The following is a 72,089-nucleotide window of genomic DNA, read 5'->3' as shown; positions in this document are numbered from 1 at the left end:
CAAGCGGTAATCACGGCTTGAATCGCGCCGATCGCGTAACGTCTTCTGACTGTATCCCCATCTCTGTCCGACGGGAACATTTCCTCCAGTATCGCACTACTGGGGTACATCTCTGATCGAATCCTGAGGCTAAAACTCCTCTGAATAGCACCTTCGCTGTCTGGCACAACCACTTCTCAAACGGTAACCACGGCTTGAGACTAGCTCTACGCTTGCAACAATGATGCATGATCTTTTTCTGCGTAATGCTCCATACTTATGGAAATGCTACGCGATTTATTATTTTTCTATGCAAGATGCTATGCTATTTTTCATGATGAATGTATAAAAACAAAAACATCCCCCTCAAGGGACTCCGCTGGGGAATACGAGGCACTCTGCTGAGGAACTCGTCTCTGCTCCGACTCCACCCTGCTGGGGAGTAATACTGCTGCTGGGGAAAGGCAACCCTTACTGGGGAAGAACCTCCTTTGCACCCAATCCACTCAAGAAACTGCCGGGGATAAGCACCACCAACACTCTGTGGGGATACAACAGTCTTTGACTTGTTGAGGATATCAATCCTGACTCCGCTTCGGGAAAACCCTCACAGATACCTGTTGACTTCACTGGGGAAACACTCACAGAGACTCTGCTAAGGGAATAGCAATCTCCAGACTCAACTGGGGATGTATCACTCTATCACCTGCTGGGGATAACCATCCCGACCCTGCTAAGGAACTGCAACTACTCCGCTGGGGAGGACCCAATCAATCCACATGTAGGATACCCTCGGCTGGGGATGCAGCTATTCGTCTGCTACGGAAACTCGTTCAATCCACTGGTAGAATGAACACTGTTGGAGAGATATGTCATTGAAAAAACCCGCTCCACTCGGGGAACTGCTGGAGATATATTTCTTTAAACCCGCTCCACTCGGGGAATAAGCACCTTCAGACCTGGCTGCTGAGGAAACACCATCATAAACCTGCCGGTATAACCATCCCGACTCGGCTGGAGAAGTTCACAGACCTTGAATCTGCTGGGGAGCTAATCCTATAACTCTGCTTGGGGACTTAGCTGGGAAATGAGAAAAGTTGGTATAAAAACACCCGTCAACTCGTCGAACCATGGTGTCTACCTCCAATACTCATATCGGCTTTCCACTTTTGAGAGTTCCCAGACTCGTCTGGACCTTTTCTGCTCCCTCATCTTGTATTCCAAATCGCCCCGCGCTCGACGAGAAACGTACTCCTGGGATATATACAAAAATTTCAATTTTCCGACTTTGAAGAGTCTTCTTGATTAATTTCAATGGTCGTCGGGCGTCTCTCGTCGTCTCTCCGTTCCTCCTTCGTCCCTGATCGAACTCTGCGGGGAATTACAAACTTTCCAGTCTTCCGACTTTGAAGAGTCTTCTTGATCATCATCAAGGCTCGTCATACGTCGCAACGTCGCTTCGTCGTTTCTTCATACGTTCGTCCCTGATCGGACTCTCATGGGGATCTCCCTTGTCAAAGCTTCCACATCACAACCTGCAAGTGAGTGAAAAACATCTAACAGTTCCTGCAAAACAGATCGTTAGACAAAACCGTGCCCCAGGCGTGTCAAGATTTCAACACTTGGGTCACTCAACCTTCCAAATAAGATTTCAAGCTCTCAATCTTATAAACATGCATCGGAAGGAACCTGTATGTGTTAAAAATGCAAGACTCTTTATCACAATAATCTGGATGTTTTTGCAATCAAAGCGGTAATGAAAAACAAAAACAAAATTATTTGACTGAATGTGCATTTTATTGATTGAAAAAGTGTGTGGCTCAAATGAGCAATACAAAAAGAAGCAATTCCTGAAAAGAGGTAATTGCACACAAAAGGAAAAATCTATCCTAATGGCAATGTGAAACCCGTGATCTCATCGAGTTCCAACTCGGTTACACCCCATATGTCCTCAGACTCTCCGTGCTTTCTGCCTTCTGAACAAGACGATTCTGATTGATCCCTACCGGGTATTATCCATGATGCTTTAACCAAAGCGCAAACGATCATGCTAGACGCAGTTGTTCGTTTCAATCCCTCTTTTGCCTGGACCGCCCTTTCAGGTTTTCAGTCCACCGGGATACCCTTTTTTGCCCAAGTCGCCTTTTCAGGTTTTCGACTTGCCGGGTGTACAATTTTTCATTTATATCCCTAATTTTTGCCCGAACCTTTCTTTCTGTTTTTTGGTTCGCCGGGATGCCCATTTTTGCCTGGACTATTTTGTTCTTTTCGTCCAGCGGGTCTCTTTTTATACGAAGTATTTTTTAACTGCGTCCGCATTCACAGGGGATGGAAAATCTTCACCATCCATGGTCATTAACAACAAGGCTCCTCCAGAGAAAACCTTCTTGACCACGAATGGACCTTCATAATTCGGTGTCCATTTGCCCCTTCGATCGTTTTGAGGAGGAAGGATCCTTTTCAGCACCATATCACCCACGTGATATATCCGAGGTCGCACTTTCTTGTCAAAAGCACGCTTCATACGTTGCTGGTATACCGCCCATGACAGATGGCTGCTAGCCTCTTTTCTCCAATCAGGCTCTCTGAGTGAGAAAGGCGTTTGCCCCAGTAGACACACCGAAGATCAATACCCAGAATGCAAGCTTCGGCCTCGGTCACCATCGTTGATGCATTCCATCGTGCCCCAGGAAGCACTACCTTATTCATCTTATCCTCCCCATCAGACATCAGAATCCGTTCGGATTCAGGGTCAGGCCCCTCCTCCGGGATCGGTTACTCTCAATCTTTCGATTAGAGCACCTCGAGATGTCCTCATCAGGGAATCCACACTTCATCGGTTGACAACCCTCAATGGGTTGCAGAGAGATGTAATCAGACGATACACCCCTTGATTGCTTTCTGAGAGTATCACAAATCAGTCAATATTCTTTTTCACTCTCGCAACCCGTCCGGTCAATGCTGGATTCTCAAACCCATACTCGATCGGATCCATCTCGGAAATCCACAAAGTGGTATGAACCAGCATATACTGTCTCAGTCGGCGAGCAGCCTATGCCAAAGTACATCAAGTTTTTTCGAACAGTGAATGTACTGTTTCACAGTCGATAAACTTTTTGCTAAGGTAAATTGCATGCTCTTTTCGACAAGACTCGTCATGCTGACCCAATACACCTCGTAGACCCTCGAAGGCCGTCAAGTACAGATTTAACAGTTGCTCCTTCCACAGGAAGTATCAGAATCAGAGGTTCCTGCAACTTTTCCTTTATTTTTTCAACGCCCCTTGGCAATCATTATTTCGCCTGACCGTTTGATCTTTCTATCAATATCTGAATATGAGTTCACCCGTGGCGGTTAGATGAGATGTGAACCATGACAGGTAGTTCAATCTTTCTAAGAAACCACGAACCTCTTTCTTTATTCTCGGTTCAGGCATTTGTTTTTTTTTTTTTTTTTTTTTTTTTTTTTTTTTTTTTTTAAAGCAGGAGCAACCTCGATTCCTCTCTTATAATGACCCCCCAACATCTTACCGGATCGCACTCTGATAGTGCACTCATTCTAATTCAACCTCAGTCTGAATTATCTCCACTGGTCAAACGACTTGCCCCCAGTCTGCCAGATGCCCCTCTTTTGGTTGGGACTTTGCTATCATGTCATAGCATCTGATTCCATGATGAATCATATCATGAAACAAAGTCACCCTGATACGCGGCATCGGCGCCCTGCTTCTCAAGAGGACAGTCTTCTCTCCGTGGTAGCTTGTGAGCAACGATATCGGTGTTCGACCCCTGGCGTATCCTGACACGACCAAGCGAAAATATCCACATGCTCTTTTAACAGGGCTACCATTCTGCTCTCGACTCGCCTCTGAAGCGGCCTCATTTTTCCTATTTCCTTCCTGACCTCGGCGGTGCGTGGAATAACAATCTCAATCTGCTCCACAGGCGGCTGAATCACCTTCTCCTCTTGTTTTCAGCAATCTGGCCAATCCCAACAGATCACAATCTTCTTCGTCTTCTTCTTCAGCAAGATAGATCGGTTTGTCGAAGTCATATGAGAGGTAACCAAATTGTTATCAATGAGATCCGGAGAAGAATTTTTTTTTTGAAGTCGGAACGAGACAAAACAAAAAGATAAAAAATGAAAATAAACATTGCCATTTTTATTTGTTTGTAAACTGCAAAATAAATGAAAAACAGGGAACACCGTTTTTGACTGAAAAACATCCATTTATTAATGATGCAGAAATGCAAATTTAAACATGAGGTGGCCCTTACAATGGACCATTACGAGTCGGGCAACACGTATGGCTTTCATGCAAATAAACTGAAAACAAGAAATAATACTCTTCCAGACGAGTAACAATGTTGATCTTTTAGGCCTTCCAGCTCCCTGGCACGCACGATTTTATCCACTGATCAATTCCCCAGTCACTGTTAGTTTCTTTACCCACTGCCCGGGTGTAATCTGAATCTTCAGTAATTGCATTCCCCATCGCCTGACCATGCGCCGGTATGGGATTAGCATTAACATCTGTCAATAGTGAAAAATGGAGGGCCTTGGACTCCAGCAGGTCTTGAACAGTATGCTTAAAGGCTCTACAACCCTCAATGTCATGCCCCTGCGTACCAGAATGAAATTCACACCTGGCGTTCTCATTATAGTTTGGTGGCCACTGATCTGCTCTCAATGGAGCTAACGTCCTTGGCTGAACCATCCCCAGATCCATCAACTTTTTAAACAGAGCAGCATATGGCATGGGTGGCTTGTCAAAATGGCGATCAACCCCCTTTCCTTTCACTTGACTCCCAGCTCCCTGTATCTTCTGGGGATTAGTCTGAGGTTGCTGTCGGACTGCCCGATTACCAGCAGGGATGGTTACTGCAGCAGTGTGCTGGTAGTAACGACCCCTACCGTGTCCTCTCTGGGCGTATACAGCACTCGATCCACCCTCATCCTTGCGCTGGTCGTTACCAAAGGATTTCTTCGGTCCAGATGACGAAGCGTTTCCTTGCATGTTCCCCATCTTCAGCCAGTCTTCAATCCTCCCCACCTTTTCGGCAATTACTTTCTGCCCCAAGGCGAACTCTTGCATGACACTGATCAGCTCTCCCATCCTCTCTTTCAGCTCGAGAATGTCGGCGCTGGACGGATTCATCATTCCTGTGTCAATCAAACAGGTTAGAAGCTGACACCTGCAAAACAGAAAACAAGTTATTATGCATGAATGCAATGTCCATCCACATGAGGAATATTCTGTCCTGGATTCTGGTTTCATCGAGACAGATAACATTTTGTCAATAACATTTTGAAATTCATGCTGTCTCTCAACCAGATTCTCAATCAATAATACTCCCCATATGACTAGACGTAAGTTTGGTGCAGATGAATGCAAAATGAGAATGATGCAGATGTATGCAATGCACTGGGCCATCCTCCAAGTCATCTGATCATTTGTTGCTCTGAGTCACAGCCCTGATTTCTGAACCGATCACAACCATCTGAGGAAACTGTAACCACAAATCTGACCCACGGGTTCCGAAATAAACGGAAGAAAGATACACCATCATCATCACCATCAGTCTCTGAGCAGACACCCACAATCATCTGAAACGGCCCGGGGAATCCTGAAATAAACGGATCCCCACTGATAAATATCTCGGCCCGGGGAATCCTGAAATAAACGGATCCCCACTGATAAATCACGGACAGCATTCCGGCGTCACGGTAATAAATGACCATAAATCCGACTTATAAACATGTCTCTGAATCACAGATCAAAAAGTCACCATCTGCGTCCCTCAATCACCAACAGTCACCATCTGTACCTGTTAGAATGATCATTCCCTCCCCACTCACGGGTGTCATCTAGGCCAGGGTAAAGTCGAAAGAAACGCAGCATAAATAACCTTTCGCAGAATACCATCATATACACACCCGAAGTATGTAACAATAATATCCCACCAGGGTCTGAACTGCTCGTGATATCAATGTTCCGCTAAGTGGCGCCATACCACCCGCTTCCCATGAATCACTCTATTCCTAGGTTTCCTAGATTTCACTCATAGCCTGGGTATTGGGCCTTTTACCTCGAGTAACTCCCACCCCAAAACAGAGGAACCACCTGTACAGAGGACGGCAACAATATGATAGTATGATGCATGCAGACATTAAATGCAAATATATACACAGGTTAGAATAATAAATGCAATAAATCACACAACAAGCAACCTAAACTAATCCTAGAACGCTAGGAAGGACTCGCTTAGGGACGATGGACCAGCATAGGTCTACATCCAACGTAGTCCCCAGCAGAGTCGCCAGCTGTCGCATCCTGCGAAAATCAACCGGCGAGGCTCGAAAATAAAAACACACACAGAGCCGCCACTGCGTGTTATTTATCCCAAGATAGGGAAAGGAAACGCTCAGAGAAACCTGGAAAGACATGGTCTCGCGACCAGAGAGAAAAGGTTCGGGAGTCGGTTACGCGAGGGGAAGGTATTAGCACCCCTCACGTCCGTCGTACTCGACGGGATCCACGTCCTAGAATAAAGAATAGGTTGCTAAAACATCACACACACACGGGGAACGCAGGTGGGGTTAAGAGAAACGGGCTCGATAAGGTATCGCACCTTATGCCTACATATCTTGTCTGGAACAAGAATCAGAGCCACTGTAGTTCGGCTTACGCACGCCAAACAACACAAAACAACACAAACAAGCAAAGGTGGCAAACATGGAGCCCGACAACCACTGGATGGAATTACGTCGGCATCCGAACCAAAACACACTCACAAGGGCAAACGTGGAGCCCGACAGCCAATTATTGGACTTACGTCGGCATCCGAGCCAAAACACACAGTCATATAACAATTAAACACACGCAAAAAAGAAAAAGGTTGCCCGGAGTGGTCTCGCACGACCACCTGCCTACATACCTCGTCTGGAACGAGGATCAGGGCGATGTAGTTCCCCTGAAAGGGACTAAATTGCTAACCAGAAACCGGGGAAAGATACACGACTAGGGAGCTGAGACTCGAGCCTAATGTTGTCATGCATCGTTAACCCTAAGTTCGGTTTTCTATCCTACTTGCATAAGCAAACTAACCTAACCAGGAAAGAAGCTAGCACACAAGCATACAATCATATCATACATCAAATGAGAACAGGCATCTCAAACAAGCATGTCAATCAGATATTCGCAGAGCACACGCTATAACCAAACAAGGGGGCTCAATCAATCAGGTTTGACTGCCTAAGCAAGTCGTCTGTACAGGCTGGGTTTGCTCTTAACCTTGCCATTACGAGGCTAAGGTGAAGCAGATGATGAGTGAAGTGAGGATCGGACCTCACAGCTCTTATCCCTAACCAGGGAGAGCTGACAAATGAGCATGGGTCCAGAATAGGGGAACCCTTCTATACTCGATGACTCAGACACAATGTGCACTGCACAGGATCTTGGGCTTTTGATCTCAATGCTACAACCATGTAATGGGAGCAAGGAGAAGACTCAACTGAATAGTGGGGGACAGGTTGCTTGTCCCTACCTTCCACCAATTGCCTTACTTGAAGGGCTTTTCCTGCTTGGCTTAAAAATAAACATACACAAGCATTGCCTCTTAAGGAGGACTTCAGACAATTTGCCCGGCCCGGTAACAGCCGGGTCTCCAGACTACATGAAGTTAGGAAGTTACCTCAATGCAAGTTGCTTATGCAAAGCAAAGCAAAGCAATAGTTCACAAGGAACTGAGCAACTAAAGTACCTGGAAACAATCAAACTCAGTCAGTACTCAATCAGACAAACCAAACAGCAAGTGTTCAATCAATCAAACTATACAAAGCAATACACAACACAAGGCAAGCTCAAAGCTTAAGCCTAAGCTTTACCACCTACAAAACAATGTTATGTTAGTGTACAAACATCCACAACATCAATTAAAATCAACTTGTATCATTCTCCATGTACATTATGCTTTTGATCCTGAAAAACCAAGCAAACATTAGCAACTAGACCACTAGGCCAAGCCTAGGGTCCCAAAGCAAGAAAAAAATTAAAACAGCAAGGTATCCACCATCCAACATCAAATTAATATCAAACAAGAGCAAACATCCTTGGTCTCATGTTTATATCATCCATCAAGTTCAATTCATGCACAAAACAATCCATATTGGTTCAAATGAAGCACCAAATATACAAACAGAAGTATTGCATTCAAAGCCATGCCAAAACACATCAAAAAAATCTCAAATTAAATACACCTAAACAGGGGTCAATCAAGGTCTACCATGTCAAATTTGAGCTCAATTGGGCAAATGGAACCATGTCAATGAAAATCAACAAAAACAGACACAATTTCATGCTCCAATTCACACCATCAACGCATACATCCACTTCAAAAATTCATATCTCATTGGAAACTAAAAAGAAATGGATGAGACCAAAACAGGGAGGTCCTAACATGTGTCTAGCACAAGCATATCAAATTTCATGATCATACAGTACCACATGAGGATTTCCCAATCATTCTACCAACCTATGTCACATGAGCTTGCACAAATGACCACCAGAAATGAAAAATCATGATCAAATTGAAAATGCAATGTAAAATTCCAAAAAAATTCATACAACATCTCAACATGCCAACCAATCATCATGCAAAATTTCAATCAATTCCAACAAGTATAGGTCACTCAAAAAAAATCCAGCAAGTTGACATAATGAGGTGTGACACAAATTGTCACACCTAAGTTCCAGAATTTGCTGCTCATTGACCAGGTATCTAAAATTCACAAAATTTACATGTAAATCACCATTGGCCTGTCTACAATCACCACAAAAATTTTCAAGAATTTATTTAACGGCATGTGCATTTCGTGATCAAATTGGTGAAATGTATCAAAAATGGACACATGTGAAACAAGTCTAAGTCAAACAAGATATTTGCCATGCACAACTTTGACCAATAGGTCAAAAAAATCCTACACTCATCAACAAAGTCATAGAAAAAATCCTCACATTTTTATGAATTTTCTACAATTTTTTATGATTTTTTCAATGTGTTAATGATTTTTTGTGAATTAAGCAAATTAATTAAAACTGCACAGTGGCAGTATTGTAAATAAAACAGGCGCGGGAGGGAAACCTCCAGTTTGAAAATTTGAACAGATTTTCAGATCAAAACACCTTCCAGCTTCGTCTTCCTCACGAAATTCTCCAGAAAATCGAAAAATCGAAGAACATCAAACGTCAAAAGAAATGGACATGCATATAGTCATTGAACTCGTCTTCTCAAGCACATTCCAAATATCCATTCAATTCATCCTAAGAGTTCCTAAAACTCAAGAATCGAACGAGTTAGGGTTTGGATATGAAACTTTAATTCCAGATTTCTCCTCCTATGGTTAATCATTTTCTAAACCACAAGCAGCTTTAGAACCTACGTCTCATGCTCTTTCTAACGCATATAAGCATTAAGAGAATCGTGACGGTCGAAAATTCACATACCTGGAATGGCAGCCACGAAATCAGTGCTCTTTGAGCTTTTCTTCCTCAAACAGATGCAGGAAAGAGATCGAGAAGGTGATTGATGCGCTCAACTCCACTTGCCTTGGCTTCTATCGCTCAAAATCCGATTTCACCATTGATGGAGCTTCTTGGAACAGCCATGATTCGAAGCTTGATTGATGATGAGAGGCAAAAACAGTCCTAGCACATGATGATACAAGTTCAAAGCAAAAAGAATTTCGAGATTTGGTTCAAGATTGAGGAAGATTGAAGGATTTGAGGGTTTGGTGTTCTTGATGAAAATTGAGAGAATGTGAGAGGTTTTGAGATCCAACTTTGGTAATTGTGAGGTTCTGTTATGATTATGGAGTGATTTAGAATATATATGGGAGCCTAATCCATGCTTAATCCACTTGATTAGTTAAATGGCATGTTAAGTGAAAATGGTAATTGTGCAAATAAGGGCAAAATTGTCAATTCCATAGCCAGCTCATTGACACCTGTTTTGACACCTCACACAACCCCTAAATATCATGTATGAGCTGTAGGAACTTGTTTCGTGTCCATTGGTTGCTCCATTCTCAAATTCACTATGTGTATGCAAAATGTCCAATTTATGCACTTTCATTCTTCAAGCCAAATCTCAATTTAAAAGGCCTAGGCATGAAATGAATATTCAAACACACTCCAAATGCCATTCCTGAGGTGTTGGAAAAAGTCCCATTCAAAAATTCCAATTATTTTGACATTTGGACGATTTTGCCCCTGGTCCAATTCAGCTGTCCAGTTGAAAAGTGACTTTTTGCCTTGGCCATTTTTGGGAAAATCCAATGATGCACCCTCAAAGTACATTTCAAATGGAGTTTGTGCATATAAAGAACTTGCAATTTGGACAAAGTATGTGGTAGTTATGGCCTCCTGATTACGGTCTTTTCTGAAATTCAATGAGCCATATCTTGCAAACCACACATTGGATTTTCAAGTTCTTGGACTTTTTGGAAAGGTGAGAACAAGATCTACATCTGTCATGTTGAACAATTTTTCATTTGAAGCTTCCTTGGACTTCTGTTTTTGAGGTCAAAAACTTTCCATTTTTGGAAACTTCAGTTACCAGTCACCTGCTATTTTTGGCAGTTTTTGTCCTGACTTGATTTTCTTCATTCTTAGGCTTCGAGATGTCATTTAACACTTGTTCCAACATGAATGAAGTGTGTCTAACTCATTTCCACCTCCAAATCCATCAGATCATGTACAGTTGACCACAGTTGACTTTTCAACTGACAGATGAATCAGGCAATGCACAGATCAATTTGAACCCCAATCTCCAACTGAAATGGCTCAAGGGTGAAACCCTAGCCTCAATAATCACCATATAATCACAAAATGAAACTCATAACCATCAGAAACCTCATCTCCTGATCCAGCCCTGATTGGCCCAATACAGCTGATTAGGGTTGACTAGTGGTCAAAACCCTAATCTCAAGGAACGTTCTTCAATCTCCTGATGACATCCAACCATGATGATGATGATGTATTAATTCAAACAAGATGAAGACCAATATCCTTGGAAATCATGAAACCCTAATTCACAGTCCAATCCTCAGATGGCCCATGATCAGTCATTAAACCCTAGCTTGCACCTTTGAACTTCCTCATCTCCTGATTAAGACTTGGGAAGATGGCTTGCACTATGTAACCACATGATATGCAATATGAAATGCCTAATGTCCTAAAATGATATGCAAATATGTTAATGCTAGTCCCAATAGAGGAGGGCAAATTTTGAGGTGTTACACCTATATCTGATAGCAAATGGGTTAGTCCTGTACACGTAGTACCAAAGAAAGGAGGCATAACCGTTATTGAAAACGAAAAAGGGGAAACTATAACTAAACGAATCGAATCGGGATGGAGAATGTGCATTGACTATAGGAAACTAAACAAAGCAACCCGAAAAGATCATTTCCCTTTACCGTTCATTGACCAGATGTTAGAACGATTAGCAAAACATTCACATTTCTGTTATCTAGACGGTTATTCAGGCTTCTTTCAAATACCAATTCACCCTGATGACCAAGAAAAGACAACGTTCACGTGCCCTTTTGGTAGCTTCGCTTATAGACGAATGCCGTTTGGCCTGTGTAATGCTCCTGCAACTTTTCAAAGATGCATGATGGCAATTTTCGCCGACTTTCTCGAAAACATCATGGAAGTATTTATGGATGACTTTTCCGTATGCGGACAAAGTTTTGAAGAATGCCTTGAAAACCTAGAAAGAGTTCTTGAGCGATGTGTAAAAGTAAACTTAGTACTTAACTGGGAGAAATGCCACTTTATGGTACAAGAAGGAATTGTTTTAGGACACATCATCTCGAACAGAGGAATTGAAGTAGACAAAGCCAAAATAGAGGTAATCGAAAACCTTCAACCCCCAAGAACCGTGAGAGAAGTACGAAGCTTCTTAGGACACGCCGGTTTTTACCGACGATTCATCAAAGACTTCTCTAAAATAACTAAACCTTTAACCGGACTATTGATGAAAGATGCTGAATTCATATTCGACGATAACTGTCTAGAAGCATTTCAAACGCTTAAGCAAGCATTGATCTCCGCACCCATAATGCAGACACCCGACTGGGATGAACCATTCGAAATAATGTGTGATGCCAGCGATTATGCTGTAGGTGCTGTTTTAGGACAACGAAAGGATAAAAAGCTTCACGTTATATATTACGCAAGTAGAACCCTAGATGAAGCGCAGATGAATTACGCCACTACCGAGAAAGAAATCCTAGCAGTTGTATTTGCGCTAGATAAATTTCGTTCTTACTTGGTCGGAGCCAAAATAATAATTTACACTGACCACGCTGCTATCAAATACCTCTTAACAAAAAAGGATGCTAAACCTAGACTCCTAAGATGGATCTTGTTGCTACAAGAGTTCGATTTAGAAATCAAAGACAAGAAAGGAACTGAAAACGTAGTAGCAGACCACCTCTCTAGACTTGAGAACCTTGAACCGGAAAGAACATCAATTAATGATGATTTCTCGTACGATAAACTTATAGCTACTTTGGAAGAGAATAACTCTGACAAGCAAGTAGAAACCACCTTAGCTATATCTGTCACACCATGGTACGCTGATCTCGTCAATTATTTAGCTGCCGGAATAGTTCCACCTACTTTATCTTACCAGCAGAAGAAACGATTCTTCTACGACATAAAACACTATTACTGGGATGATCCCTTACTTTTCAAAAGAGGCCCCGATGGTATTTTCCGTCGATGTATACCCGAAGAAGAGGTAGAAAATATAATCCAACACTGCCACTCCGCTCCTTACGGTGGACACACAAGTACATCCAAGACCTGCTCTAAAATCCTACAAGCCGGCTTTTATTGGCCAACTATATGGAAGGACGTACATGCGGCTATTAAGGAATGTGACAGATGTCAATGCACAGGAAACATATCTAGACGTGACGAGATGCCACAAAAGGGTATTTTGGAAGTAGAGATTTTCGACGTGTGGGGAATAGACTTCATGGGACCTTTTCCATCCTCTTTCGGTAACAAATACATACTCGTGGCAGTTGACTGCGTATCAAAATGGATCGAAGCTATAGCTTCTCCAACAAATGACACCCGAGTAGTAACTAGACTCTTTAAGAATATAATATTTCCGAGATTTGGCATCCCAAGAATAGTAGTCAGTGATGATGGATCGCACTTTATATCCAAGGTACTCGAAAAACTATTGTTTAAATATGGCGTGAGACATAGGATAGCGACACCTTACCACCCTCAGACCAGTGGACAAGTGGAAGTATCTAACAGAGAAATCAAGCAAATACTAGAAAAAACAGTCGCCACTTCAAGGAAAGACTGGTCATTGAAATTACCAGAAGCTTTGTGGGCATACCGAACTGCTTATAAAACCCCCATAGGGACGACCCCATTTAAGCTCATTTATGGAAAATCCTGTCACCTCCCGGTAGAGTTAGAACATAAAGCCTATTGGGCTATTAGAAATCTGAATTTAAACTATAAGGCCGCCGGCGAAAAGAGAATCCTTGACATAAACGAATTAGAGGAACTCAGAAGAGACGCCTATGAAAATGCCAGAATCTACAAAGAAAGAACGAAACAATGGCATGACAAGCGTATATCAAGGAAAATCTTCAAGCAAGGCGACGCAGTCCTTTTATTTAACTCTAGACTAAAGTTATTCCCGGGAAAACTACGATCCAGATGGTCAGGTCCTTTTCATATCACTAACATCTTTCCCAGTGGAGCGATAGAAATTAAAGGCAAATCCACAGAACCGTTCACCGTAAACGGGCAACGTCTAAAACACTATCACTATGCGGAAACCAACGAAGATTCGCAAATCCTACACTTAGACGAAATGACTCCAGGATCAATAGATTATATTTAACAGTTTCTTTGTCGAGCTTGCGACATTTAAACAAAGCGCTTAGTGGGAGACAACCCACAATTATTTTACTATTTCCTTATATTATTATTATTATTTTTCTATTTCTTCCTTAATTGTTCTTTTAATTTCTGTTTAGTATTCATTCTTAATTTATTTTAATTTATTAAAAACTTTTCTCATCTTTCGGCATTTGGCCAAATCCTAACTAAAACTCATGTTTTCTTTTCTCTAGCTAATACTAACCAGATGGGACATATTGATCGTATGGGTATCAAATTCAGAGGGATGGCTCAGAAACAAAAGTTTGACGAACTAGCCACTAGAGAGATGCTACCTAGTTTATATGCTGATGATTGGGCTATGACTGCCCTTGGACTAAGAGAAAGTGTCCTGTATTTGCTGAATCAGATAGGATGGGAGACATCCCCTATCCTAAGACATTTCGCCACCTACCGGAGACTAACACTAGAATTCCTTAGCTCATTAATCTATCTACCCAGCCATGGAAAAGGAATTAGCAGAGGTTTTATCCAGTTCAGAATGTTCAACATGGAGTACCAATTTAATATTAGAGACTTTACCAACCTTTTGGGTTTCCCTACCTCCTTTGACACATTCACAGTAAGCCAGGAAGAACTTTTTGAGTATAGAGAACTTGAACACTTTTGGGGTAGTTTGACTGGGAATGATGAGCCCGAGGACCATGAGTTTCTCTCTGGAAACATTCATAACCCGGCTTTCCGTTACTTCCATGGGATCCTGACCCACACCTTATTTGGAGAGAAGCCAAACAGCACTTCTGTTTCACGTGATGAACTTTTCATCATATTCTGTGCTTCTCAGAACCGTCCAGTAAACGGTGCCACCTTTATGCTAGCAAATTTAGACCACCTTATCCAAGATGAGCGAGCACCAATTAGAATAGGCGATCTGATAACCATGATTGGTAACGCTATCGGGGTACGTCAGTCGATTCTCGATCTAAGCCCTTTTTGTGGCATTACTACTATGAGTATACCCTTCCTCTTCAACACCTTGTTTATAGCAAACCTAGGATCTGATGAGTTTGAGCTTATTATTAATAACCAGGTTCTTTGCCTATTTACCTTACCCGATCCTAGGACTAGTGTTCATAACCGCAACAACTGGCTCTACAATCTGAACGAAACCCCCACTCCTGCTAGATCCACTGAATCCATCCAGGACTATGAGATTTGTGATGACCAGATCCCTTATGCCGAATCCGACCCTCGGACACCATCCGGCTATTATGATATCGACCCTCCTCCTCAGTCTGTTCAGACCGAAGAATCAGCAATACCCGACCTCCGACATCATATGCCCGGAACTGATTATAACACCGCCATTGAAGCTTTGATGTCAGAACAAGACGCCCTCAGAGAAGAGTTTACTGAAATGAGACACGAAGTTCTAGGATACATGAGCAGTATGACAAATCAGTTTCACGAGTTGCTATACCGTGTTAACTCTTTTGCTCCTCCGGCCAGAGATCGCGCAGATGGATAGAAATTATTTTCTTAGTTATTTAGTTTTAAGTTAGATTATTCATTAATGTTATTTGAATTCATGTTCGCATTTGTTTCCTTTTTGTTTTTCTTTCTAATATTACATTATGATCATTTTATTGAAGCTATTTATTTAATTTTATTATGCAATAGCTATTATGTTCTCTACTGTTACTACCTATAACTTATTGAATTATTCATGCACTATTATGCAAAGTAGAATAGCATGCAAGATAAATTAATTAGCAAAATAAAATAATCTAAAAGCAAAACAAAATAATAAAAATAAATACATTACCAAAGTAATTCTGTAGAACGCTAGGTGAAGCCTTGCCAGACAGAAAGTGTGACGAGCGTCACACAATCTATGACGGACGACACGCCAAGTGCCTGTTACGATCGTCACACCCCTGTGACGAGCATAACACCTTTCTGACTAGGTGAACGTTACATAGCCGTTGGAGACGAACGTTACACCCTTCAATTTTTTATCTTCCCCATTTATTCACATTTACCCACATTTATTTACTTTTCAACCATCTCTTTTTCCAACTTCCAAATTCTTTTCCTATAAATACCCATCAAAACCTCCCTTCATTCACCACAAACCATTCTCTCCTATCAAATACATTTCTTTTCTTTCCAAATTACTCTTTCAAATTCATTCATCACTATGGCGGGAAATCAGAATTTCGGAAGATGAAAATTATCAAAGGGAGCAATTCGAGCGTTTCCAACAGCGAGGCGTCGTCTCCACCAGGTACCCTGATTTTACTTGTTTACACCAATTAGGATTACTCCAAGGTATCGAATGGATGCTCCGTCAAGCCGACTTAACCTTTCTATGCACCCATAATCAACCCACATACCCCTCCCTAACCTTAGAATTCTTAAGTTCATACGAATACACCACTTCCGCCGGTGAAGACGAACTTTTAACCGGCACCGCAACCTTCCGAATGTTCAACACCGAGTACTCCTTAACCCAAAACCAATTGAGTACAATGCTACAATTTCCCACAGAAGGTCAAGTCTACCCTAGAATCCCTCCCGAAATAAACTGGAGCACAGTTGCCGTTTCCACCCTTTTTAAGAAAATATCTGGTCTAGATGCCTACAACTGGGAAGAACTCCTTCTTTCCCACATACATAACCCAACCATCCGATATTTTATCCGCATCCTACAAAACACAGTTTTTGGAAGACCAAACAACAGTAAGGTCAACGCAAAAGAACTATTCTTCCTCGAATGCGTCTTCGAACCGACTGCTAAGGTAAACGCTGCCTCTTTTCTATTTCATCATATCTGCACCTTATGTGCTAGAGGCCGCCAACCCTTTGTAATTGGTGGATTAATCACCACCATAGCACTTGGCTTAAACTTAGGGGACCGACTCCAAACCTTAGAATCTCTACCTCCCCTATTTATGGACATCAACTACTGTCGATCCAGCCGCATGATTAAGAATAGAGTAGGAGGAGGATATTATCTTATGGTGAACAACCAGGCCATCCCAAGCGTTGTCCTACCCAACATGGCCCTGACCGATGTCACAAACCGCAACCGCCTCCTCTATGATCTAAATGCTCCCGAAGCCACCGAGCCTTCACAAGCAAACCCGCCCACAAACGAGTTTGAAGAAATGGAGCAAGGTAATCAGCCTCCTGCACAACAATCAGTTCCGCTCAACCCTTCCGATAATGCAACTGGCCCATCCTCACGACGTCGTCGTCGAAGAAGGCCTGCAACCAACGACGATATCATGGATGCTATTGATGGTATGCAAGCACAAAATGTCGAGATGATGCAAATGATGCGTCAAATGCAACAACAACAGGATGCTAGGAATGCCATAACCGACCAGCGGTTTACTGAGTTGTTCAGTAGATTTGACAACTTAGACATACGTCAACGATCACCTGGCCCAAGAACACGAGGCAGAAGGCATCATTAGTTGTAGTTTCTTTTTCCTTTCCCTATTGTATTTCCTTCCCTTCAAACATTGGGGACAATGTTTAATTTAAGTATGGGGGGAAAACTTGTTCTTTCTATTCCCATTATTTTTTACAAGTATGTACCTTTCCTTTCATTGTTATTTACCTTTTAATTGTAAAAACAAAAAAATATATATTTAGATTTATTTTAAGTTAAGTCCCGAGTGTGAACAAATTTCTATTATCTATTCCCTCAAATTTTCGTGAGCCATAACAAAAATTCAACACCCAATAAGTATAAAGGTTGCTTATTTTATAAAACTTGAGTGAAATCAAAAACAAAATCATTACCATAACAACGCTATGAGAACCTCAACACGTTAGATCAGGATAAGTACCTATTATACCAATCCCTTGAACTTTTAGTTTTATAGTAAACCCGAGTAGTTTATACAAGAAGTCAGCACCATCTTAATAGCAAACTACGTGGAGGGCCGATGAATATAAGTGAATGATTCCCAAAGTAACATAAAAAAATATATATATATCAGGAAATGCACTAATTAAGTTAGGTGATCCTTACCAGATCATTTAATCTAAAGGTTGCAGATCATACAAAAACATAAGATGAAAGATCCATTATGAGTTGGTTCAGCAGGTTTCTGGTACTGAACTTGGTAGGGCGGACTACGGTCCGATCCCTCGCAATTTGCAATGGACTGAATAACGAAGTTATCCGACTTATGTACCAGAACTTCAAGCTAAAAAGGGAATCAGAATCACTAACCGGTTACTCCACTATGTGCGCGAAAAGATAAAGGGCTTAATGTGATTTCGCTAGAATGAAAACGGGTGAAATAAGAGTAAAGGAACTAGGATAGCTATAATGGCATTACTCGAACTGATTTGCATAAGGTGGGGTTATCTGAGGTTGTGACGGTGGTTGTTGATGTCAAGATTTAACTCAAGTTACCTCTACACAAAGTTTACATGCAGCCTAATACGAATTGACGTGTGTTTTGAAATTTCATCTGGCTAAAAATCTTAACAAGTTCTATACTGTATTTTGCTTGAGGACAAGCAAAGATCTAAGTACGGGGGAGTTTGATAACATGAAATTATATCATATTTTAGGACTTAATTCAATTAAATTATATTATTATTTACTTCAGTTCACTTCATTTTATTAGATATTACGCGGTATTTTCTTCCTATTTGTCTCAGGTGGTTTATTTGAAGCACAAGTAAAAATGGAAGAAAAGGAGGTGCAAAAAGGAGAGAAAATGAACCAAATATCAAAGCCCAGCCCAAAGCACAAAACACAGGTGCTGTGCTTGTGACGAGCGTCACAGAGGCTGTGATGAGCGTCACGCCTTGCACACTCCTGTGACGAACGTCACACATGGTGTGACGAACGTCACACCATTCCCCTACATTTTTGGCGCAAGGAACGCTTCAGAGACGTTGAGGGAGAGTTGAGCCCTATATCCACGCCTAACTATTCTGCACGTTGAAGACCTTTTGAAGCGGAAGCAGTTACGGAAGACACCATTATAAATAGCTATTTTCCAAACCTAAAAGGGTTCCACGCTCTTTCCATATTTTCTTTGCCGTTTTTGCTTTTGCATTTTTCTTTTTCAACAACTTAAGCATTATTTTTACAGCACTGCTTTTACGAGTTTTTTATTATTTCCCTTGCAATTTCTATTTCCCTTTTTAGCATTTAGTTAATTCTTTTCGCACAATAGTTTCTACACCGGAAACTATTGTGTACCTTTTTACCGGATCTAACCTTATGTTAGAATCTAGTTTTTATTTCCTTCGTTTTAATTTGTTGTTTAATTGAAGAATCCAAGAACAAATCCTACCGGCTTGTGGTGGAGTGTTCAAGACTACTGTTTAACTTATTCAGGTTCTTTAATTATTATTTAATGCTTTGTTTTATTATTTATTTATATTATTTGCCTGGGATGAGTCTGTTTATGCATGATAAGTATTTAAGTTTGTTTAGCATGTCTGGCTAATTCGCTTAGATATCGGTATGTAAAGTAAGCGGAATAAGGAATCAAAACTAAGTCGGTTTAATTAAATTTAAAATTAAAATCACTCTTTTTACGGTCTCAATTTACAGGTTTAATAACAAGGGTTTTTACGAAAGTAAAAGACATAAAGAAGTTAAAATCAATAGAGCGAGAGTTTGAGGTTTTAACTGGACAGTGTAAATTGGACATTAATTCTAGATCAGGGCGAGAGCAAGTTTTAGAGTTAATTAAATTATGATCTTTTCCAAAAAGTATTTTTAAAGATTGAATGTGAGGACGAGAGTTAAGCATTCGAATTTAATTATATAACCTAAGTCAACAGAGCGAGAGTTTGAGATAAGGGTGTTTAAACGGTCAGTGTTTTCTTGAAAAGAGTTTCTACGGACTTTATTGCTTTCAAAAAAATGGTTTTTCACTTAATTATAAGTGACAGCTACATTAACATAAAATCATGGTTTATTCAACAGAGCGAGAGTTTGAGATAAAACTTTTAATCAATAGTGTCAACTGAAAGGATTTATTTTAAAACCAAGAAACCAACAAAGAATTGATTCCCTAATTACGACGAACTACATACCGATATCCGCTTTATTAATATTTAATCTAGATCTTAGTTCAGTTTTTAGCTTTTTCCCCCAACATAGAAACATTATTTACCTTAGCTTTACGAAGTAACCTTAGATAACGGTATATCGATTCATAAGTCCCTGTGGGATCGATATCTTTTAAAACTACGCGATAGAACTATGCACTTGCAGTTTGTACCCCATTCTCGACTCACGAAGTCGAGCGATCAATGAGCCTAATGATGCATTGACTTCTCTTCTTCCTCAGTCTTCCAAGTTTTGGAAGAGGAAGTATGATCGACTCACCAAAGAGAAGGAAGATATGGAAGCAGCCTATGAGAGGGAGGTGAAGAGGCTTCGTTCAACTTGTCTTCCAGTCTCCAGAGCTTTAGATGATTATTTCTGGGGTTCCAAAGGATGTTCATTTTCCTTCTCTCTTGTATTGTATTTGGTTACCAAAACTATACTTCTTTGGTGTAAAAATATTTTCCAGATATCATTGATATGTTATTTCCATATATGTCTAAATGGTTAATATTTTCAAATATTTGCAAATAGGACTCTAAAGTTCCTCTGATAAAAAACAAATCATATGCTCAAGCATTGCATGCATCATGTGCATAAGCAGGTTTTGCTCCAGGCTTCTTGTTCAATGGTCTAACTCTGTGTTTTTCATTTATTTTGAAGACAAGCTGACTCACCGGTACTACACTCGAGCCAACACTTCAAGACTGATGGATCACTTAGAGCAGGAGAACCGTGAACTCAAGGAGGAAGTGGCCAGATTGACTACTCTGATGGAGTCTTTCCTGGCCGCTCAGAGCCAGTCGTCTCCGACACCTTCAACTCCTCCCCAGAGGACAGTCATCTCTGAGATTGCCTCTTCAACAGTGCTTGCGGCTAACACCCACTTTGCACCAACTTCTATGCCAGCTGGGTTTCACTGGGGAATGCCTGCCAACTTTGTTCCTGAGGGTCTTGCCCCCACGTGGATGCAATGAATGATCAGTTTCTTGAGCTCCGCAAGGAACTCAAAACTCTCAGAGGAAATGACCTCTTTGGCAAGTCTGTTGCTGAACTCTGCCTAGTTCCAAATGTTAAGATCCCTGTAAAATTCAAAGTGCCTGACTTTGAAAAATACAAGGGAAGTACTTGCCCTCTCAGCCACCTGGTTATGTATGCAAGGAAGATGTCGACTCAGACCGACAATGCTCAGCTTCTTATTCACTATTTCCAAGACAGTTTATTCGGTGCTGCCCTGAAATGGTATATGGGCTTGGACAGCGCAAACATCCGATCCTTCAATGACCTTGGTGAGGCCTTCGTCAAGCAATACAAGTATAACGTGGATATGGCTCCCGATAGGGATCAATTGAGGGCCATGTCCCAGAAGGACAAGGAAACATTCAAAGAGTATGCCCAGAGGTAGCGAGAGCTAGCAGCTAAGATTGTGCCTCCGCTGGAAGAGAAAGAAATGACCAAGATCTTCCTGAAGACCTTGAGCTCATTCTATTATGAGCGGATGATTGCCAGCGCTCCTTCTATTTCACCGAGATGGTGAACATGTGGATGCGTTTGGAGGAAGGAGTCAGGGAAGGGCGCCTGACTAGAGAAGAAGGCTCTTCTGCCAAACGATATGGGGCGTTTGGAAAGTAGAAAGATGGTGAGGCACAGGCTGTGACCTCCCATGTCAAACCAAGAAGACCCTCAGTAAGGAGGAAGACCGTGCGTCCTGCCGGTAATTAGCATCAGGTGGCTCACATAACACATGTTTTTAGAGAAAATCAGCACTATCAGTACAATAATAACCAACAACAGCAACATCAACAATATCAACAACAACAGCACCTTCCTCAACAGCAGGTCTACCAGCCTCGAAACAACAATCAGACTAGTACCAGCTATGAGAGGAAAAGGGTCACCTTCGATCCTATTCCTATGACCCATCTAGAGTTGTATCCCTCTTTGATAGAGAGGAAGCTGATCACTCCACGCGACCCACCAGCTATACCTACCAATCCTCAGTGGTGGTATAAGCCCGAGCTACATTGTGTCTATCATTCCGGTGCCCCCGGACATGACGTGGAAAACTGTTACCCACTGAAGACCAAGGTTCAAGACCTTGTGAGAAGTGGTATCTTGTGTTTCGAGGACGTAGGTCCCAATGTAAAGAAGAACCCATTGCCCGAGCATGGGAAATCCTCTGTCAACATGGTCCAGGGCTGCCCTAGTAAATATAAGGTCAAATATGTCATCCATATTCGACAGTCTTTGGTCGATATGCACAAACTATTGCGTGAATACAGTCATTACGAGCATGACCATGACAGATGTCGTGTCTGCACTTTCAATCAGAGGGGATGTCGCCAAGTCCGTAAAGACATCCAAGAAATGCTGGATGAAGGTGTAATTGAGATACTTCAGAATCGCGATGTCGATGATGATGAAGTCAATGTGATATCTCCAGTATTTCGGATCCCAGAGCTCGTTGTCATCCGATATGATGGCAGCAAACAGAAGGCTTCTCTCTCTTTGATTATTAAACCAGCTGGCCATGTGCCATACTCTTCTGATAAAGTTGTCCCCTATTGTTACAATGTTGTGGCATTGAAAGATGGGAAGGAGGTGCCTTTGCCCTCTACCTCTGTTGTTAATATTGTCGATGTCAGCGGCCTGACCCGTGGTGGTCGTGTTTTCTCGGCTCCGCCAAAACCCAAGGCTGACGTCCGAAGGGCTGAGGTTGTTGATTGTGTTGTGCGCCTGGTTGGGAGTGTTTTTATTGCTTCGAATCCGACACTTGCTGCTATCAAACCTGCCACCGTTGTAAGAACTCTTGTATCTGCTGGCCAGAATGGCACCGTGAAAGAAGACTGTGATGAGATGCTGAGGCTCATCAAGAGGAGTGAGTACAACGTTGTAGATCAGCTTCTACAGACGCCATCAAAGATCTTTGTGCTATCTTTATTGATGAACTCAGAACCACACCGTGAAGCTCTGCAGAAGGTGTTGGATATGGCGTATGTAGACCATGACGTCACAATAGAAAAATTCGATAGTATTGTTGCAAACATTACCACTTGTAACAATCTGAGTTTTTGTGATGCTGATCTCCCTGAGGAGGGAAGAGACCATAATTTGGAACTTCACATATTTATGAGCTGCAAGGATGATGCCATGTCTAATGTGCTGGTAGATACTGGATCAGCACTGAATGTGTAGCTGAAATCCACTCTTGCTAGATTGTCATATCAGGGGCCTCCCATGAGGGAGAGTGTAGTAGTGGTAAAAGCTTTTGATGGATCCCACAAAACGGTGATTGGAGAGGTTGAACTCCTAATCAAGATTGGACCAAGTGATTTCCAGATCACTTTTCAGGTCATGGATATCCACCCATCATATAGTTGTCTGTTGGGCAGACCGTGGATTCACGATGCAGGCTCCGTTACATCCACCCTACACTAGAAATTGAAATTTGTCAAGAACAAGAAGCTGGTGGTGGTAGGGGGAGAGAAGGCTCTCCTGGTTAGCCATTTGTCTTCCTTTTCTTACATAAATGCTGAGGATGAATTTGGAACACCGTTCCAAGCTTTATCTATTGTTGAGCCTACTAAGAAAGGAACTTCTTCATTTGCGTCATACAATGATGCTAAGTTGGCCATTGAGCATGGCACAAATATCGATTTAGGACAAATGATCAAGCTGGAAGACAACAAATCCCGGGTTGGCATAGGGTATTCTTCTGGCGCTTTCAACAAGCATGGGCTGTTTCAGAGTGGTGAGTTCATCCACGCCGTCCAAGACGAGGAAGCTGCTGTTATTATGGAAGAGGATGCAGAGGAAGATCCTGGCAACTTTGTCATCCCTGGAGGGGTCTGCAATAACTAGGTCGTTGTTGATGTTCCAACAGTCGTCCTTAAGTCAACATAATGTTCATTTTGTTTAAAAACCCTTCTCCCATGCCAAAAGGAGGAGTGATGAGATTGTTGGCTCATAAATACAATGATATTTTCATTAAGTAAATTCATGTTAAATGTTTGTTTTTCCAATTATTTTCACTTTTTTCTTTTTGCATGAAATTGGTGATCACATAAAACCTTAAAAATAGAATAAAATCAATCTTTTCATCTGCATAATGATTTGCTTTGTTTGAATTCTAAAATCTCTTTTATATCCAAAATCATTATGCAGGTTGATCAAACCCATTGAACATAATGATCCAACACAATCTCCCAACTTTGAGTCCCCTGTATTTGAGGGCGAAGAAGATGATGTTGAAGAGATTCCTGACGAGATTACCCGTCTACTTGAGCACGAAGAGAAGATCATTCAGCCGCATCTCAAGAATTTGGAAACAGTCAACTTGGGGTCTGAAGATTGTGTGCGAGAAGTGAAGATTGGGGCACTCTTGGAAGAGTTTGTTAAGAAGGGGTTGATTGAGTTGCTACGAGAATACGTTGACGTCTTTGCCTGGTCATATGAAGACATGCCTGGTCTAGATACTGATATCGTGCAACATTTCCTTCCTTTGAAACCTGAGTGTGTGCCTATAAAGCAGAAGCTCAAAAGAACTCATCCTGATATGGCAGTGAAGATTAAAGAAGAAGTTCAGAAGCAAATTGATGCGGGGTTTCTGGTGACTTATACATATCCTGAATGGGTGGCCAATATTGTGCCCGTGCCTAAGAAAGATGGAAAAGTCTGAATGTGTGTGGACTATAGAGACTTGAATAAAGCTAGTCTGAAAGACGATTTCCCTCTACCACATATTAATATGTTGGTAGATAATACAGCTAAATTCAATGCCTTCTCGTTCATGGACGGATTCCCCGGATATAATCAGATTAAAATGGCACCCGAGGATATGGAGAAGACAACATTCATCACACCTTGGGGAACATTCTGTTATCGAGTGATGCCCTTCGGTTTGAAGAACGACGGAGCCACGTATCAACGCGCCATGACTACCTTGTTTCACGATATGATGCACCAGGAGATTGAGGTATATGTTGATGATATGATTGCAAAGTCAAGAACGGAAGTTGAACATGTAGAGCACTTGTTGAAGCTTTTTCAACGTTTGGGGATGTATAAGCTTCGTCTGAATCCCAACAAGTGTACATTTGGAGTCCGTTCCGGCAAGTTATTGGGCTTTATTGTCAGCGAAAGAGGTATTAAGGTTGATCCTGCCAAGGTCAAAGCAATACAAGAGATGCCTGCGCCCAAAACTGAGAAGCAAGTTCGAGGTTTTCTTGGCTGCTTGAATTACATTTCCCGATTTATATCCCATATGACTGCCACATGTGCGCCGATATTCAAGCTCCTCCAGAAAGATCAATGTCATGATTGGACCGAGGATTTCCAGAAGGCCTTTGACAGTATCAAAGAATATTTGTCCGAGCCTCCGATTCTATCTCCGCCTGTGGAAGGGAGACCCTTGATTATGTATCTGACAATTCTTGAAGACTCAATGGGTTGTGTCCTTGGTCAACAAGACGAATCGGGAAAGAAAGAGTATGCTATCTACTATTTGAGTAAGAAGTTCACTAATTGTGAGTCTCGATACTCGATGCTTGAGAAAACATGTTGTGCTTTGGCTTGGGCTGCTAAGCGCTTACGCCAGTATATGTTGAATCATACAACCTGGTTGATATCCAAAATGGATCCGATCAAGTATATCTTTGAGAAGCCTGCTTTAACTGGGAGGATTGCCCGTTGGCAGATGTTGTTATCTGAGTATGATATTGAGTATCGAGCTTAGAAAGCTATTAAAGGTAGTATCTTGGCTGACCACTTGGCACATCAACCAATTGAGGATTATCAGTCAGTTCAGTATGACTTCCAAGATGACGAGATTCTGTATTTGAAAATGAAAGATTGCGATGAGCCTACGCTCGATGAAGGGCCAGAGCCTGGTTCCTGATGGAGCATGGTATTTGATGGCGCTGTAAATCAGTATGGAAATGGTATTGGGGCAGTGATTATTACTCCTCAGGGCACACATTTTCCTTTTACAACAAGGCTAACTTTCAAATGCACGAATAACATGGCTGAGTATGAGGCCTGTATCATGGGATTGGAAGAGTGTATTGATCTTCGGATCAAGCATCTTGATGTTTATGGTGATTCGGCCCTTGTTGTTAATCAGATCAATGGTGAATGGGAGACGAATCAGCCTGGCCTCATCCCATATAAAGATTATGCGAGGAGGATTTCAACATTCTTTACTGAGGTTGACTTTCATCATATTCCTTGAGATGAGAATCGGATGGCAGATGCGCTTGCTACACTGGCTTCGATGATTGTGGTGAGACTCTGGAATGAGGTTCCCAATATCACTGTGATGCGCTTGGATAGACCAACTCATGTATTTGTAGTTGAAGAAATAAAAGATGATAAGCCACGGTATTATGATATCAAATGTTTTCTCCAAAGTCAGATTTACCCTCCTGGGCATCTGTGAAAGATAGGAAAAATTTGAGGAGATTATCAGGCAGTTTCTTCCTCAATGGCGATGTGCTTTATAAGAGGAACTTTGACATGGTTTTGCTCAGATGCGTGGATAAACACGAAGCAGACCTGTTAATGACTGAGGTCCATGAGGGTTCATTTGGTACTCATTCCAATGGATATGCCATGGCTAGAAATATGTTGAGAGCAGGCTACTATTGGCTGGCAATGGAGTCTGACAGCTGCAAGTATGTGAAGAAATGCCATAAATATCAGATCTATGCGGATAAGATTCATATTCCGCCGACACTTCTGAATGTGATTTCATCACCATGGCATTTCTCCATGTGGGTAATTGACATGATTGGCATGATAGAGCCGAAAGTGTCCAATGGTCACAGATTTATTCTCGTAGCAATTGATTACTTCACCAAGTGGGTTGAAGCGGCGTCATATGCAAATGTGACCAGGCAGGTGGTTGTGAAGTTTATCAAGAATCAACTCATATGCCATTATGGTGTGCCAGATAAGATCATTACTGATAATGGATCTAACTTGAACAACAAGATGATGAAAGAGCTGTGTAGTGAGTTCAAGATTGCGCATCATAATTCTTCTCCTTATACGCCCAAGATGAATGGGGTTGTTGAAGTTGCTAATAACAATATCAAGAAGATTGTCCAGAAGATGGTTGTTACGTACAAGGATTGGCATGAAATGCTGCCATTTTCTTTGCATGGATATCATACATCTGTCCGCACTTCAACAGGGGCAACCCCTTTCTCTCTTGTTTATGGCATGGAGGCTGTGCTCCCAGTAGAGGTGGAGATCCCATCAATGAGAGTCTTGATGGAAGCCAAGTTGACTGATGCTGAATGGGTTCAGAGTCGTTACGACCAACTGAATTTAATAGAAGAGAAGAGATTAACTGCCATGTGCCATGGTCATTTATATCAGCAGAGGATGAAGAAAGTCTTTGATAAGAAGGTCAAGCCTCGTGTGTTCCGAGAAGGTGACCTCGTGGTCAAGAAAGTTTTGTCTTTCGCGCCCGATTCCAGGGGCAAGTGGACTCTGAACTATGAAGGTCCATATGTTGTTAAGAGAGCCTTTTCAGACGGTGCTTTGATACTTACAACTATGGATGGGGAGGATTTCACTCGTCCTGTGAATTCAGATGCAGTCAAGAAATACTTCGCCTAAAATAAAAACAGAATAGCTCGCTAAGTTGAAAACCCGAAAGGGCGGCTTAGGCAAAAATGAGCGTCTCGGTGGATTGAAACCCCGAAAGGGCGATCCAGGAAAAAGTTAGAGACATAAAAATTGAATATATATCCCTCTAGATGGAGCACCTCACCTTGGGGCAATCTAGGAAAAAATTAGGGATTTGGCAAGTAACTGCATCCTGACAAGACTTTGTTCTACAACTGTCATTTGTCAAAGATCGCTCAGTCATCGTCAACTGAAGCTTGAAATACATCGGATTCAGAGTTGGTGGAGAAATGGTCATTATGTTCAATGTAGCCCTTTTTCCAATATATATCACCAATTTCAAATTTGTAAAGATCCATGGAGTCTTGCCATTTGCAGACTACCATTCCATCAAATAAATTTGAGCGTTTATTCAATTCTTTGCACTCTTATTTGTTTCTGTTCAAACAAATATTTTGCATGTTTTAATCGAAAAGTATCATACACTTTGTTAAAATCATCAAAAAGACTTATTTCTTTTTTGACTTGTGATCCAGGATTGTTGGACCACTACGCCAAACAAGACCTTAGACAGCGCTTTTTTTAGCCTTAGACAGCGCTTTAAAGCGCTGTCTAAACCACCGCTGCTAAAGGTTTAGACAGCGCTTTTTGAAATCTTAAAAGCGCTGTCTAAGCCCCCCCCTTAGACAGCGCTTTGGCCTAAAGCGCTTTCTAAGACCCTCCTATTTTAATTTTTTTAGGTATACCTTAGACAGCGCTTTTGGCAAAAGCGCTGTCTAAGGTATACCTAAAAAAATTAAAATAGGGGGCTTAGACAGCGCTTTTTGAAAAGCGCTGTCTAAGCCCCCCTATTTTAATTTTTTTAGGTATACCTTAGACAGCGCTTTAGGCAAAAGCGCTGTCTAAGGGGGGGGCTTAGACAGCGCTTTTCAAAAAGCGCTGTCTAAGCCCCCCCTTAGACAGCGCTTTTGCCTAAAGCGCTTTCTAAGCCCCCCCTTAGACAGCGCTTTTTCCAAAAGCGCTGTCTAATGTATACGAAAATTTTGTAGCTTTTGTTTTAAACCACATTTTTTCCAGGTTTATAAACCAGAATTTCTACCTGTTTTCAACCAGATTTTGACAGACAGAATCACATTTTATACATGCCATTTTGGCCTTTTTTCTACCAATTTTTGGCTAACAAATATATATATACCAATTCAAACCAATTTTGCCTTAAATGTATCAAAATATATACAAATTTATGTACACATTTACAAGTCATTACCTATACTCGAAATTTATGTACACATTTACAAGTCATTACATATATTACAAATATACTACAAAATTACACAAATTTATGAAAAAACTTTGAGCTCTATCATGAATTGACACCACTCCTCTTTGATTTCGTCCACTTGATCCTTTGTATAAAATGCACACTTGAATTCCTCAAAGTACTACATATGAAGCAAAAAATATTTTGAATTAATTCCAACTATTTAATTATATGAGATATGTGTAAATATAAAATTAACTCATAAGTTAGTAATACATACATCGGTGGGAATCACTAATCGGCCCAAAGCAAGAGTATCCCGCATAAACCTCAACACGAAATACCCGCAATCTATTTGATTACGTTGTTGAGGACACTACATGAAAAAAAAATATGGATTATAAATCCTAAGTTTTATCAAGTGTCATCACTAATATAATAAAAAATGTGGTAATTAAAAATATACCGCCACTTTAATCCATGTAATGCGGTTGGCGCCCCTCCTTGAGGTTTGGATATCTCGTTGGGCCCGAAAAGCTTGTAGGATGCTAATAAAATAAAAATGAAGCAATTAGAACAATTAACATAAACTAAGAAAAATTTTGAACATTCTCACTTACGTGTCAATTAGGCGCTTCATATCCGGGTATGTTGTCCAATCATTTCCTAACGAGTCAAGATAATACACAATTTCTCGGATAGGATTGATTGCGAGCAACAACCAATGTCCACTGTAATGATTAGGCAAATGTTAGATGGTAACTTGGAAAATAATTATAAAATATGAATTTAGAATGAAATGCTAACCCGGTATTAAACGGTATAAAAAACAACTTCTCCGCATTTTTATTGTCATTGAGGATCCGAAGAACGTACTCCGTCACGGAATCCGGGTTATTTAAGATTGCACCTAAGTTGATGCTCGCTGGTGCTAAGAATCCGAATGACTGGTCCAAATCATTGGGGCGCATCATTTTGTCATACAAAAACCTAATATAAAAACATCATTAACACCTCTTTTGAAACATAAAGTAAACCGGATTAACATAAAGTAAACCGAATTAATAAAACAAAGTAGACCGGATTTACCTAATATATGTATTGACAACGTTGACGCCGATTTCTTCATGACCAAATACTTGCATGAAGTCTTCATTACCAATCATTTGGTCGTGAGCAAAGCCGAAAATCCCTTCCTCCATATGTATAGTCCGAACACCTCCGGTCGGTATATCGGTCATCTCTATAAATGTCCTGAGGCACGACCTATACTTGGTGGTAGGTTTTTTCCTAGCTACGGTCTTCTTAGCACCAGAACTTTTTACCCGTGCGGAGGCGTTCTTAACCTCCTTTATTTGTTGTGCGGAGGCATTGCTAACCTCATTTTCTTGAACCTACATGTCATATAAATAGTTAGATCAAATTAAGAATGTAACAACTTCCATGAATATATGTCATATAATTGTATATTACCTCTTTTCTTGATTTGGATTTTGTGGGAGTCTATTTAACATAATCAAGGAAAATATGTAAGTAAAATTTTAAGCATAAATTTTAAACTTTGAATATACACATTAAAGTTAACATAAGTTTTAAGCATACCTCATATCCTACGCATATGAGGTTTGTCGGCCATGCAACAAACGAACCTACTGCTTCGTGCACCGTTGTTGCATCCGAATCATCGCTAGGATATGGTAATAATGCATTCGGGTCAACTGCAATATCAACTGATACCTTCAAACATCCAGCAGGGAGCTCTCTAGTGTGGAGTAATACTCCGCTAACGTTATGCACTTTTCCCTTGCCAACCATCCGATAGTGTGGTGACGACAAATACAGCTGACAATGGGAAATGCCCTAAAACCAATAATAACAAGAAATCGTTAATGTGTATATATGTCAAATACATAATTTAAGCAAACAGTTCAATTTAAGACAATTATATGTAATTACCTCTGGAATGTTCGGCTGAAAGGTACAGTTGATACTGTTTTTGTCCGAAGCATCTCTGTATACCGTTGAGGCGCTAGCCTCTCTTTCTCTCCTCAGTGCATCAAGCTCAGCTTGCATGGCTTCCAATCTTGCATGAAGCTCCCGATTACTAGGAGCCTTTCCTTTTCTAACACTGAGGGAGGTCGGAGTGACTCCAAATCCCTTACCCCTCACCCGACCAGAATACTCAGGGACATCTAATGCCCGACTAAGTATGTTCTTAGTATCATCGGGAGATAGAGTCTGAGATAGCTCCTCCTGAAAAATCAGATGAATACCGTATACTTGTCAAATATTTGTGAATAAAAATGTTATTCAATTAATGAAAAAATGTTATACTTACACATTTCTGGTATACGTTTAAAACGTCTTCTTGAGGAACTCCGGATTTGCCCACACGGGCTTCCTTCCACAAAACATGTGCAGGAAGAGATGTTTCTGAACTTTCCTCCTTCTGCAGCTACACATTAAGTCATACAATTTGATCAGATAAAACTAATATATGATGAACAAATTGTTTTCGCAATTTATAAATACTTACCATGGATTGTTCTAAGCGTCCATATCCGACACGTCCTTTTCGGTACGGATATGCGGGACTCGATGCTCTTTCCCGATTCGTAGCACTTATTCTTTGAAAAGTCGGATCTTGTCTTTTGGATTTGAAAGCTTCCCATTCTTCAGCCGATATCAAACTTTCATATTTTCTAGGAAGCTCCGCATCCACAAAATTACCATCCGCATCCTTAAGGAACTTGGATGATAAAAATGTCCGAAACCCTCTAAGAAGCTTTCCGGCCAATTTCATGCAAAACCCTCTTCTTTCTTCTTCGATGTTAAAACATCGCTAAGAAAAACATACAGATTGATAGTTAGTATCGGTAATTGAAAAAAATATAATTGATACGGTATAATTAAGGGCCAAATGATTGTACCTTTATCTCACTCCAAATTTTTTCTTTGGACTCTTTCAACTCTTTATTTCTCCAATCATCACACGTAATGGGAATTTCATTCCTTACTAGTGCACCGATGAAACTAGTTAAGGTATGCCCATTAGGTTCTATAAGTTGTCCCTGGTTGTTCCAAGAGACATCTAGTATGATGCCTCGAGATCTTCCTTGGACCACCCTTCGCATTACTGTGATGCCTCTTCGGATTTCTTCTTCCGCGGATACTTTACTAACTTCCTCATGTTGGTCATCAGCCATGTCTAACCTGTAATAAACCAAGGAAACCATCAAATATCAAATATAACTTATAATCAAAACAATTGAAAACAAAAAATAAAGAAATCATGCATTATCAGATATAACTTATAATCAAAGCAATTGAATACAAAAATATAATGAAATCATGCATTACCACATATAACTTATAATCAAAACAAATGAAAAAAAAACATAAAGAAACCATGGATAATTTACCTAAGTCACTAACATCTCTTTCTTTTCTTTGTTGGAATATTAATCACTTGTTTCTTAGCAATGCGTACGGATGAATTGATCCAAATTCCCTCATTATGATCGTTTCTTATATATGACTCATCCGGTATAAGATCCTCAACTTCATCATTTCTATTCAACTCATTCCGTCTAATGCATGACTCATTCTCAACATCAATATCACATTGATCGACACCGCTATCATCAGTCACTTTGTTAGAGAAAAGCACTATAGACCATTTTGTACTCTTCGGGTCATTCACATAGAACACTTGTTTAGCTTGAGATGCTAGAATAAAAGGTTCATCTTTGTACCCCACCCTAGTAAAATCAACTTGCAAAAATCCAGACTTATCCATTTGTATGCCACTACTACTCACCCACTTGCAACCAAAGATGGGAATCTGAAACTTCTCGTAATCAAACACCCAAATATGCTCTATAACTCCAAAATATGACAAATTTGCATATTTGGGGTTTAAGTCCTTCATACTTGATATATGCATTGCTTCAGCTAGCACGGTGACACCACTATTTTGCATAGTACTCTTATCATCTTGTTCTTTGGTATAAAATGTGTATCCATTAATTGAATATGCGCTATGAGAAAACACATGCAAACTTGGACCATACGCCAAACATCTCAACCTTTCTGTTACCGAAGAAGGATCTGAAGAGCGCTTCAAATAAATATGATCCTTCAACCATTGTATGAAACTTTGATTGTGCTCTATAACTATCCAATTTTCATTTCTGTTCGGATTTAACATTCGGAGTACATCCTTGTGCATTTCAACATATGGCTCAACCTCATTATTATTGTGCAGAACATACAAATGAACTTGATCCCGTTCATCCCTTGATATTGTCACAATTTTATTCCCAATTAATTTTTTACCTTCCATTTTGTCGAAAATCTGAGCTCTGGGGAGTCCAATCGATTGAACGTTAGACAAATATTCAGTACAAAACTCAACAGCTTCTTCAACAATGTATCGTTCAACAATACAACCCTCTGGTCGACTTCGGGATTTCACGTACCCTTTTAATATTTCATGTACCGTTCAGCAGGGTACATCCATCTCATATATGCTGGTCCACACAACTGTGTCTCTTTCACAAGATGAACAACTAAATGAACCATTATGTCAAAAAAAGACGGAGGAAAATACATTTCAAGCTCACACAAGGTAATTACAATCTCTTTTTGTAGTGTTGGTAAGATCTCGGGATCGATCACCTTACTACAAATTGACCTAAAGAAAAAACACAATTTAGTTATGGCACTTCTTACTTTTTCTGGCAAAATAGAACGTATACCTATCGGTAGAAAATGTTCCATTATAACATGGCAATCATGTGTCTTCAAATTCTTCAACTTGAGGTCTTTCATAGAAACAAGTCTTCTGATATCAGATGAGTATCCTTCTGGAACCTTAACTTCACTCAGAGACTTACACAAAATTTTTTTCTCCTTTCTAGATAAAGTAAAAGCAGCAGGTGGTAGATATGTTCGTCTTCCTTTCTTCACGGGTGCTAATTCAGTTCTCATTCCCATTTTAACATGTCCTCCCTTGCTTTAAGGCCATCCTTAGACTTGCCTTTTATATTGAGTAATGTACCGATAACACTTTCAAATACGTTTTTTTCAATATGCATAACATCGAGAAAATGTCTCACGTACAAAGACTTCCAATATGGCAATTCAAAAAATATCGACCTTTTCTTCCACCCACCTTTCACAATCTTATGTGCAAAAGGCTTGCCAAACTCAGTACGCACATCTTTCACCTTTTCAAAAACTTGTTCACCTGACAATGCGGGTGGAGCTCTACGATGTTCGGTGTCTCCATTGAATGCTTTTCTCCACCCACGGTAGTGATGTTTAGAATGTAAGAATCTACGATGACCGAGAAACACATTCTTCTGGCAAAGTTCCAATCGAATCGTATCGGTTCCGTCTTCACAAACAGGACACGCACGTTGACCTTTAATGCTATACCCAGATAGATTCCCGTATGCTGGAAAATCATTAATTGTGCCAAACAACATCGCCCTCAAATTGAAACTTTCTTTCCTATATCCATCATAAACCTCCACACCGTTCTCCCACAAAATCTTTAAATCTTCGATCAGAGGTGTCAAGTATACGTCAATGTCATTCCCTGGTTGTTTAGGCCCAGAGATTAACATAGATAACATCATGTACTTACGCTTCATACATAGCCACGGAGGTAGGTTATAAATCATAAGAATCACAGGCCATGTGGTATGTGAGATACTTTGAAGACCATGTGGGTTCATTCCATCAGTAGATAATGCCAATCGAAGGTTTCTTGCTTCTGATCCAAACTCAGGATAATCATTATCAATCTTCGACCACTGTGGTGAATCAGCCGGATGCCGATACATTCCATCAATAATTCTTTCATCTGCATGCCAAGTAAGATGTCTTGCATCGGTTTCACTACGAAACATGCGCCTAAATCTCGGAATTATCGGAAAATACCATAAGACTTTTGCGGGAGATAATCTTTTCTTATATCGAGACAAACCGCATTTAGGGCACTCATTTAACATTGCGTATTCGTTACGAAACAAAATGCAATCGTTAGGACAAGCATGTATCTTATCATAGCTCATGCCAATAGAGCACAACATTTTTTTTGCCTCATAGGTTCGATTAGGAAGAACATTATCATCCGGTAGCATTTCTCTCATAAGGGCCAACAACTCTGTGAAACTTTTATCCGACCATCCATTGCCCGCCTTTAAGTTGTACAACTTTAATACCGCAGAAAGTCTTGAGAATTTAGTGCAACCTTTGTACAACGGTTTCTCTGCATCGCTTACCATCCTCTCAAACATTTCAGGACAATCATGAAGATCTTCTTCCAGTGCTTCTACAATCTCTTCAACTCGATCACAATCGTATGTTTCCGTGTCTTTGTCATATGAAGCATAGGTCGTACTACTTTTTCCACTCGATTCAACATTCTCGTTAATTTTCTCACCATGAAATATCCAACACTGATAACTTTGATCAATTCCATGCCTCAGCAAATGCGATTTCAATCCATGTGCGTCAACCTTACCAATATAACAACAACGCAAGCAAGGACAATGCATTCGTCTGGGGTTTTCAGCGTGTTGAACAGCATACTTAACGAATTCCAAAACCCCACTCTCGTACTCTTTGGTCATTCGATCGGCACAGATCCATGTTTTATCCATGGTTTTCCTACTTATTAAAGTAAACAATTAATCCAGACGAAAATACATAACTAAAGTAAACACTTTCAAGGTTTGATAGCTAGGATGTTTGTTATAAAGAGCATGGTATGGTGAATCAAACTTAGTGAGTATGGATGATGGTAACCTATTGATCAAATAAACTGCAGTGGAAAAACTATGATCCCAATAGGTTACAGGAATGGATGAATGAGCAAGTAGGGTGAGGCTCATTTCAACTATGTGAATGTGTTTTCTTTCTACATATCCACTTTGGTGAGATGTATGTGAGCAGGTAAGCCTGTGACTTATGCTTAGGTCTACTAAGAACTTGGAGAAAGATCTAAGTTTACCTCCATAGTCAGATTGGACTGACTTGATAGTTGTCTTAAATTGAGTTTGAATAAACACATGAAATAGCTTAAAGGATTGTAGAGCTTCTGACTTTTGTTTCAGAAAGTATAACCAAGTATACCTAGTGTGACCATCTACAAAGGCAATGTAATATCTATAGCCAGGACTAGACGGATTAGGAGAGGGACCCCACAAGTCAGAATAAATAATATCAAAGGCATTATCATAGACAGTAGTTGAAGTAGGGTCATGTAATCTATGAGCTTTGCCTAGATTGCAAGATTTACACAACAAAGAATCATGTTTATTAGGTAGAGAAACATTACACTTTCTGAGAATTTGTTTGACAGAATTGAAATTGGCATGACCTAATCTATGATGCCATACAGCCAAAGAATTACAAGAGGAAACCTCATCTAAACTAGGTTTGACAACAGTGTAGCCTTGAGCATCAAGCTGTGTAGGCAAGGATTTATTTAAGCAATTGAACCCTGAGAGCTTCAATGAGAGCTTGGGAAGGCAGTGCAAGCCATTATTATCAAGGAATCCCTCAATAAGAACTTGTTTAGAAACCTGACATTTCACACAATTTGTCAACCCTAAACTCAAAAACAACATTGTTATCAACAGAAAATTTGGAGACAGATATCAGGTTCCTAGTGATAGAGGGCACATGAAGAACATTGTCAAGCACTAACTTATGGTGAGATACTACCTTAGTCACCACAACTCCAATCAAAATTGTATATGAACTAGTACAACAATCAGCTACTTAAAAGCTAAAGCTTCACAATGATGCATAAGGGAATGACGCTGCAGAATGTATGAAGTGGTGGGTACTGTACTTGAAAAACCAGTTGTAATAACATGAACAATAGAAATGAAGAAAGATTGAAGAACATACCGCAAGTGTATTCGTGTTCGCTGGTGTTCGCCGTTAGGGTTGTCGCCGCTGGTTTTCGCCGTTAGGGTTGTCGCCGCTGGTTGAAGCTTGAAAACAAAAGAACAGAGAACGAAAATAGAAATGAAGTCTGAAATTTTATTTTAATTACACCTTAGACAGCGCTTTTGTGGAAAGCGCTTTCTAAGGGGGGCCTTAGACAGCGCTTTCCAAAAGCGCTTTCTAAACCCCCCTTAGACAGCGCTTTTGGTTTTAATTTTTTTTTAAAACTTAAAGACCTTAGACAGCGCTTTATCAAAAGCGCTGTCTAAGGTCTATATTTAAAAGCGCTTTCTAAAAGCGCTGTCTAAGGGGGGGTCTTAGGCAGCGCTTTTTAAAAGCGCTGTCTAAGACCCCCCCTTAGACAGCGCTTTCATTATTTTCTTGGAACATTTTCAGCGCGCTATTTTTATTTTACCCTTAGACAGCGCTTTCTTTTAAAAGCGCTGTCTAAGATGCGCTGTTAAAAGTCATTTTTGCCATAGTGGACACAAGGGTTTGTGTTGAAGAGGATTGTTCTTCATACACTTGTTTACCTATAGGTTAGATAGTAAGCATCACCATTGGTGTGAGTAGGTTGTACAATAATTCTAACTATAGTAAAATCTCTTTCGAGTCGAAAGGGGAGTGGATGTACCTTCGGATTATGAAGGGAACCACTATAATTTCCGGTGTCTTTTTACTTTCCGCACTTAAACGTAAAATAACCAAAAACCGGAAACAAGTTCGAAGAATTTTTAACCACCTAATTCACCCCCCCCCCCCCCTTAGGCGCATTTACAACTTACAAAAAACACATTTCTCCTAGTGATGATGAAAGTTTTGATATTCCTTGCACTCCTTATGCAACACAAGTGCCTAATTCATATGAAGAAGTTGATAGAGATGATGTACATGATATTGTTAACGATCATCAAGAAGGCATCGACCGTTGCTACAAGAAAAGCGTGCTATCCAGATAATAAAAGGCAAGAATGGTGAAGCTGAGATTCAAATCAAGAACCTATAAATTATTTCACAACGGTTGTTTAATTAAACCGTTGTTATAAGTAGTGCACTACCTAACTTATAACCACAGTTTTTCGCCCGTGGTGGAAACCACGATACATACAACCACAAACTACCTAACAACGGACATACAACAGTTATTATATGTGTTTTCCGTAGTAGTTAATATTTTACTACAAATGAACCAATTGAGAAAGCAAAGGTTAATTTTTATACTCTTATGCTTTTGTCGTGAATCTCTTCCACCTTAAATTATTTAGTTCCTTTTGGCCACATATCATACGATCATGAATATTTTTTTTTCATTATTCAAAACTAGTAATGTCTTGCTCCTCGAAAATGAGAATTGTTATTTGATCTCCCTTGATTATGAGTTTAGGCAACTGACTCATTTGAATGACACGTAGTAATTTTTTTAGGACTTGCGCAAATGAATGCTTGTTAATCACATTAACAGTAGGATTAATATTATAGGCATGCAAATATTTAGATTGTGAAGAAGGATAAGGTGGAGCTAGACAAGATCAAGGCAGGGTGCATTTTCCCCTGGCGGTCATGAGTGACAGCGGGAGGAGAATGTCCCAGAACTCAAGTGCAGGGAGAACATAATATATCTCTTCCTGAACCTATTTTTAATGGTCTAAATAGTGAAAGTGTATCTCTACGTCTACTGAATGTTGTGTCCAAAAATTTACTCGATAAAACGGTTAACGAATTCATAATCGTCATTTTTATGAAACATATTTTAGAAAAACTAAAATTAGGATTTCTCACTTTTTTTTTTCAAAACCATTTTTTCTAAAAACTCCTTTATTTTAAAAATAAGATTCGTTTTCATTAAAAATATATAAAATATTTATTAAATTTTTAGTAACTAAACTCATATTTAATATTTGTCAATTGGAATAAATAAGTGTCAGTCATTGGTGTCTTTAACATTAATTTTTATTTTCTCTAAATATGTAAATTAATGTAATTAAGTTGTTGTTACTCTTTAAAAAAATACTAAACTTTTTTTATGGATTATGATAATCTTAGAATTGTTTACATAATTTATTTTTCTTTCTTTCTTTATGGAAATATTAACTTTTAATTAAAATAACATTTTTATTATAAAGATGAAAAAAATCTGATTACTTATCTAATTTAGACAATCCAAAAGAGTACAAAAAGATGAACCATTTCCATTTTAATAAAATATAAAATTTTATAATAAATAAAAGGAAATAGGTATAAAATATTTTAAAGATATTTAGTAACTCCTTCTAATATATTATAATATTTTCTATATATATATAGTCATTCTCTTTTGCATTTTAAATTTAATAAATTAGCTATAAAGTTAATATTGAATCAAAGAGATAACAACTCCTTCGTTGCAATTCTATACTATTTTGCTCTTATAAATACCACTGGTGTGCATTCTCATATTATGTATATTATGATATATTCGCGTTCCTCTTAACTATATTACACATTTTTCCCTGGTTAGTTCTTCTCCATTGATTTGTTAATTATTATTATAAATTCTTTCACGTTACTATTTGCTAATATTTATGTATTTTGAAATAGTTAATGTATTTTATTGATATTACTATTATCTATGGAGCATAATATGTTATTTTCTCAAAGAACTATGGTTCACTATATGATAAGTCCATTGTCTTCATTGAAAATAATTCAGATATAGATTAAGGTATATGGTTGGTGAATTGTAGAGACTAGTGCTTTGTCGTTTTTCCATTCTATTATGATTCCTCGACTCTTCTCAAATAACAAAACATGTTACATTATATTATTGCTTTGCATTTTGTCTATTTTGTATTTCTTAATTTCTCATTAAACTATGAAAAAAACTTATTGTTATTCTTCACCAAACGCTTTATAATGTCAAATAAGCCCAAATATATAGAAATGGAAATAACATTAAGTATTGATTTTTTAACTTTTTTTTATTCATCCTCTTCATAGATAATATATATTGTTAAGAGAATATGCCCACAAATTATTGTTAATTTTTAATTTGTGAATTAGAGTATTTCTTATATTCGTTTTTAATAAGATCTATGGTCCTTTACTTCTGTAGTAAGACAGAAAATAAAACAATTGACATTTGACCTAACCTTTTTCTTTGTATAAAAAAGTTATTTAATTTTATTTTGTAAAAGTTGGTTATTGACCTTTATACCTTGTGTATAATAATGTAATGTATGAGGTCGTTCATTTGGCTTTATCTAAATGCTTACACATTTTCGATACGATATGAAAATGCACTTATATATATATATATATATATATATATATATATATATATTGTATATTGAGATTTTAATATTTCATAGTAAAGCATGCATTGCATAGTAATTTTGAAAAACATTTTAAATATAAATAGCTAACAGTTTTTTCATCAATGGTTTATCAAGGTTATGTATGATCAAACTTGTCTTATATATACACATAACTCTTTTTTTTTTGTCATTATAAAACCTACTATTATGTATCAAAGTTTATTTTGGCATTAATTATTTGACATTAATTGTTTTAAACTTATTTGCAGGTTGATATTGTTTAAAGATGAAGATGGAATGTGGCATGGATAAAAGGGTTCTCTTGTTGTGGTGGTATATAATTGTTTGTCAGCTTTGTTTCATTCTTGGTGCTTATTCTGAGGATTTTTCATTCAGGTTCTCCCTATAATTCATTTTTAAATTGCTATTTACATTTACTATATTTTTTACTGAGATTTAAAAACACAAAGTAATAATATAATATAGAAGATTTTTTTTTACTCCTTTTGCAGAAGAAACTTGAGGATATTCGACAACCCAGAATCGTCGAGTGCTAATTCTCTGGTCACTCTTAATAATCAAAATTCTGCACAGGTTCTTGAAACCGAAATGCCAAATGTTATATTGCGGGCACAAATACGATTTCGAGTTGCAATTTAATATTTGAAGCAATGGTAATATTATTTACATAGAGATGATAATATTATTTTTTTCATTGAATTTCAGGTGGTGATTAGCAATGGAATAATTTCCCTCACTTTGTCCAACCCTAGAGGGTATGTCAAAGGAGTATCATATGCTGGAATAGACAATGTACTTGATGAAAAAAATGAAGAAAATGATAGAGGGTACTTATTTCGTATTAAACTAATTAATTTTATTAATTTAAGGAGTTTCTGCAAGCTTTTATTCAGTTATATATGTATATGACATAATTTGGCTTTGATATCATATGTAACAGGTACTTGGACATTTCTTCTGGCAAGTTAACTCAAAGGTATAATAACTTAATTTAATGTATATTGTAGATACCTTCATGATGTATGTGTTAATAAAAACACAAGACTTATAATTGAAATTATCATCGCAGAGTTCATGGGACACATTTCTCAGTCATAACACACAAGGAGAATATAGTTGAGGTTTCATTTTTAAGGACATGGAGATCTTCCATGGATGCCTCAAATGTACCTATAAACATGGACCAAAGGTGAACTCCTACTCTCAATCATTTCACATAGCTTTTAAAATAAATATTTATTTTTCTTTTGATTATTAATATATTTCTTGTATTAATTTAATATTACAGGTATATAGTACGAAGTGGTGATTCGGGGTTTTATTCTTATGTGATATTTGAACGGCCAAAAGGATTCCCTGCCATTACCATTGATCAAATAAGGATTGTATATAAGTTAAATGAAGCCAGGTAATTAAACTATCTACCATGGTTTGAAATTGTGGTTCTTAAGTGTAATTACACCCGTAATATTACTGATGTGGTAGTTTTTGTTACCGCATTGGACCGCAATTACAGTGTAATTTAAAATCACGCTTTCGTCGACAGATGACACGATTATTCTGGCATTATAGTTGGATCTTCAAATTTATTGGTTTCTCATCTTCAGTATGTATATGACACGATTATTCTGGCTGACGCTACTGTTGATAACCTCTGTACCATTAAGGCTATTCTCCGTGGGTTCGAACTTGGCTATGGCCTTCGAGTGAACTTTGCAAAGAGTTCTCTTATTGAAGTGAATTCTGACCAGGGTTTCTTAGATCTTGTTTTATGAGTTTCTCCACTGTAGGAAGGAGTTTCTCCCTTTCAAGTATCTTAGGCTCCCGGTTAGAGCTAATCCTCGTCTAGTTTCTATAAGGGAACCTCTTGTTAACATTGTTTCTAGGAGGCTCCTTTCATGGAAACATAGGTATGTCACCCAAGGTGGAATAGCCATCCTTCTTAACTTTATCCCTAATGTCATTCTACCTTTTACTTATCTTTCTTAAGATGTCTGTCAGAGTTTGGAAGAAGATAGTGAAGATCTAGATGAAATTTCTTTGGGGGGGAGTGAAAGGCCAGTCTAAGACTGTTTGGGTCAAGTAGGAGGATGTGTGCAAGCCTAAAAAGTTAGGGGGGTTTGTATTTTGTGACCTTCAGTTAGTCAACTTGGCCCTCTTGGACAAGTGGAGGTGGCGCCTGCTTTCGGGGGCTTCAGATATTTGGCGTGACATCCTTGTGGCCAGATATGGTGTAACACATATGATCTCTATTTTGGATGGGAGAGTTGGTCATCTTAGATTTGCTTCGTCTTTGTTGATAGGGGTTTTCCTCCTGGTTTCTAGAGTGACCGATTCGACTTATTGGTTTCGGGATGATCTCTCCTTAAGAGTTGATTTTTGTCTCCTTACTTCCTTTTGGGAGGATATCTGGGTTGGGGACTTCACCTTGTGTTATAGATTTCCTCTCTTTTTTCTAATTTCGGACTAGATCTATAAACTTGTTGCGGAGGTTGGTAGTTGGGATAAGGGTATTTGGGTCTGGGATCTCAGATGGAGGAGGCCTCTTTTTTTTACTATGAGTTAACTCTTTTTAGCGATCTCCAGTCTTTGCTTAGAGGTTTCATCCCTTCTGTTGTGTAGATTCTTCCATCTCTTTCCTTTTATCCCGTGTTTTTCCCCCAAGGCGTCAGGCCACCCCTTCTGAGTTAGTTCTTCCGGATATTTGGTGTAGTTGGGCCCCCTCTAAATTTTTTGTTTTCTCTTGGCAACTTCTTCATGATCGTATCCCTATCAGAGAAAACTTACTTAAGAAGGGTGTCTTCTTGACCGCTAGGATCTTTTCATGTCCTTTATGCTCATTGTATATTGAGTATTCCTTTTATCTCTTTGTGACCTGTGATGTTGTTTCCTCTATTTGGTATAGGATTTTCAAGTGGATAGGGTGGGTGTTGTTTTTCCTAGTGATATTTTGACCCTTTTTTAGATGTTTATCCATTCATCGGGGGGTGCTAGGTCTACAAGAGGGTTGTAGATGAATTGGTATGTCGTTGTTTGGTCGATTTGGAAAACTCAAAATGATATAGTTTTTTGTGGGTCTTCGGTGACATCAAAGAACGTGGGAGATATGAGTGTTTTCTTGGCTTGGAAATGGTATCTTGGTAGGTCCGATGATAACTCATGTGGTTTCTCGGACTGGTGTGAGAACCTTATTCTGTTGTGAGCGTTTTCGACCTCCATTGGATATGTTCTTGTTACACCGTTTGTGGTTGTGGTGTTCTTTTAAGGTGTCCTCAGATTGAAGTGCTCTAACTTTTACTGATGTTAATTTATTATGTGTTTCTGTGGCGATACTCTGTTTGTTTTTGTTTCTTATGGTTGTGTGTTTTGTAGTTTTCATAGTTGTTTCTGTTTTCTTCTTCTTCTTTGATCCAGATCCCGGAATTGTTACTTCTTGTGTCATTCTTCAAACTTTTTATACTTTGATTGTTAAACCTTTCCTCTATTCTTCTTGTTACTTATTTTATATATATATATATATATATATATATATATATATATATATATATATATATATATATTATATATATATATATATATAAATCTTATAATATAATAAAAAAATTTAACATGAAATGTTTTTCAACTCTAAAATTCAAAAAAATTCCAATAAAAATTTATATTACAACATACACGTATGTGCAATTACAGTAATTCAATGACCAAAACCGCAATTTAAAATCATGCTACCTACAAATATTCTTACATTTTTTTATATCAAGTTACATTTCATGTTACATTTTGAAATAAATAAAAAAACAATATATGCATAACTAATGAAGAAGAAACTACACATACAGATTCAACTATATGGCCATATCAGATACTAGACAAAGAAAAATGCCATCTATGAGAGATAGAAAAACAGGACAAGAACTAGCATATCCCGAAGCTGTTCAGTTAAAAAATCCATCTAACCCAGAATTTAAGGGAGAGGTAACTCTTTTTCTTCTATGCATTTACATGGTTTTTTTTTAGTTGCTTACATATTATGTGTTCATTTCTAATATAATTTTGTTTGTATATTGTGGTGGACTCAGGTGGATGATAAATACCAATACTCAAGTGAAAATCAATACAACCAAGTTAATGGATGGATTACTGCAGATTCTGAAAAGCCCGTGGGCTTTTGGATCATAACACCAAGTAATGAGTTCCGTAATGGCGGACCTATTAAACAAGATCTCACATCTCATGTTGGCCCGACTTGCCTCTTTGTAAGTTCAACAAAAACCAACTAATTCTCTAAAATGTGTTAGAATTTTCGAAAAATATTTATAATTTTTCCTTTTGCTTCTTTATTTTTTCATATGTAGATGTTTGTGAGCACCCACTATGCTGGCAAACAGGTAGAAATAGAATTTCAACAAGGAGAGGCATATAAAAAGGTTTTTGGACCTATTTTTGTTTACTTGAATTCTGCTCCAAGTAATAATCAATTCAAATCTCTATGGTCGGATGCTAAACAAAAGGTCTATATTTTGGTTACATTCAAATACAATTTATTTATTTTAATTAACGCGTAATGACACATTATTATTTGATTCATCAGTTATTGAATGAACTCAAGAATTGGCCTTATGATTTTCCTCAATCAAAAGATTTTATTCCACCCAACCAAAGAGGAACACTACTAGGAAATTTAAGAGTCCAAGACGGGTAAAGTGAATAATCTCGTCCAAAAATATGTGTTAAATAAAATAATTCTTTTTAATAGAAATCATTCAGATTATTTACTTTTTTTTCTCTAAAGTAAATTAATGGAAGTGAATTTGTTGCGTTACTATATTTATTAGGGGGAATAAATCTCAAAATGCTAAAAAAGCTTACATTGGTCTAGCTCTGCCTGGGCCTGCAGGGTCATGGCAGAGAGAAAGCAAGGTACATTTTAAATTGATCGTGAATTCGTCGGAATACCGTTGTTTATTAGATTTTACACTGATGGTACATATATGCAACTAAAAATGATTTGAATTACATTTAAAATTTGCAGGGATATCAATTTTGGACTCGATCATACCTAAATGGAAACTTTATTATAAAAAACATTGTACCTGGAACATACAACTTGTTTGCCTGGATTCCTGGTTTCATCGGAGATTACAAATATAATTATGAAATTACAATTAAACCAGGTAAATTATAAAAGTTAATTTCAAACAATAAAAATAAATTTGAAATATAAATAAAAAGTTCAAACTTAATAATAACTATATATTTATTTCATTATGCAATGATGTTGTAATAATGTATATACTTGTAGGATCTACCATCAATTTGAATTCACTTGTATATAATCCTCCAAGAAATGGACCTACTCTATGGGAAATCGGCGTTCCAGATCGATCTGCTGCTGAATTTTTTGTACCAAATCCTTATCCTTATCTCACCAACAAATTATATATTAACGATCCCATAAACAAGTAAGTTTATAATCAATTATTATATAGCTTATTCGTTTTCATAAATATGCAAACAACGGAGATAGTATGAATCTTAAGCAAAATGTTTATTCCATAACAGGTTTAGAAATTATGGATTATGGAATCGTTACACCGAATTATATCCAAAACACGACATTGTTTACAAAGTTGGTGTTAGTAAATATCAAAATGATTGGTTTTTCGCTCATGTTCCAAGGTAAATTAGTTTTGTTTATTTATCATAAGTATATTTTTTTTTCTACACTTTAGTCTAAACTTTATACTGACATAAATACAGGATCCTAGAAAATAAAACTTATCAAGCAGCCACATGGAACGTTAAATTTGAACTTAGTAATGTATTAAATGGAAACTACACATTACAACTGGCCCTAGCAAGTGCCTCATATGCTGAAGTACAGGTACACTAATTTATTTTTTAGATAATTAATTATCTTAACTAATAAGTTAATAATTAGCTTTTTGGTTATAATAATATATATATATATATATATATATATATATATATATATATATATATATATATATATATATATACTTTCATTTTTTTGGATGATGGGTGAATAGGTTTGGTTCAATAAAATGAGTGATGATCCTCCTTACTTCACAACAAAGCGAATAGGAGATGACAACATCATAGCAAGACATGGAATCCATGGATTATATTGGTTATTTAGTATACAATTACCCAGTGTTCATTTGGTGAAAGGAGATAACACATTATATTTGAGACAATCAAGATTTGGATCGCTTTTTGAAGGAGTTTTATATGATTATATTCGCCTAGAAAGTCCTCCAACAACCAAGTTGAATGTGTGATTTTTTTATTAGAGGAAGATATACTTTTAGATTCTTAAATAAGTTACTACTAGAAAGCAATAATAAAGCTAGTTGTATTGTGCTTATGTTTACTTATGTTGTTGTCAATAGTAGGTTCAATTTTTAATGCAATAAAGAAAGGATGAAAGAGATTCAATAAACATGAGTAGTTTTTTTGTATTATATCAAAGATTTTTTTTATCCAGGAGTTTAATAGTTGAAATTTCATAGATAAATATTGGGATGTCTTAAATAAGTAACTATGCAATCAGATATCATTGCACATCTATTAGTTGATTTCGGTACAAAATGTTATTAAATAACTAGAAAATACAAACAAACAAAAAAAATAAAAACAATAGGAGAGGAATAATCTTTGGTTTTCAAGAGCTAGCCTTCAAAGTGTTTCCAATATCAATCACAAATCGATACTTCACATCAGCTTTGAGTAGTCTCTCCATTGCAGTGTTAACATAATCTACTGGAATGATTTCAATTTCAGGTTTCACGTTATGTTTAGCAGAAAAATCAATCATTTCTTGAGTCTCTTTTATCCCTCCAATCATACTCCCACCAATTATCTTTCTCCCTATCAAAAAATGTGAAATATAAATTAAAAATCTTTATAATTAATCCTATTTTTAAATGAAATAATCTATATATTCTTTTTACCTCCAATTAAAGAAAATGCAGGAAGCTCTAATGGCTTGTCTGGAGCTCCAACCATAACAAGTTTACCATGGTTTTTCAATAAACCAAGCAAGGGAGTTAGTGGATGCAGTGCTGAAACAGTGTCAATGATACCATCAAAGGTTCCCATTACAGCCTATAACATATTCAACAACATTAGCATTAACAATTAAGTGTCATACAATTGACGACACCGCTCTGACCCTATTCTTAAAGTTGTCTGTGTTTTGTAGGTTAAAATCGAATTATTATTTATACGCACCTGCATTTGATCGTTTTCGCGACTAACCACGAACGAGTCAGCTTTTAAATGTTCAACTGCTTCCTTCTTTTTATTAGGAGAAGTGCTTATCACTGTTACATTAGCACCAAAAGCTTTGGCGAATTTCACAGCCATGTGACCTAATCCGCCAAGACCGACGACACCCAAGTGTAAACCGGGCTTGTCGAGTCCAAAATACTTCAAAGGACTAAACACTGTGATCCCGGCGCAAAGAAGAGGAGCAGCGGCTTCAAGTGGCAAGGCATCAGGAATACGGATCACAAATTGTTCGTCGGAGACCATGGTGTCGGAGTAGCCTCCATAAGTGATTGTTCCATCAACATTCTTGGCACTATATGTGAGAATCATCTTTGAGCAGTAATTCTCAAGATTATCAGCACAACTTTGACATGAATGGCAAGATCCAACCATGCACCCTACACCCACTCTGTCTCCAACTTTGAAATTTTTTACCTTACTTCCTACCTCTGTTACTTCACCAGCAACTTCATGCCCCGGAACTATTGGATAGATAGAATTGCCCCACTCATTTTTCACCATGTGGAGATCCGAATGACATATACCACAATACAATACTTTGAATGCCACATCTTTTTCTCCAGTTTCCCTGAAAAAGAAATAAACAAGTTATGTTTTGTAGGGAAATCAGCATGGAATCTTACCGATATAACAAGGTTAGAACCAACACAAACACATAGTAAATGCATGAATGTTAGACCATGTATGAAGAACTTACACCATAAACACGACATCGATCCTAACACAACATATTGGTAATAATTTTAAAATATAAATGAATTGAAAGTAATCACATGTATTAAAGATGTTAAATGAATGAGTATGGTTACCTTCTAGAGAACTTGAAAGGAGAGAGGACTCCAAATGTGTCTCTGGCTGCCCATCCGAAAGCCTTTTTGGGATGCTCTGCCTCAGGTTGTGAAGCCATATGAATTTCAATTGAGAAAAGCAGAAAGGATGTTGTTTTTTTCTTTTTCTATAAAAGGACAGTGTTGATGTTATGGGAAGAGCCAAAATCCACAAGTTATAATAAGAGTTTATGTGGCAATGTTTAAGCCATATGTTCTACTTGGATGGGTGAGTGGGGTGACTTTTTCAATGGTTGGGCGAAGTGCATGCGTGTCCCTGACACCCCACTCCTTAGATCATGGTTTTCTTATTTATTTAGAAAAGAAGTCATTTTTATTAACTTAATAGTCATTTCACATCTGTTTATATATATATATATATATATATATATATATATATATATATATATATATATATATATATAAAGGAGGATTATTCTTACTTCAGAAATAATTTATTAAAAATACTCCACGTCTTAATCATTGATTTCTTGTTAATCTAATGACTAAAACTAATATTAGGCAGGAAAGAATAAAAATAAATTATTAATGTTAGTTGTTGTTGTATCAAGTAAAATATTTAATAATTTTTGTGGTTGTTGTTGTTGAGATTTAATATATAATGATTCAATTGGTTTTGTTTATTTGTTATTGTTGTTGAGATTTAATGATTAAAGATTCTATTGATTTTGTTGTTGTTGTTGAGATTTAATGGTTAAAGATTCTATTGATTTTGTTGTTGTTGTTGATGTTGTTGAGATTTAATGTTTAAGGATTCTATTGGTTTTGTTTTTGTTGTTGTTGTTGATGATGATGAAGAAGAAGATTTAGAGTTTGTCAACGAATTTAATGCTTTGCAGATTAAAACGAAAAAAAAAAAACACCTTAAAACTAAAAGTTTGTAATAAGACTTTACCTTATGAGTATTATTTAAAATCAAGGTAAAATGTAACACAATTTTGAAAATCTAAAAAATGTAGTTGTTGGGGATCAAACCCAAGACCAATATAATTTTTTCTCTGATGGAACTTTAACCGGGAGAAAAAGTGGCGAGTTTTCATGTCACCCTCCATTACCTCGCCTATAAAATTGAGGTAAAATCCATTTTTCAAACGAGATAAAAGGGTTTTTTTTAGTAGTGGTCCAAACACTAACATGGTCGAAATAGAAAGAATGAATGTGGTGTGTTGATTACAAACTCAAAAGAGAGATGCCTTGGACTTTGGTTGCAAGGAGGCCGGTTGGCCAAAGTCCCAGATTCCCGATTGACATTGTTGTCCCAAAGGAAATATTATAAGGGGAGGGTTATCCAACATCCACCCACATAAGGCAACAAGGCATGACTCCCAAGAAACATTATCTTCATCTGACTGTCACACCAGATCAAGGAGAAACCGACCACCAAGGCTGATCATCCACATGCAGATCATCGACCAACTATAGACTACGTAAGGTAATTACCCATTCCACAATAAGAAGGGAGCCAGGGAGTTTCAAACACAGTGGTCAAAACGAACCTCGTCAAGGAATTCAACAAAGGCAACCCCAAGTTCTTAAGTCATCAATGGTCATCCTTAAGCTACGATCTCGGAGAAGTTGACCATCTAACTATGCGTTGGCAGACAGATACAAAGTGAGATACCTTGGAACCCTGTCCAACCAAAGAAGGCACCTTAAAGAAAGAAGGTGCACCCATCTCGAAGCCCTAAAGAAGTACTATAACCAAAGACTCAAGGCGGCGTACGACCACAATGGAGTTTCCATTGAAGGTTTATCTATCTAGCTATTTCATTGTTTCTTTGTGACGAATTCTAATAATTATTAATATGAAAATACACACACACACACACACACGTACACACACACACATATACACACACACACTCACTCACACTCACACATACTCACACTCTCTCTCTCTCTCTCTCTCACACACACACACACACACACGCACACACACACACACACATACAAACACACACACGTGATTCATTTAGGGGAGCATACTAAGACTGGTCTAGCATCTCGACTGAAATTATGCCATAAAAATACAACTTCCTCTCCTGTTCAACAACTCGTCCACGAACTCCGAGCATATTTTGCATAATCCGCTGAAGAGAATCACAAAGCGCCTACTTCAAATCGGCCACCTCATCTTACAGAGCTTTCAAGGTCTCTACATGAGTCTCGTTCTTCTAGAGAAGGGGTTTTCGATGCTCCTCTAACATATGACTTTTCTTAGTAACATAATCAAAAGTGTCTTGATATTGCTTATCCACCTCTTTGAGAGAATCCTCTATATTAGTCACCTGAGCGGCCAAAGTGGAAGGAAAGCCATGGATCTTTTTCTCCTCCTGCAAAGAGTTGGCAACTTTAACCTTATCCTGCAGTATAATAAGCTCCTTCTATAGAGAAGAACATCTCAACTCCATAGCCTCACACTTGCCTTTCCAGGTATCCCTTTCCTTAGTGGGATTAGTGTTACCTTGGATTTTTCGACCTAAATATAAATGGCAAGTGAAAAAAATAAGTATGTCATGTGGAGGGTTAAAACCAAGTGCAGCCAACTAGAGGTCGAGTTGGTCCAATGTCGAAATAGCTGGAGGTCGAATAATATTGTTAAAGTTTGAGTACATTGGTTAGTTGTCTCCTGATTGAATACTATGTTATGTTGGCCAAGGTTGGAGTTCACCATTACAATGGAAACAATGTCGACTTGTGTACTACATATGGAAATTACTATAATGTGTGATGTCGTAGCACCATTAATCCTGGTGATTTTGACGTAATCGAATCAATTCTTGCTGATTAGTAAAAGTAGTTAAGATATTTGAATTGTGTTGAAAGAGCGGGAATTGAGTTAAAATGGGTGGTTGAAGCTAGCGGAAATATACTCGAACGCATCGTAGGTTCGAACATACAACAAAGTCGCCATCGAACTTTATTTATTCCCGAAGGAAAGGGAAAACATCGATGAAACCCGTGGGAAATAGATATTTGGGTAAGGAAGTCGGTTATGCAAGTGGAAGGTATTATCACCCATAACATCCATCGTACTCCATGGGAACATTTTTTATTGTTCTTAGCTCGAATGAGTGTTATATCTAAATATTACTCGCAAAAGGATAAGGGAAAGGAAACGAATAGATAAAGTGCTCGGTGAGGATTTGAGCTCTCATGTCTACGTATCCTTAAAGTGCAATAAGGAATTCAGAGCTCCGTAGTTCATAGAACTAATGGCGGGAGGTGAAAAGAAATTGTGATAACAAGGTATGGTCTGAACCAAAGAATTGTATGATTTGAACTCTAACAAGGGAAGAAAGCTGAACCTAAGAGTAAAACGGGCGTTAACCAATATGTGGAGTAGCCAGAAGCGTCCGCGACTATATATGGTATAGCCGAAAACAAGGAGAATTAAGTGTTTGGGTACGAGACAAATAACTTTTGGTTCAAAAGGTGACACAAGATGGGACTCAAAGAGATAGTTTATTTGGCTCAAAGATAGAGTACATCACATGGAATGAATGAAGGTAGAATAATGGATGCCCTACTAATGAGACGCGTGAAAAGAAACCATTTTCATATTATTTTGCTCTTATAAATACCATTTTTGTTGCAATTCTATACCATTTTGCTCTTATAAATACCATTAGTGTGGATTCTCATATTATGTATATTATAATTTATACACATTCCTTTTAACTATATTACACATTTTCCCTGGTTAGTTCTTCTCCATTCATTTGTTAATTATTATTATTATAACACTTTCATTCACGTTAATATTTGTTATTATTTTATGTATTTTGAATAGTTAATGTATTTTATTGATATTACTTTTATCTATAGAGCATTAGTTGTTATTTTCTCAAAGAACTATGGTTCACTATATGCTGAGTCCATTGTCGTTGTATTTCATGAAAAGAATTTAGATATATATTAAGGTATGGTAAGTGTATTGTAGAGATTCGTAGTTCGTGGAACCAAGAGAACAAATAGGAGATTGATAGTGATGAAAAGTATAACTTGTATCAACAAAATGGTAACATGGAAATCCACAATGGAGAGTGAACTTTGAATCGAAGAGTAAACAGACGTCTTAGCCAAAAAGAAGGAATGGGATGTTTGGGTACGATCCCAATAAATATTGGTTCACAAGGTAGACTGTCGCTATATCGTCCTATAAAAGAGTATATACGGGGCCCAAAAGAAAGTATTTGTTGGGTACTTTCGCGGCGGGAAAATTCTGAGTGTAAGCTATTAATTAACTTAACTTGATTGAAACAGAGTCGCCACCGAACTTTTATTTTTTTCCAAAAAGAAAAGGGAAAAATGTCAAGAAAACTAGGTACGGAAGTCGATTACGCAAGGGGAAGGTATTAGCACCCCTCACGTTCATAGTACTTTACGGTATCCACACAAGTCTGTCTATTCAAAGGGTGTCTAAGTCTAAAGCTTAAAAGCTAAGGGGGAATGTAATGCATGGTAGAAAGTTGATTTATTTACAAAGAAAAAAAAGAAAAGGTTTTTATTAATGCGCCCGACGTGGTTGTGAACCTTTGTGCCTACGTACCCCCTTAGTGAGGGATCAGGGCATTCGTAGTTCACCTCAGAAGTTGGTTTTTTTGTGTTTTTTAGGCGGATAATGTTACATTCACACTCTAGAATTTTGACGACTTACCTCCCGACCTTTGGGGACTTACACGTCGTATTGCACGGAATGGAAATAACACATCCTTTGTTAAGGAAAAGGTTTGCAAAAGAACAAGGGCCAAGAGGCTAAAAAGAGTTTGATTTGGTTTGTATTTTTGTTGTAGATAGTGATGAATTCATCCCAATGTAGGGAACTCTTCCTTCTCTACTTTTATGAAGAAAAAAATATTTAAGATTTGGTCTACAATAAAAGGCTATGAATAAGAGAAATAACGGTAAACGGAATGTACCGCCTCGTTACCCTCCTATTACTTAAGTCTCGTAACATGTGAACCAACTCGTTATGGCTTAGTGTTTTGAATTTGACTAAAAAAAGAAGTTCTAATGCAAGAGAAAGAAGAAAAGACTAAGGGGAGACTACACAAAGCCCTAGTGTTGTCATGCAATAGTGGCCCTAAAGTCGATGATAGGGGAGACTAAGTGTAAGACCCAAATTTTGTCCCTAAGATCCCTCATGGCATCATATCATATCATTGCATAGCCTCAAGGATCATGGTGCACCTCGCTTCCTTCCCTATGGGTAGGTTATCTTTTTTAGAGTGATTCTTGATCACCAAGCATTGTTTGCATTGTCTATCATTGCTTTTCTTTCTATTTACTAACCAAAAAGTACAAAAATATGTCATCTGACCTTTGCCTTGCAGATGAAGCAATCACAGGTCAAAGCAGTCAAAGGCAGTCATTGAGCAACAGATGGTGGTCATTCTTGATATTTGATCCCCACAATCATTCATAAGAGTTCATATGAGCTATGATGTTATTTTGAAGCAAAATCCCAAGTGGTAGAGGCTTGAATTTCATCAGAACATTCCCCAGTCATCTAAAGACCTAGAAAGTCAACTGCAAAGTCAACTGTGGATTTGGAGGTGGGAAGTGACTAGAAATACTTCATTCATGTTCAAACAAGTCTCATTTGACATTTCAAACACTAACATTGAAGAATTTGAGGTCCAGTCAAAAATTTCCAAAAATAGCAAGTGACCTATAATTTGAACTTCCAAAAATGGAAAGATTTTGGACCAACTTCAACTCAATATTACATCATAAAAAAAGCTTCAAATGAAATTTTGTTGAACATGAAAGTTGTATATCTTTCTCTCCCATTTCCAAAAAGTCCAAGATCATCAATTTCTCATGTGTGGTTAAGGAGATATGATCAAATCATGGCAAAGAGTGCATGGAACTTCAAATGGACATAACTTTTCAACCAAAGCTCCAAAATGGGTGGTTCTTTTTTCAATTTTCTCTTCTTGACCTCTAATTTCCAAATCATGCATCACATTACATGAATTATCATCACATGATCACTTGTTAATTCATTGGTTTTTTGGAGGGAAATCTCAAAATTCAAATTTGGTACATTGTTTGAACATTTTGCCATCACCATTGGTTTTAAAATTGGATTTTAAGTGAAATTGAAGGGAATTCGTGCACTGTTCACACATGCACTCCATGCATAAGGTGAAAAACCATTTTTGCACATACACCTCATTTTGGTTAATCTCACTTAGCATTTGGTTTAAACATGATTAAAGAATAATTAGCATGGCATATATAAAGAAAAACCTAACTGTTTTCAGGGGAGGAGAATTCTTTTTTCAGATCTAGATCCAAATTCTTGAAACTTTTCTCTCAAACTTTTTTGCAATTTCCTCAAACAAAAGCACATTCCATTGCTTGATTCTTGATCATGAAGTGTTGTTGAGCAAGTTTGGACGTGGAACCAAGAGAAACAGTGCCATATTGAAGCATACACAAAGCTTGAAGCATCCATGGTGATTCCAAATTTTGGTGGATTCGTGCACAATTGAGCCTCAATCTCTACTTCAATCATCCATACAAGCATCATAGAGAAAATTTTGATCATTTCAAGCCTTGAATCAAGCCAATTCCAACTTCTGCACTTCAAGAGGTTACAAATCGAATCTCCTAATTTTGAAATCTATTGTGATATTGTTGTAGATCTTGTTGTCCTGGTAATGCTGAGCTTTGAATCGTGTAATTTCATGCAATATTGACTGAGTTAGGTTGAATTAAAGTTTCATGTATGAGATTTCATGTGCTCGATTCTCTTTGTGTGTGTTGATTCATGCTGGATTTGTGATCTATGATGAAAGACCTACATGATGATGTCTTTAATTTGGATTTCTGGAGAAAATGTTCTTGATGCATGATGAACATTCACTGTTCATCTTCTTCGCGAGGAAGAAGATGAAGATCCACCTTTGGCCACAGTTTTGATCTGTTTGGAAACAGATTTCTGCATGTGCATGTGTTAGCTTAGGGCACGTTCCTGATTGGTCCATGTATTCGCTTTGCTGGCATGTTGATTGGATCACGTTGGTTTGACCGCGACACGCAAGCGCTGACCAAGCCATGTCAATAAATGAAACGCTGCGTTTCATCTTTGGCACGTTTCACAATTCAAACTCGTACCGAGTTCGATCCTTGGCAGTGCACTTATTTCAAATGCTTCTCACTTTTATCACTTTCCCTCCATATTTCCATACCATGCTTCATGTGTTTTTTATTTTTCTCATCTTAGAAAATTCATATCAATTTGAATATTGATCCAAAAATTACCAGGTTTTTTGCATTATGATCTTTATTCTCTCTAGTTTTTTATCATCATAATTTTTCAAGTTGTGCTTGGCTGAATAATTTTTTGTGCTAGAATGATTGAACATGTGTCCTTATTTGACCTTGCCTTGGTTATCATTTTGTGAAATGCTTGTTTCTTATCCAATGAATGTGAAATTTTGCATGCTATAACTAGACACATTGCTTGACATTTTGGTTTTGATTTGGCATTTTTATCAATTACCAATTCTGTTTTATGATTGTGCTAATTTGGTGTGACAATTTGTGTCACACCTTTTGATGTTCAACTTGTATGATGTGTTTGCCATGCCAAATGATGTCCTATGCCTCTGATTTTTTGTGTGATGCATATTATGAATGTTGTGATTGATCATGAATTTTTTTGGAATCATTTGAATCATTTCCGATTTAATTGAGATTTTTCATTCTAGTTGACCACATTTGAGCTTTAAAATTGCCTTGAACTTCAATTGATCATGAAATGCTTTTGGTTAATGATATTGATGTGAGACCTTTTGGAATGTGTCAAGATGTAATTGAAGTTGATTCATGTTAAATTTCAAGTTCTTTTTTGGAGTTTTTCTCCATCTTTGACCCTAGGCTTTGACCTAGTGGTTTGTTGCTTATCTTTGAGCTTTGATTTCAGGTTGAACATCCAAGTTCCATAGTTGTTGATGCTTCCTCACTTGAGAATTGATGTTTGCCTTTGATTACTAATCTTTGTGTGTTTTGTAGGTTGATGTTAACTCATTTGAGTTTGACTTTTGGCTTGCATATGTTGTACATTGGGATTGTTTGTTGCTTATTGACTGTTGTTTGATTGTCTGAGTATTGTACTGATTTGTTTAGTGTTTCCACTGGTACATAAGTTGCTTTAAGTTTATTGTGAACTTTGCTTTGCTTGGTTGCTTAACCACTTAGGTATAACCTCTAATCTTCATGTAGTCTGGAAGACCTGTCCTGTTATGTGGGCAGGCACCTGTCTGAAGTCCTCCTTAAGAGGCAATGCTTGTGATTGTTTATTCTTTGTGCCAAGCAAGAAAAGTCCTCTTATGAGGCAATTGGCAGATAAAAGAGATGTGTAATCCATCTCCTACTACTCAGTGTGTCATTCACCTTGCTCACACAATGTGTTGATGCATTGTGAATAATAACCCAAGATCTTATAGAGTCAATCATTTGTGGAGAAGAGTTCCTACTTTCTGAACTCCCACACCTTCTATTGTTTAAAAGCTCTCCTAGGCCAGGGATAAGAGCTATGAGGCACACCCCTCATCTCCCTTTCATCTGCTTCACCCTAACTCTCAATGTTAGGATTAAGAGCACAAAATACCCTATTCCAGTTGGCTGAAAAGCCTAACCTTGCTTGAGCCTAATTGATTGTATATAGTGTGTGCTAATTGATTTGTCTGTTTGCTTACTTGATTCATCTGTGCATATTTGTTTATGTGTGCCTCTGTGCATTTATCATCATTAATTGTACATCATTTCATGATCATTGTTCATATCCTTGTGACATCTTTGTTTGTCCATTGAGGAATCAATTGTAAGTCCATTTATTGGCAGTTGTTTCCTATGATCTGGAAGGAGTTAGGACTAAGACCATTGATTGGCATCCTTTTTCCTTGGAGTCGAGTGTAAGACCATTTATTGGCAACTTGTTTCCTCTTTCTTATTGCATTTGTTTTGCTTGTTGTATGTGAGGAGTCAATTGTAAGTCCATTTATTGGCATTTGTTTCCTAGGATCATTCCTTGGAGATTGGTATAAGTCCAGTTGATTGGCATCTGGTATCCATGTTTCATTTTGTTTTGTGAGACTAGTATAAGTCCATTGATTGGCATCTGGTATCCATGTTTAATTTTGTTTTAGGAGATTGGTGTAAGTCCATTGATTGACATCCGGTATCCATTTGCTTTGGGCCTCTGTTATTTGCTTGCTGCCTATTCCAAAGGAATCACTTGGATCATCTACATATGATCTCAAGAGGTGAACACCTAAGAAGTTTTACTTCCTCACCCTCCCACCTTTTGTTTCTTTAAACCTCCATTTGCATGTTAACTCAAACTTAAAACTATTGTGCAAACATTTTCATTTCTTTTCAAATTAGAAACCTAGGCCTTAAGCCTTTGATTTTCAAACTTCATTTTCATAATACTTCTTTTGAATTGAATTCTAATCATACTTTGACCATCTTTTGTGAATAAATTCTAATTGGTTAGTTTCACTCATTCAATTGTTTTGTGGCTCAAGTCCACTTTCTTGATAAGTTTTCATACATTAGCCATAGGTTTGATTTATCCTAGTTGGTTGATGTTAATCTCACCTTTTGTCCTTAGTGATTGAATTGTAAGACTTCCTTGCTTATTATAGGGTTAACCCCTCACTAGCAAGTTGAAGCTTTTCTCACATGGTGGACTTGTTGTTTGTATAGGTTGAGTTTTCTCCCGTGGATAACGAAAGACCTTAGGGCTTTTGTTTTAAAATGAACCCACTCATATTTTGGAAATCTTTTAGCCGAACTACGGCGTTTTGATCCTTACCTTCCATGGAAAGGTACGTAGGCAACGGTTTCATCCGTTCAAACACAAAAATAATAACTTGTATATTCTTTTCTCATCCCTTCAATCATGTTTGCATAATAAATATTTCATAAACAAATAACATTTCGTACAACAAGTTGTGAAAAGGGCTCCCTAGGAGTACCTAGGACGTTTTGGGTGACTAACACCTTCCCATTGCGTAATTAACCCCTTACCCAGATCTCTGATCTTTTCATTAGTTTTCTATGTGTAAAACTTCTTAGGCTTTTGTTCGCTTTTTAGCCATTCCTTTGGATAAATAAAAGTGCGGTGGCGACTCGATTCTTTGTATGCTTTGCTTTTGATTTAATCAATAAATCATAAAGTGACGAATACACTGCTACAGAAAAGTGGCGACTCTGCTGGGGATCGTAAAAATCCTTGGTGGTTTTGCCTACTTTTCACCCTTGTTGTATGATATTGTTTATTTGTTGAATGACATATTTTTGTATAATTTGGGATGACTGTATTGATTGTAATGTTTGAATTGCTTGATATACAATTGTTGTTTGCTTGGTGATCTCTGTGAGATGAGTTCTATACCCGAACTCGAGTGCACCTTAGGATAGGAGAATGGCATAGTCTTGTCAACTTGTGTGGAGTATTCCTTAGCAAGTTGACTTGCGAGTCCATTCACTTGGTGGAGGTCATGTTGGATTAATAATGTCACACAAGTTATTTGTGGTTAGGCATTATTCTTTCAATCATGTGCCTTAGAAGCCAAGGACCTTAGTTTACCAAGCCCATCTTGGCCTATTTTTAGGACGTAGTGCAGAAGTCGTTCAGATGTAAGATCTGATGCGATTGTTACGCGATACTACACTCATAAGAGTCTCTCTTGAGAATATTTTTGGAATATGAGTATTCGTTCCTCCAATAATATTCGAAAGATGGGATGATGACTATGGGAACCTCTGGTAGAACATGTTCGGCAGGTTTAAACCCTAGTACACTCCCTTTGGGTGGTTCTTAACCGAGACTCCATGCTCGTGACTCTCAACAAACCTGTGATTCATGGTTGAGTCGTTCAGACACCCTTAATATCAATGGAACTTGGGTGTCGATAAGGTGTAAACCATAATCCACCAAAATGGATGATTGATATTAAGGATGATTGAGCCGGTTCATGTATTGTTAATATCAATGGAACTTGGGTGTCGATAAGGTGTAAACCATAATCCGCCAAAATGGATGATTGATATTAAGGATACTATGGGCTTTCCCATGACCTTTGTCTGGTGTGTTTTGCTTGATCCTTGAGTGTGATTGCTGCATTCATGCATTCATGCATTCATCTGCATTCATGTCATCAGAAAAATCAGAAAATTTTCAAGGAACTAAAAAGGGTTTATTTGCAAAATTTTCAGACATGGAAAGACAAAAAAGGCATACAAAGAAGTACAAATAGGGAACTATAAATAGAAGCCCTTTCACTCAGAATTGAAGACCTTTGCGCGCCAGCTTTGAATCTCCAACCCTAAACCCTCATATTCAAAGGATAACCTTGAGGATTTTCATTGAAATCGAGTTTGAATCTCCAATATTTTAAGATTCAAATCTCCAAGAGTCCTGCTTATTTCTTGATCCATTTCCACTCCATCAAGCATCCAGAGCAAGGCCAAGCACAATTGAGAGCAAGATCGTGTCCATCTGAACCTGCAGTGAAGGTGCATTTTTGAATTTTTCATCTCTTCGATTCTCACTCAATTCTCCAATATTCTTGATAATCTTTGGTTGTCTGAAGTCCTACCAATGTAGGAAACAAGATTGAGTTGCTTTGAGGTCAAATCGAAGCAACTCAAATCATGATCCTTAAAATTCAACTCCATGTATATTTCAATATACTTGGAGTTAGGTAAAATTGAGGCCAGATTCGAGCTCCTGGGAATCTTTACTTTAAATTCATGTCCTCCTTTTTCATTTTGGTGATGGTTGAGGGTGGACCAGTCTGGTGAGGTCCACCGGAGAAGAAGACCGGAGCTCTGGCTCCGGCGGTGCGTTGGCGTGTCTTCAGACCACAGGATCCTTCTATTTTGTTTTATTCTTTAGCCTCCAAATTGATTACCACACGTGTGGCGCATTGACTAGGGAACATCATGGAATGTGCGATCTAATCCACTTGATCTTCCACTTCAATTAATGAGGGAGATCAAGTGGTCCACGTATTTTTGCATTTTCTGATTTTCATTTTATTTGACTTATTTTCATTAACTCATATTAATTTTAATATTGATCCAAAAAATATGGGACTTTCACAAAAAATTCTCAAAAATTTTTCTCTTTCATTTTCTGAATTAAAATTATTTTTTGGATCAATATTAATATTTTTCATGATTTAATTATTTTTGTACATATTTTTAATTATTTAAAAATACTTTTAAGTTTCCAAAAATAATGAATTTTTTTCTCCAAGGTCCTTTGACCTTGTTTGACCTATGATAAATCTCATGGCCATTTATTTGGTGTTTTGATGAGGTTTTAGGATTTTGACCAACCATAATTTAATTTAATGCATTTTTTAATTGATTTTTAATTGTTTAATTGCAAATAAATTGTGTTGAGCTAGTTTTATTGACTTGTTGTGTTTGAATCTTGTTGTTAGGCCTTGGTCAAGGTTGATTTAACTTTGTTAGATTAAAATCATTGAATTTAGGGGATTGATAAAATGTACATTTCATCTCCCAAAATGAATGAATGATTTTAATTTGATAAAAGTCCTTCTTTGACCAATTTGTGTTGATCTCATTCCCCCTCCCTCTTCGTCTTAATCCCATTCTCTCCCTACCCATTTCTTTGACCTATGATATCTCTATATCCTAAGGCTAGTTGATTGCAAGATCAACATAAGTATGGATGAGATTAGGTCCACCCCTTTGCCATTTTCTTTTAAGTGTGGTATGTTTTAGGAGTATGGTTCATAATACCATATCTCTAACATGCATTAAAACTAAAATTTCTATTGCTCGACCTCAAATAGTTATGACTTCTACATAAGTCCAATTACGATTGCTTAACATAGCGCTTTCGTAATTACGACCGCAAAAGGCATATCATTCTAGTAAATGAGATTGTAAGTCTCCCCCTTTCATGGTATTGTGTGGAAACTTGACATTTTTTCCTTCCTTTGGAAGATGTCTTGGTCCAAGGATCCATGCTTGTGAAAAGCAAAAGCAATACTAACTTCTAATCAACTAACATTTGACTAACTTTTAATTCCAAGTCATTTACCTTTTGCACTTTAATTTCAAGTCTTTATTCATTTGCCATTATTCATACCATTTAACTTGTTTACTTTAATTCCATTTCACTTTGCTCATTTGAGCCATATCTTGTGATTATGTTGTGATTGGATATACTTGTTTGTGCATTTTGTTTGTGTTTGTGGTCTTTTGATCTTAACGTACATAATAACAACAAAAACTCTAAAAAAGATTTGTGTGGACTGTTGGATTTGATCTGAGACATTAGAATTAGAATTATGAAACATTCCCTATGCAAAAGGACTTGGCCAATGCCAACTTTTCTAAAACCAAGTGCTTGTGAAGAAAACTTTCATTTGATGCAAGTATTGAGACCCCTTTTGAGTTCATCTACTACATGGTCTTGATGAAGTTGTTACTTTGAACCTGTGTCTAATGCCTATCTCTAAGCCATTCAAGGAGTATGTCATCTGATGCATGGGAGATTTTGAAGAAGATCACGTAGTTGCTAAGCTTGGATGTGGATATCTTTATTTGATGCCTTGCTCTTCACCTTGCTATTGTGTGTATTGATATTGTTTGATTCTAAAGTCCAAGGGAAATTGGGTTTCTATATGACATTCTTGTCTATTGAATTGCATCTCATTGGTTATATCTTTTCAACTCTTAACTTTTATTTTTGCTTAGGATTAGTCTCTTCATCTCCTCCCACCTTCTTTAATTTAAAATCTCTCCCTCCTTTTAAAATCTTCTTTGCTTGTGTTTTCTAAACTTAGACCTTATTGCAAATTAGAAACTTTGGCCTTATGCCATTGTATTTTCAAACTCTTTTCTTAATCAAATTTGTAAATGAACTTAACCATACTTGACTAAAAATTTCAAAAGACAAAAAGAACTAACACTCATTGAAACCTTTTTGTGCCTTTTGTGCCTTTGTTAAAACTTAAACTTTTGTTAAAAGCAACTCATTCACTTCGAAATTGATACCACGAACTACAAGGTTTTAATCCCTCATTTTATGTTGGTACGTAGGAACAAGTCCGAAGGTCTTGTCAAACACAAAAATATAATTAATGAATTCTTTTCTCACCCCACACTCTATTTATTACAAACATCATTTTATACCAAAACAAATGTACACACACAAAAGGGCTCCCTAGGAGTACATAGGACACTTTGGGTGCTAACACCTTCCCTCTGTGTAACCAACCCCCTTACCTGTAATCTCTGGAATTTTATTAGTTTTGATTTGAAAACTTCTTAACTTTGGGTTTTGTTTGTACTTTTCTCCAGTGGGTTTAACATACTTTTTTGTGTGTATATAATTGTATATTTAATGTATGTATATTTGTTTGTATGATATAATCTGCTTGTTGTGCTTGGTGATCTCTGAGTGGTAAGATAAGTTCTAACCCGAACTTGAGTGCAATTAAGATAGGAGAATGGTATAGTCATGTTCGACTTGTGTGGAGTAATCCTTAACAAGTTGGATTGAGACCCATCTACTAAGTGGAGACCCTTTTGGAGCTATTGATGTCACACAAGTTATTTGTGGTTAGGCATTACTTTCTCTGATTTGGGGTCCGAGAAGCTGAGGACCGTAAATCATTAAACCCATATTGGCCTATTTAGGACGTAGTGCGGAGACTGTTCAGGTGTAGACTTGATAACAGTTGCTACGCGATGCTACACTCAGACGAGTTTCTCTTGAGAATATTATGGGTTGATGAGTCAGTCATCCTAACCTGTAATATCCGATTGATGGAATTAAGACTCTGGGAACTTTTTTAGAACATGATTTATAGGTTTTTATCCTTAGTACACTCCATTAGGATGGTTCTTAACCTGACATCATGCTCGTAACTCACAACAAACCCTTGATTCTTGGTTGATCCAATCAAGTCTTGTCAATATCAATGGAACTTGAGTGCTGATAAGGTGAAAACCATAATCCACCAAAATGGATGGTTGATCTTAATAATGACTTGATTCATCCCTTGACCTTTGTTTGCCTTGTGTGTGATCCCTTACTTGTGATTGTTGCATTCATGCATTCATATGCATCATAACATTCATCACACCAAAAATAACTTCAAGGAACTGAGGTTTTATTTGCAAATATTTTCAGACCTTGGATTGTGGATAAAGGAACACTAAGAAGTACAGTTTCAGATGTCCCGACTTGAAAGAGCTAAGGAAGCTATCATCTTTTGTATTAGATCCCTTGGACTTCAAACAACGTCATGGGAAGCTTCTATCTGTGTTATCTACTAATGTGGTTGAAGGACTCTTGAGTGTGTTGGTTCAGTTCTATGATCCTCTCTACCGTTGCTTCATTTTCCCTGATTATCAGCATGTGCCTACGTTGGAGGAGTATGCCCATCTCTTGGGAATACCCGTTTCTAGCAAAGTGCCTTTTAGTGGATTGGAGGAGATTCCCAGATCTCATATCATAGCTGAAGCTCTTCATCTGAAGAAGTCTGAGATTGAGGATCATTGGGTGAAGAAAGGAGGAATCTTTGGGTTGACTTCTGAGTTCCTCATCAAAAAAGCTACTGCCTTTTCTCAAGCCCGTGGTATGGATGCTTTTAAAGCTATCTTTGTGTCGCTCATCTATGGGTTGGCTTTGTTCCCTAACATTGATGGTTTTGTTAATGTTAACGCCATTAGAACCTTCTTGATTCAAAATCATGTGCCTACTTTGTTGGGTGATATGTATTTCTCTTTGTATCTAAGGAATTCTAAAGGTGGTGGAACTATTGTATGTTGTGTTCCTCTTCTGTACAAGTGGTTTATTTAACACTTGCCTCAGACGCCTGCTTTTGTGGAGAACAAACAATGTCTAAGGTGGTTTCAGAGACTTATGTCTCTCACTAATGATGATATAGTTTGGTATGATTCTTCTTTGAGTAGCTTGGAGATTATTGATGGTTGTGGTGAATTCTCTAATGTGTCTCTCATTGGTACACAAGGAAGAATCAATTACAACCCTGCTTTGGCTCATCGTCAACTTGGGTTCCCCTTGAGAGACAAACCTAATAACACTCAGTTAGAAGGTCTTTTCTATCAATAGGGTAAAAATCCCTAACTCTTGAAGCAGAAGATGGTGCATGCTTGGCATAACGTGCATAGGAAAGGTAGATCCGAGCTTTGTCCGCTCAACTGTGTAGCTTTGGAAGCTTACACTCTTTGGGTGAAGAAGAGAGCTTTAGAGTTGAAAATGTCATATGCTTGTGAGAGACCTATGTCTATGGTTGTGGTTGAGCCATTAACTCTCCCTAACCAAGATGTAGAGGAGTTGGAAGACGCACTTGCCAAGATGAAGTAAGAGAAGGATATGTGGGAAGAGCGGTTCCATGCTTTGAGCAGAAAGCATGAGGAGTTGCAGCTTGAGTCTAAGGACAAATATGCACTTATTGGGCTTCTAGAAGACCGAGCAGTGAAAAGACAGAGAGAGCCAGAGGGTTCATCTTCCTCTAGCATGCCTCAGCCTTCCGGTGCTTGGAAGAAAATTATTGATCAGCTTGTCCTCGAGAAGGCTCAGATGAAGACTTCTTTTGAGTCCGAGATTCGACGCATCCGAAGGAAGTACGCACCTGCAACCAGATCATCTGACACTGTTGTTAGGGGATCCTTAGGATGATTAGTTTCCTTTTCTCTTTTTTTATGTTTTGGTTTCTAAAATTGTACTCAGTGTAAGCCTATTAAATCATATAAATAAAAGAGATTTTTTATGGACAATCAAATTATTACAATTGTTATATATTTGCAAATAAAATAGTATGTTCCTTGAAAATAAAAACAATTAAGCATTGCATTTCATGAATCATTTGCATAGCAGGTTTTTCTTCCGCCAAATGTCTTATTGGTTATTCTTTTGTGCTTCAGCCAAGCTGACTCATCGATACAATACCTGCGCCAACCATCTGAGAATCATGGAACACTTGGAACAAGAGAACCGAGAATTGAAGGACGAGATCGCTCGCCTTACTGCCATGATGGAGTCAGTTATAGCTACTTAGAGTCAATCTTCTCCAACGCCTACTACCCCTCATCCTTAGAGGATTGTAATATCAGAAGTTGTTACTTCAATTGTGCCTGCCACTCAGTTCACTCCTGCCATGCCTGACGGATTCCCGTGAGGAATGCCGCCCAATTTTATGCCTGAAGGGTTTGCACCCAATTTTGCTTCCATGTCGGCATCTAGCCCGATCATGTCTGTGCCGCCACCGGTTGTTCATCCCCTGCCTCGTGTTTAGGATACCATCTACCATTCTGTGTCGTCTGAGGGTCCGGATGTTTATAAGAAGATGAACGAGATGAAAGACCAATTCCTTGAGCTGCGAAAGGAGTTGAAGAGCTTGAGGGGAAATGATTTGTTTGGTAAGAGTGTTGCGGAACTGTGCTTGGTTCCTAATGTTAAAATCCCGATGAAGTTCAAAGTCCCTGACTTTGAAAAGTATAAAGGGAATACTTTCCCGTTCAGCCATCTCGTCATGTATGCTAGAAAGATGTAGACGCAAACTGATGATGATCAGTTACTAACTCATTATTTCTAAGACAGTCTGACTGGTGCCGCTCTGAGGTGGTACATGGGTTTGGATAGTGTGAGTGTCCGCATGTTCAACAATTTGGATGAAGCATTTATGAAACAATACAAGTACAATGTGGATATGGCGCCTGATAGGGACGAGCTTCGATCGATGTCTCAGAAGGACAAGGAGACGTTCAAAGAGTATGCCCAAAGATGGAGAGAGCTAGCCGCTCAGGTTACCCCTCCTTTGGAAGAAAAGGAGATGACCAAGATCTTTCTCAAGACACTGAGCTCGTTTACTATGAGCGAATGATTGCTAGTGCCCCCAGTGACTTTACCGAAATGGTAAATATGGGGATGAGATTAGAAGAAGGTGTCCGTGAGGGACGGTTGTCTAAAGAAGAGGTATCATCAAGCAAGAGGTATGGTAACAGTTTCGCTAAGAAGAAGGAAGGTGAGACTAATGCAGTATCAGTTGGGAGGCAGAGGAGGCCTCACGTTAGAAGAAGTCCCCAACCCCGTCAACACCATCATCAAGTATCATCTGTTATTCCAGTATTTTCCAACAATCAATCTATGCCAGTTCAACAACAACCACAACAAAGAACAAACAACTACAACAATAACAATAATCATCATCAGCAACAGAATTTCGAGAGGAAGAAAGTCTCTTTTGAACCTATTCCTATGACTTATGCTGAATTGTACCCATCTTTGGTTATCAAGAACCTGCTTCAACCAAGAAATCTGCCACAAATTCCAGAACCACTTCCATGGTGGTATAAGCCAGAGCTTCACTGTGCATTTTGCCAAGGAGCACCCGACCATGATATTGAGAACTACTATCCGTTGAAGTATGAAGTCCAGAAGTTGGTAAAGAGTGGGATGGTTTCCTTTGAGGACCGTGTTCCTAATGTGAAAGCAAACTCATTGCCTGCTCATGGTAATTCCTCTATCAACATGGTAGATGGTTGTCCAAGGAGTTTCCAAATGTTTGATGTGCGACGAATTCGTCAATCATTGGTTGAGATGCATAAAACCCTGCGTACTATTAGTGATTGTGAACATGATCACGCCACTTGTGCAGTCTGCATTGTGAGCCCCCATGGGTGTTCAGTTGTCAAGAGAGATATCCAGAGGTTGATGGATGAGAATGTAATCTAGATTCAAAAGTCTAGGGATATAGATGATGTCAATGTAATAGTTCCAGTGTTCAAAGCGCCAGAGAGGGTGGTAATCCAGTTTGATAGCAGCAACAATAACAATGTCATCAATAGATCGGTATCACCGTTGGTAATACAGCTAGCGGGTCCAGTCCCTTACGCATCTGATAAAGCTTTTCCATATCAATATAATGCTACTATGCTAGAGAATGGTCAAGAGGTTCCGTTGCCTACGACCAGTTCTGTTGTGAGCATTGCTGATGTGACGAAGGTGACCCGTAATGGTCGTGTTTTTGGGCCTGTGTTCCCGAAAAGTGTAGAAGATGTATCTTCCAGTAAGAAGGTTGATGTTCCTGCAGTAGATCTGGTTAGCGCTCCAAGATGTCAGTCTGGTGAATCCAGCAGTTTGAAGCCTAATGATGATGATGAGGTACTCCGTTTAATCAAGAAGAGCGAGTTTAATATGGTGGAGCAGTTGCTCCAAAATCCTTCTAAGATTTCAGTGTTGTCTCTGCTCATGAACTCTGAAGCACACAGAGAAACATTGCAAAGAGTATTGCAACAAGCTTATGTAGAGCATGATGTAACAATAGATCATTTTGACCATACAATGGCTAACATCACTTCCTGCAACAACTTGAGCTTTTGCGATGAAGAACTTCCCGAGGAAGGTAGAAATCACAACTTAGCACCACATATATCAATGAACTGCAAGGACGATGCATTGTCAAATGTATTGGTTGATATCAGCTCTTCTCTGAATGTACTCCCCAAGTCAACTCTTTCCAAATTATCGTATCAAGGAGCTCCGATGAGATACAGTGGCATGATCGTTAAAGCTTTTGATGGTGCTTACAAAACTGTTATTGGTGAGGTGGACCTTCCGGTGAAGATAGGTCCGAGTGATTTCCAAATTACTTTTCATGTAATGGATATCCACCTGGCCTATAGCTGCTTGTTGGGAAGGCCATGGATACACGAAGATGGAGCTGTTACGTCAACTCTGAATCAGAAGTTGAAGTTTGTAAAGAATGGTAAGCTTGTTATCATCGGTGGAGGGAAGGCTCTGTTAGTGAGTCACTTGTCGTCTTTTTCGTATGTTGAAGCTGAGGATGAGATTGGAACTCCATTCCAAGCTCTACCTATTGCTGAGGAAAAGAGAATTGGGGCACCTATGTCCTCTTTCAAAGACACGCAAAAAGTTGTTAAAGATGGTAATTCTGATCAGTGGGGCCGGATGGTAGAGGTCACCGAGAACAAGAGTAGAGCTGGTTTGGGATTCCAACAAGGGACGTCTATGATTAAGGCTGAAGATGTGCAACCTAGTTTCCGTAACGGAGGGTTCATTCATGGTAATGAACAACACTTAGCTTCCGTGATAGAGGGGGATGAAGATGAAGACTTCACCAATTTTGTGACACATGGAAAAGCTTGCAACAATTGGACTGCTGTCGATGTTCCTATTCTTATGCATCGCTCTAAGTAATTGTTTCTATTGTTTTTGAAAAACTGTCTCCTATGCCTAAAGGAGAAGTGAACATTGTTTGGCATCTTCCAATTTGATCATTAATAAAATGCAATTCTATTCATCCACATCTATGATGTTTTATTTTTACTTTTTTCTTTTCAGAAAATGGTAATCACAAAAAACATAAGTAAATAATAATAATTATCCATCTGCATAATATTTGGTCACAATTCATTTCTCTAAAATCAAAATATCAAATCATTATGCAGGTTGGTTTCTAAACCCATTGAATACAATGATCCTACTCCTTCTCCAAAATTTGAATTCCCTGTGTTTGAGGCAGAGGAAGAAAGTGATGAAGAAGTGTCTGATTAATTGTATCGTCTACATGAGCACGAGGAAAAAGCCATTCAGCCATTCGAAGAGCAGATTGAGTTAGTCAACTTGTGTTCCGAAGGTGATGTGAATGAAGTCAAGATTGGGTCTCAACTGTGTCCAGAGGTTAAGAAGGGGTTTATTGATCTTCTCCGAGATTATTCAGACGTGTTTGCTTGGTCCTATCAAGACATTCTTGGTGTGGATTCTGAGATTGTGGAGCATAGATTACCGTTGAAGCCAGAATGCCTGCAAGTCAAGCAGAAGTTGAGGAGGACTCATCCTAATATGGCAGTAAAGATCAAAGAAGAAGTGCAGAAGCAGATTGATGTGGGTTTCCTCGTTATTGCTGAGTATCCATAATGGGTGGCCAATATTGTGCATCTTTCGAAGAAGGATGGAAAAGTCCGCATGTGCGTTGATTATAGAGATTTGAACAAAGCTAGTCCGAAAGATGATTTCCCTTTGCCACACATTGATATATTGGTAGACAATACAGCTACATTCAAAGTCTTTTCGTTTATGGACAGATTTTCCAGATATAATCAGATCAAAATGGCACCCGAGGATATGGAGAAGACCAGATTCATTACATCCTGGGGAACATTCTGTAATAGAGTGATGCATTTCGGTCTAAAGAATGTTGGTGTAACTTACCAGAGAGAAATGAACACTCTTTTTCATGACATGATGCTGTAAGACCCTAATTTTGACCCTAAGATCCCTCATGGCATCATGTTATTACATTAGTGCATTGTGTAACACCCCAATAAAATAAAATAATTATTAAAAATTGAATTAATAGTATATTATTAATTTAATTAAATAATTAGATTATTATTATTGGATTATTTTAATTATTTTGGAATAATAATTATTATTGGAAATATATAAGTGTGAAATGAGGAAAGAGAATCCCATTTGGTAAAGAAGTGTTTTCACGTGAAAACAGAGAAACTGCAGAGAAGAGGAAAAGGGCAGAGGCAGAGCAAGAGGAAGAAAGTTGGAGAAGAACGGAAAGGCTTGCAGCTCAAAGATTCGCCGGATTGTTAAGGTAAGGGGGTTTATCGTCGATTAATGGGTATTTTGGGATAATATGTCATGGGTAGTGATAAGCCGTTAATTTGACCCTAATTGGGATTTGGAATGCTGAAAATTTGTGATGAATAGGTTGAGTGAAAACCGTAATCAAATTGATAATTGTGTGTGTAATCAAACCGATAAATTGGTGATGAATAGCGACGGGTAAGTTTGAGTGGGAAGGGTCTGGAATGGGCACATGAGATCCCTGCCCAAAGAAAACGCGTCTGGTGAACTGTCATGTTCGCCTAGCGAACATAACCTTCGCCTAGCGAAGGAACGCGCCTCAACCTCGCCCCAGCGAGATTGAGAGGTTTTGCTACTGTAATGTTCGCTGTGGACTCGCTGGAGCTTCGCCTAGCGAGTGAGTGCTAGCTGTGTTTTTCACCAAAACAGAATGAGTTCGCTATTACCTTCGCTTTGAGCTCGCCTAGCGAATTAATTTACCAATTTCCTGGAGCTGTTCGCCTTGAGCTCGCCTAGCGAACCAGAGCTTCGCCACTACCTCGCCTAGCGAGCAAGGCAGAAGAAGTGTTTATACATGTGTTGCTGAGGTGTTTCATACATGTGTGGAGGAAGTGTTTTATATATGTGTTGATGATGTGTTGATACATGTATTGATGATGTATGATGATATGCAAAATGTTGTGAATGTATATATTATGCATGTATTTGTGAATGGACTGTTGTATGGTTTAGAGTGTGAGCATATGTCCATTGTGAGTTGTTGTTGATGCTGCATTGCTAGATGATTAGTGTGCATGGCATAGCCTGTGGGGCTGTAGCTAATTCCCATTGTGAGGAATTGGTGAGTGAATCGTTGTGAATTGTTGTTGATGTTTGCATGCTAGATGATTAGCTTGCATAGTCTAGCCTTTGGGGCTGTAGCTAATTCCCATGGTGAGGAATTAGTGAGTGAGTCATTAGATCTCAATGAGTGGGACTAGTGAGCTTAGTAGCCATATCCGGAGGGATCGGTGAGCTTGAACTATATGTTCAGGGATAGTCGGTACCGCATGTGTAGAGTCTCATTGCATAAAAATATGTATGGCGTATAATATGAATGGATGTGTTCCAATATTATACGTGTGTTGTGTTGTTGTTAAGTATGATTTGAGATTATACTGGTATTGTATATTGATGTTGAGAATGATGTTTAAGCCAATGAGCTATTACTGAATGTGTATTGCAATTAGGGTGATTGATGTGTTAATTACTTGGCATTACATGTTGTTTTATAATGCTTATTATATTGATTGAGGAACTCACCCTTACAACTATTTTTCAGGTAACGAGAAATGAGTTGAGTAGAAGCGAATGCTTGGAGTCTAGTGTAGTCTCCTTAGTGGGTCATGCTCTGATAGATGTAACATCGGGAGGGAACCTTTTAATTATGTTGTTAAAGATTGTTGAACCAGTTTACATGTAGTATGTTACATGTTTTGATTAATTTGATTTATATCCGCTGCGATTTATGCAAATGTTTAATTGATTAAATAAAGAGCATGACAGTTATTTTGGAACATGGTGTGAATGATTGTGTGACACCCTTAACTGCATAATTACTCTGATATATGTTTATTATTTTAATTAAATAATTGGGGTATTTTAGAAGGGTGTTACATTAGTGGTATCAGAGCATAGTCGGTCGAGTCGAGTCGTAATTATTCTGTTTCCCCTGTACGGGATAGGTGTTGTGTAACCCTATCAGTACTTATTGTTTTAGCTTGTTTGGGTTTTCAGAATAGAGATGGCTGGAAGAGGTAGAGATGATGCTGCGATTGCTGAGGCTCTGGGTATGCTAGCTGGAGTACTTGGAGGGAATCCGAATGTTGTGGGAATGGGAGCTGCTCGTCAACTGAGTGAGTTCCAGAAGAACAATCCTCCAATGTTCAAGGGAGCATACGACCCAGATGGTGCTCAGAAGTGGTTGAAGGAGATTGAGAGAATCTTCAGAGTAACTGAGTGTGCTGATAACCAGAAGGTCAGGTTCGGTACACATATGCTGTCAGAGGAAGCTGATGATTGGTGGGTTGCTACCCG

The 72,089-nt window shown here is 38.3% G+C and overlaps 2 protein-coding genes across 2 annotated transcripts; one reads left to right on the top strand and one right to left on the bottom strand.

The window, feature by feature from the left end:
* The first annotated feature begins 39,224 nt into the window (after positions 1-39,224).
* LOC127118942 (uncharacterized) lies at positions 39,225-46,675 on the top strand. The gene is made up of 17 exons (XM_051049173.1): positions 39,225-39,368; positions 40,439-40,565; positions 40,682-40,763; positions 40,896-41,017; positions 41,131-41,166; positions 41,260-41,379; positions 41,479-41,598; positions 44,030-44,165; positions 44,270-44,446; positions 44,546-44,701; positions 44,782-44,888; positions 45,026-45,110; positions 45,223-45,364; positions 45,493-45,652; positions 45,753-45,869; positions 45,951-46,074; positions 46,241-46,675. The coding sequence occupies exons 2-17, from the start codon at positions 40,456-40,458 to the stop codon at positions 46,490-46,492; spliced, it is 2,046 nt and encodes a 681-aa protein (XP_050905130.1). The 5' UTR covers positions 39,225-39,368; positions 40,439-40,455; the 3' UTR covers positions 46,493-46,675.
* Positions 46,676-46,745: 70 nt separating this feature from the next.
* LOC127118943 (probable mannitol dehydrogenase) lies at positions 46,746-48,538 on the bottom strand. Its single transcript, XM_051049174.1, has 4 exons — positions 48,314-48,538; positions 47,445-48,072; positions 47,165-47,318; positions 46,746-47,081 (listed from the first exon to the last, which is right to left on the bottom strand). The coding sequence occupies exons 1-4, from the start codon at positions 48,409-48,411 to the stop codon at positions 46,876-46,878; spliced, it is 1,086 nt and encodes a 361-aa protein (XP_050905131.1). The 5' UTR covers positions 48,412-48,538; the 3' UTR covers positions 46,746-46,875.
* Positions 48,539-72,089: the final 23,551 nt, after the last annotated feature.

This window comes from Lathyrus oleraceus, chromosome 2, assembly GCF_024323335.1.
Source record: "Lathyrus oleraceus cultivar Zhongwan6 chromosome 2, CAAS_Psat_ZW6_1.0, whole genome shotgun sequence".
NCBI classification, from domain to species: domain Eukaryota; kingdom Viridiplantae; phylum Streptophyta; class Magnoliopsida; order Fabales; family Fabaceae; genus Lathyrus; species Lathyrus oleraceus.
Note: the sequence above shows the minus strand (reverse complement) of the source record. Positions and strands in the feature narration are given on the sequence as shown.

Excerpts from the sequence above, each read along its gene's own strand:
- LOC127118943 (XM_051049174.1), bottom strand. The coding sequence starts at position 48,411 with ATGGCTTCACAACCTGAGGCAGAGCATCCCAAAAAGGCTTTCGGATGG. Across the intron at positions 48,073-48,313 it reads CCTTTCAAGTTCTCTAGAAG|GGAAACTGGAGAAAAAGATG; the intron begins GTAACCATACTC and ends TTTCTTTTTCAG. Across the intron at positions 47,082-47,164 it reads TGCATTTTCTTTAATTGGAG|GGAGAAAGATAATTGGTGGG; the intron begins GTAAAAAGAATA and ends ATTTTTTGATAG.
- LOC127118942 (XM_051049173.1), top strand. The coding sequence starts at position 40,456 with ATGAAGATGGAATGTGGCATGGATAAAAGGGTTCTCTTGTTGTGGTGG. Across the intron at positions 40,764-40,895 it reads ATAATCAAAATTCTGCACAG|GTGGTGATTAGCAATGGAAT; the intron begins GTTCTTGAAACC and ends ATTGAATTTCAG. Across the intron at positions 41,018-41,130 it reads AATGAAGAAAATGATAGAGG|GTACTTGGACATTTCTTCTG; the intron begins GTACTTATTTCG and ends CATATGTAACAG.